This window comes from Chelmon rostratus, chromosome 7, assembly GCF_017976325.1.
Source record: "Chelmon rostratus isolate fCheRos1 chromosome 7, fCheRos1.pri, whole genome shotgun sequence".
Classification (NCBI taxonomy): Eukaryota; Metazoa; Chordata; class Actinopteri; order Chaetodontiformes; family Chaetodontidae; genus Chelmon; species Chelmon rostratus.
The window spans coordinates 28647681-28716719 of record NC_055664.1 but is presented as its reverse complement, the minus strand read 5'-3'; the positions used below and the strand labels follow the sequence as shown (position 1 = coordinate 28716719).

Below are 69039 nucleotides of genomic sequence, written 5' to 3'. Positions count from 1 at the left end.
TCTGTTTGTCAACTGTTTGCTGAACTCCTGTAGAGAGATCGTCCAATCACAGCTCCATCTTGTCGTGACTGCAGGTGAAGGTGGGCGGGGCGTCACTGTGATACCTGCTTCTTTTATACTTGTTTACATTTGCATGGAATGAAGTACATTTACTCAAGTACTGCACATAGGTCAGGATGGAGGTACTATTTTACTGGAGTATTTTCTTTTCACACCACTTTGTTCTCATCTCAGGAGGAAATGTTGTACTTTTTTAGTTACTAGTTACTTTACAGGACTTTTACTTTAAGAGAGTATTTTCCGTGTGGTAGTAATACTTCTACTGAAGGGTTAGCTACCTGTTAGTGTTAAACATACAAGTGCAGTAGTTTGTATTAGCTGAACAATGAGTCCATGTTGCTATAGGAGTGTGTGTGTGTGTGTGTGTGTGTGTGTGTGTGTGTTTGCTCCACCATCAGGTCTACATGTGCATTTTATCACACACACACTTCAGATTCAGCACGCGTGGTCGCTGTAAATCCTGATCCAGTCATAAATCCAGGTCTGCAGGTGGACTCTGGAGTCATAAAACAGTGACACAGCATCAATCAGCTGTTCATAACGTCTGCTCACATCTGCAGCGACTCAGCAGATTTACACTCCAACAGTGGAAGTATTTTTACTCTGCACGGTACTGCGCTCAAGTGTAGCTTTGAGGTACTTGTACTGTACGTTTTACTTCACTACATTTGATAACTTCAATAACGTACTTTTCAGTCATGTTATTAATTAATAGATAAAATTTGAAATAATAAAACAGTACAACATATACATATGTATCTATATCTACACACACACACACACACACACACACACAATGTGAAATGGAAATACTCAAGTGCAAGTACTTCAAAACTGCCCTGAAGTACAGTACTTGAATAAATGTACTTAGTTACTTTCTCTCACTCGAGTGGACCAATCACAGGCTTTGATGACCTTCATGTCTCGGGTGCAGGGAGTCGCTGGTTTGACAGAAACAGGATTCAGACTCACGTTTGGTGCATCGTCTGGTTTTAGGAGACAAAGTCCATCCGACACAGCAGCGGCCTCCACAGACCCGAGAGCTGCGGGGAGAGAAGAACATTTTACGACTGATCACTGATCAATAACCAATAATAACACAGTTTATTAATGAATCACCGGTCAGAGGAGACCCCTCCTTCAAAACCAGGACTGAAAATTAAATCACCACCAAATACAGAAGAAAACAAATACTACACAGTACTTTCATAGTACTTCTACTTCAGGAACATCCTGACTTTCTTCAGCTGCCCTGGACCTGCTCAGTCCTGGACCTGCTCAGTCCTGGACCTTCTTAGTCCTGGACCTGCTCAGCTCTGGACCTGCTCAGTCCTGGACCTGCTCAGTCCTGGACCTGCTCAGCTCTGGACCTGCTCAGCTCTGGACCTGCTCAGTCCTGGACCTGCTCAGCCCTGGACCTGCTCAGCTCTGGACCTGCTCAGTCCTGGACCTGCTCAGCTCTGGACCTGGTTTGAGCAGGTGGTCTTCCGTCCTCCTGAAAGTTGCTGTTTGTGTTCAAACGTGTGTTTGACGACCGCTCGCCCATCGGCCTTCTGGGAAAAAGAGTCAATTAGCAGATCAACACTGAGTCCAAGCAAAGACTTCACAGCTGAGTGTAACAGGAAGTGAGCGAGTGTGTGAGAGAGAGTGAGTGTGTGTGTGTGTGTGTGCATGAGTGTGTGTGTGTGCATGAGTGTGTGTGTGTGTGTGAGTGAGTGTGTGTGTGTGTGTGCGTGTGTGTGTGCATGTGTGTGTGTGTGTGTGTGTGCATGTGTGTGTGTGTGCGTGCGTTTGTCTGTGTGTGTGAGAGAGTGCGTGTGTGTGTGTGTCAGTGCATGTGTGTGTGAGTGCGTCTGTGCGTGTGTGTGATGTGCTAATCGTCTCGTTTGAACAGTGGAAGCTGATCAATAAGCTTTAGAAGCGGTCAGTATTGATCTGTTTGGATCTTTGATTGATTTTAAAACAAACTTCTTGTTTTACTGCAGATGGAAAAATGATGAAAGTTTAAATCCATAAACACTCAGAGTGATCAGCTGATACACGATGACGTATCATTCTTTGATCCTCCGGTGGACATTTACAAGCTGCCCAGCGGTCTATAGACGGATCCAGCAGATCCTCTTCACGAACACATGACAACATGATACTAATACTCTGAGGATATGTGATGGCAGTACGGTCGTACTTTTACTGCAGTAAAGTTTAGAAAGCAGGCCTTGAACCAACGACAGACTGTTTGTACTCTGTGGAATTACTACTGAAGTAGAAGAGCTGAAAGATGAAGATCTGCTAATCTGATCAGAGACCAGAGAGGATTCAGTTCTGGATCCAGATGTGATGGACTGAAAGCCGGCCGCAGGACGAGAGCCGAGGCTGTGTGGACTCAACCTCTCTGCAGAGGATTTAATCATTACTCACAGTGTGCTGCTTGTATTGTAGCAGCAGAGGAGGCCCCTCACACACACACACACACACACACACACACACACACACACACACAGAACCTGTATACACACAGACAGTCTGGTCAGGACTCAGAGTCCCAGCCTGAGTCAGAAATCACTCCACATCTAATGAGAAACACTTTCAGCATCCGCCATTTTTACGCCTCCGCGCCGGCGACGGTCCAGACCGGACGCGTCCCGTCCGTCTGTCCGTCATCTGGCGAAGGAGCCGCGTCAGGATGTCTCGAAGGATTTTCTTCAAATTCAGCCCAAATGTTCACTTTGACTCGAGGACGAACTGAGGAGGATCTGAGCAGGTGTGAAACACGGTCTCAGATTTTGGTCAAATATTTCACACCTGCTCAGATCCTGAATCGGTGACTCTGAAGCTGAGCTGATGTGTGAGGCATCGTAGTCCCCACGAGCTGATGTTGATCTTCAGGTGATTGTTGTTGCATCATGTGGTGAAGCTCTCTGTCCGTCCTCTGGACTCCTCTGGACAAACAGTCTCTGAGTGAGGACAGCATGTTGGAGAGCTTCCATAATGTCCACAGACCTTCAATGAGTCTGGACAGTTCTAGTGTTTGAATGTCTGAGTGTGGAAATGTTTTAATTCTTGTATTTATTGTCCTGAGTTCACTTAGACCGTCGTTTCTGATCCATATAGATCTTGTACATTAATGTTTAATCCAGTTTTATTTGTTTCATGTTTGTCACATTTAGTCAAACACTCGTTGGAGACGTCAAAGTTCCGTTTGATGTAATTTCTAAAGAGCATTTTTCATTTGACCATCCCTCAACCTTTCTGAGGCTGCAGCCATCTTTGTTCTGTGCAGTTACCAAGGTTACGTACACTGTTGTTGAAAAGGTGCCGTTCACCTGGTGGCTCACACACACACACACACACACACACACACACAGTCCATGTGTTTCCACGGCTCATGCGTTCTACACTGGCGGCCATGTTTGTAGTTCTTTTGCTGAGAAGATGAAGTTTATTCCAACGAAAAAAAAACAACACTCTGTCGGACCGCAGGTAAAAAAATAACATCTGTGTTTCCCTTCAGGGGTTTTAGCTGAGAACTCAACATGACAACACATGTGTGGAGCAGCATTAGCTTAGCATGAGAGAAGAAGCTAAAACGTCATTTCTTTCAGCCGTCGAGGAAATTTCAGATGTTCGTACTCGTTCGTTTCAACAGCAACGTGAACGTTAACATGACGCTCGATACTTTACTTCAATAAAAGTACTAATATCACATGTACAAACACTCTGTGAAAATGTTACTTCAGTACAAGTATGTGAGTACAATGAGGAACATGTACTCCAAGTATTAAAGTAACGTACTGCATGCAGTAAAACGTCCCTGTGACTGTTCTCCTGTTCTCCTGTTCTTCTGTTCTCTTGCTCTCCTGTTCTGCTGTTCTCCTGTTCTATCTGTTCTATCTGTTCTCCTGTCCTCCTGTTCTGCTGTTCTATCTGTTCTCCTGTCCTCCTGACCTCCTGTTCTCCTGTCCTCTCTGATCTCATCAGATTACTGTGGCTCAGTCGTTCATGTCAAAGCAGGATTTTCCTGTTGGAGCTGGTTGAGCTTCATTTGAACTAATGATTCTTTTCATTCTGGATCAATCAGCTGATTATTTCCTCCATTAATCGATCGATTGGTTTTTGTATAAATTTATTGTAAAATCATGTTTTAAAACTTTTCTTTTGTAAAGTAACTAAAGCTGTATTTAGTTTTATTTATTTCCTCTGAGATGTGGTGGAGGAGAAAGCAGCAGAAATACTCAAGTAAAGTACATGTACCTGAACATGTACTCCAGTGCAGTAGAAACTGACTCCTGCTTTGAGTTTTTGTCCTGTTTGGATCTTTAAGTTCACAGAAAGTCTTTTGTTCGGCGTGAGGAAACATAAAAGCCTCAGCGGACGGTCGGCCTTCACTCTGAACAGCTTCAGCTTCAAAGAAGAGCGCCACCTTCCTTGTTCCCGCGGGAACACTGAGCCGACTGTTCGCTCCGACGCTTCATGTCCACAGACAGAAAACAGAAGCTCAGAGGAGGTTTCGCTGAGCCACAGGTCAGACTCCAGGTCAGATTCATGCTGAAACGAGTCTTTTCTTCTGCCCGCAGGCGAGCGAGGTCGGCGCCGCAGGACGACACCAACCAGCTCGCAGCTCACTGATAGAAATCAGTTATTAAACCAGAGACTGAAAACATGTCGCAGCTGTTCTCGGTTTAATATCAGCAAACTGAATTCTGCATTTCCAACTGCTGATCAGACAAAACAATGAAATCTGAGAAACAACGAAGAGAAAAAGTCGCGTGTTGATCAATGAAAAAGCAAAATGTGCTTCAAGTGTGAAGAGTGAAGGTACTGAATCTGGAGAAACGTGAGTTAAAGACGAGCTCAAACTCTTCTTCCTCCTCATCCTCTTTAAGATTTCAAGGTGACGTCTTCAAAAACTTTGTTTTGTCCCACCAACAGTTCAAAACTGTCTGATCTCGTATCAGATCACTTCACCAACCAACCCTGGTCTTATTTAGTCTTTACGTCCAATCAGTGACTGAGACAGAAGCTTAAAGCTGTTTTAAACTGTAGAGAGAGATCAACCTGCCTCAATCTGATCCGAGGTCAGTAAACTCCAGAGAGCAGCAACAGGATGAAAAACAGGTGGAAAACTGAACAGCAGACCTGAGAGGGACTCAAACTCATGGTCCTCACACTGATACCAGAGCCTGCGTGTGTGTGTGTGTGTGTGTCTAACAGGACTTTGAAGTCAAGAAAGACTCTTTCACCTCTTCACACACTCATACAAACCTACATCTTAACTCTTTAAACCTGCTGTTTACACACACACACACACACACACACACACACACACACACTTTATAAGCCCAGTCAGTCAGTTCACAGGGTTCAGGATTAGTGTGTTTTAGTGTGTGTGTTGACTTTGCATCCATCACTTGACTGTCAGTGAGACTTGCACTTGAGACTGCTCACACACACACACACACACACACACACACACACACACACACACACACACACACACACACACACACACACAGAGAGAGAGAGAGAGAGAGAGAGAGAGAGAGAATTTCACACATTCCTGAGGTGTCTGCAGTCCGACACACCTGACAGATGCTGATTGGTCGGATGCTTTATGGTCACTCAGCCCACATCAGCTACAGACTGCAGGTAGAGAGCAGCCGAGGCACAGGTGAGCTCGGTCAGTCTGTCCGTCACAACTTATCATATCTCAGCAGCTATTGGACGGACGGTGATGACACGTCACACCGTCACCGTGGTGCCGCTGAACTGTTTCCTATGTGAACGAAGCCTGAAGTCGGCTTCAGACGGCAGGATCTGACACGTTCTGTGTCACGTTATAGATCACAGAATCACAATCATTCCAGCCAGACATGTGACAAACTGCACAACCAATCACAGCTTTCCATCTTTCACCACCTGTGACGCCGTCAGGAGGGAGGAGCTACAGACCAACTTCAAACCTGAAACTGAGCATCCTGCAGGATGACGAGCTGCAGCGAAACCTGAACAAACCGGCTCCGTTCACGTTACGATCATATTCAACACAGTTCATCCAAGAACGAGCGAAGGCAGGTGGAGCGATCACGACTGACAACGACGAAGAAACGAGGCAAAATATTAACTTCTCTGATTCCAAACCCAGCTTCATTCAGAGCCCATCAAAGCTGAGCTCTGACCTTCAATCAGTCCAGCATGGAGGATCAAACAGAGCTGAACAGGAAGCTGAGCCAGGATTCACAGGTGTGATGTGACTGAGGCTGAAACAAAGCCTCACAGCTGCAGCCCTGAAGGCAGACTGGGGGGTTAAACTGGGACCAGTCTGCGCCACTGAGCACCTGTAACACCTTCACTGAAGAGCTGCAGAGACACAGCAGTAACATCAGAGCGACACCTGCTGCTCAGGTGTTGACATGTCTGAGGCATGAGACTGCAGCCCTGCTGTCTGTCTGAGTGTGTGTGTGTGTGTGTGTGTGTAGTATATGAATGAATCATGCTTTATGCTATATTGACCTTCACCTGATTGCAGTGGGACTGATTCAGATGTTGTTTTGAAATAATTGATCAGTTTCAGGAAACATATTGAACTGCTGACAGTCAGAGGACCTGCAGACAAACTGTCTCAGCACCTGACAGACCAGACTGAGGGGGAGTGAGGTGATTCTAGTTGAAGTGGTTCCAGACCACCATCACGTTTTTCTCTCTTTGACTTCACAAACTGAAGGAACACAGGATGTACTCACCCGTTCACAGCTGACCTCCTGCCGCCGACCTTCACCCCGGCTCCCCTCACCGCCGCCGGCTTAGCTCCGTCCCGCCGCGGCGGTGCCGCTCCGCCGGTGCTCTGCCTCCTCCACCCGGGCTGCACGCCTCCCTCCTCCCGGGCAGGAGGATGCTGAGCTGCGGTGTGAACAGCTAGGATCCAGCTCGTCCAGACGCAGCAGAGCCAGAACCGCATGTTTGAATTAAAGCGCTGAGAGAAACTTCAAGAAAACTTTAACACACTGACAAATTCATAGCGCCTGATTCAAGTCCACAGAGAGTGTCGGACATCTGAGCGCTCAAGGTCCCAACTTCACTGATTCATCATGAGGGCCGGCCGCTGGCTTTATTCTGCTGTCAGCCAATAGGAGCCGAGAATAACGGCTTCTCTGCTTTCATTGGCTGAAAGCAGAGGCGCATCTGAGTAGCCAATAAGAGGCCAGGAGGAAGAAAGGACACAAGGAGGGAGGGGAATATATAAATATATCTAAAAATTTCTCTTTGGAGATTAATAAAGTATCTATCTATCTATCTACTCCATCACAAGTTAAATGTTTCACCACCAGAATGTACTCAGAGTGTTTGAAGGTTGTATTTCATCAATGTAGAGCCAAAGTATTTAAGTAAATGTACTTGTGCAGCATTACTGTTTTAGGTTCAATGTTTTGTGGTTATTCGTTGAATTTTTTCCGATAAAAACCCGACACAAATAGTCACTGATCAGTTGGGGATTATTAAAGTCTTATCTTATCTTCAATTCTAAGACACTCAACATTTGTCAACAGTGTCATCCTCGTATTAAATATTTTGAGATATAGTCACACAAATTTAAAGCATCCTGCTTTTTGTAGTTGGTTACTCTACTGTTTTTCTAATTATTTCAACGGCTTTTTAAATTCTAGTTGGGGCTTTTGTTTTGAAGGCTGCGACCGGAAATGTCCTCGGTGGAAATTCAGGCTCATTTTAGTGAGCCAGATGATCTGGCTCACTTCTCTAGCCGAGTCTTTCGGCTCCCAAACAGTTGTTTATTTAATATAACTTATTTACTCTTTTAGAATCCAGCCAAATTTAACTTAGTTTGGACCAATGGTTGGCATGTGTTCATATATCAGTAAAAATATTCAATGTACTCATTCAGTGTTATTACATATTATTCAACATTCAACACTTATCATTAAGCACTCAACCTATGCATATATATGTTTATTCTAGTTCTTTTGTATAAAATATATACATTTTTTATTTTGTATTTTATATTGTGTTGTTACTACTATTGCCTGCTGCCTGTATCACCAGAATTTCCCCAGCAGATTGAAAAAGTTTTATCTTATGATGTCCAGAATACCATAATTTTACATTATGCTTGACATAAATACATTATATAATGTTTTAAAAAAAATACACACACATATTGAATGCTTAATTTATAGTGAACTGTGTTTTGTCTGTTGGTGCAATAATACAAGTCTCAGCAGTTTGTGTGTCAATGTTAATTACCAAAGTGAGATGTTTCTGGATCGTATTTAACAATTATGTGAGAGGATCATTCTCTTATTGAATCTTGCATTCATTTATAAAAAGAAGAAACGCTCTCGGCTCTCAAACGGGAACCGGTTCATAGAGCCGATTCGTTCACTAACGACTCATCGCTGGTGGCTAGCATGATGCTAGTATCCTGAGCTGGGCTGGTCCTCGCGCTTCGTGTTGGACTTAACGATCAACGTTTGTGCGTTTAAAGTAAATGAACGTGTCGAATAGCGGACTGTCTGAACAGTTTGACCCGTTTTAGGAAACTGTTCAGACACGTTAACCCGGCTCTCGACTCCGTTAGCTTTCACACACACATAACTGAAGCGTGCAGGTGCAGCCAGAGAGCTAACTAGCATTAGCTCGCTGCGGCAGCTAGGTTAGTTAGCTAGCACCTGAGCTAACACAGCAGAATGGATCTCTTTGACGACCTGCCGGAGCCCACACAGACCCCCGGTGAGTTGTGACAGCGGCGGTCGGTGCTCCGGTACCGACGTCCAGCCACAGACGTGTCCGCTGTTTGGTTTTGAAAGGCACCACGTCAGTGCTGATGATCCAGACAGGATGAAATGTTACCAGCAACACCAGCATCACCAGTTTATATCTGTGTACTGGTGTGCTTAGTGTAGCGCTGACTTTAGCTTGTACTTGTACTTCAAGTATTTCAAAGTAAGATCATTCCTCATTGATTCAGCAACACGAGAACAGAAATGAATTCAAATAGTCAGAAGTTCATAAACGTTGTTTCGTGTTTATGAAACTAAAACGAGACGATGATGTGATTAATATCAGCAGAGTCACCACTGAAATACTGCACGATTAAATGATACTGAGTTTAATCACAGTAGGACTCTACCGTAGCGCAGTAAAGCAGCGTATTAAAGGTAAGGAGCAGGTGAGCGCGGCGGCGGCTCAGGTGAGCGCGGCGGCGGCTCAGGTGAGCGCGGCGGCTGGGGGGTTTGTATGATGCTGCTGCAGCGTTACAACAGAAATGAACCGTTTTACGCTCTTAAACTCGGTTTCCTGTGTTTGTCGCTCATCGCTCGGTTCGGTTTGATTCTCCCTCAGCTCCAGTTTCTGCAGCTCAGCCACCGTCCACCACAGAGGAAGAGGAGGAGGAAGAGGAGGAGAGAACATTCAAACGAAAACGAGACGATGCGGAGTGTCGCTCGGAGGAAAAGGAGGAGGAGATCAAGAAAGTTTGTAGAGAAGGTTTTCAGCTCTTCCACCACAATGTTTGTTTGCTTTCCTCCCTCTAATTAAAGAGCAGATTGAAATATGACGTGTGGCGACTGAGTGTGAAGACTGACGTGTTTGTCCAGGTCTCCCCGTGCTGAGGGGCTACGTGGCGGCGAGGCGTGGCGAGCGCGAGGAGATGCAGGACGCTCACGTGCTGCTGACGGACATGAGCAGCTGTCTGTCCGCGCTGCCGGCACAAGTGTAAGACCTGCAAGCGGCCGCCGTCCAACAGGAAGTCCTCCAGAGGGGGTGTGCGTCTCTCTGATGTGTCCCGTGTGTCCCGCAGGTCTCAGGTTTCGTACTTCGCGGTGTTCGACGGTCACGGAGGAGCTCGAGCTTCTCGATTCGCTGCAGAGAATCTTCACCACAATCTGGCCAAGAAGTTCCCCGGCGGTGAGTTTTAAAGGGCCAGTCCGCCCAATCCTGAGCAGGTCCAGCTGTCCTTTCAGTAACGAGACGTGGGACACAGATTGGATTTAACATTTTGAAAAGTGTGCGGCCGTTCTGCAGAAACACAAACTCGTTGCTGAAGCCTTCAAAAGTTCCTGTTGTGTTTCTATGCAGGAACAGCTGAAGAAGAACCGGTAACGCTTCCTCCTTCATGGTTCAAATGTGTCCTCTCTTTCAGGAGAAACAGAGAACGTGGACAAGCTGATCAAAAAATGTCTCCTGGACACTTTCCGGCAGACAGACGAAGACTTTCTGAAGAAAGCTTCCAGCCAGTAAGACTCCAGAGTCCAGAGAGAAACGGTGTCCCGTGAGCAGGAACAGACCTGAACAGTTTACAGACCCCGCTCACACTGACGTCATGACGACATGTTGGTGTGTTCAGGTGAACCCGGTTTCTGCAGAACCTGCCTGACAAGCTTCAGTCCTGCAAACAGGAGCGAAGCTTTGATGGACCCAGTCTGACAAAGTGTAAAAATAAAGGCCAAACAAGTTGTGGTCCACAGAATCCATGGCAACACTACACTTCCTGTTTACATGTGAGGGGGGTCACCTCTGATGTGGACTGACGGGACACTGCTCCGGGGTGTTGGTTGTGAATTTTCTGTGGTTTGGGTGAACGAACTGTTCCGTGCAGCCTCAGTCTCTCCTCTGTGTCGTGTAACAGGAAGCCGGCATGGAAGGACGGATCCACGGCCACCTGCCTGCTGGTGGTGGACGACATGGTGTACGTGGCCAATCTGGGAGACAGCAGGGTACGCTGGGACCACGGTCACACGTTGGGTCTGCTGGATGTGGCTGGTGTCACACGGCGACTGTTCTTCAGCAGTTCATCTGTCTGTCTGCCTGTCTGTCTGCCTCCAGGCGGTGCTGTGTCGGATGGAGGTGTCAGGAGGAGCAGGGGGTCAGAGGAGGTCGGTGACTCTGGCTCTCAGCAGAGAACACAACCCGACCATCTACGAGGAGAGGATGAGGATCCAGAGAGCAGGAGGCACCGTCAGGTACACCAGCACTCACCTGTGCTGTCGAGTTCAGGCCTGAAGGGGGCGCTTATCATCTGTTTAACTTTGCTGTGTGTGTGTGTGTGTGTGTGTGTGTGTGTGTGTGTGTGTGTGTGTGTGTGATAGGGACGGCAGGGTGCTGGGTGTCCTCGAGGTGTCTCGTTCTATTGGAGACGGTCAGTACAAACGCTGTGGAGTCATTTCAACCCCCGACCTGAGGAAGTGTCAGCTCACAGCCAATGACAGGCAAGAACAGAAGACGGTCGCTGCTGATTGGTTAGATGAAAAAAACACCTTCGTGGTTGAACCTCACAGTGCAGCTGTCAGTGTCAGAGACTTCTTCTTCTTCTTCTTTCTGAGACGCAGACGTTCAGATTGATTCCTCTCAGGTCTGTACAGTAGATATGAAGCTACAGCCAGCAGCAGCTTTGCATAGCTTAGCTGAGCTAATCTTAGCTTAGCATAAAGGCCGACTGTCCAGAGGTAACAGAATGCACCCAGCAGCATGTCTGAAGCTCACAGATCAATGTGTTCTGCGGTTTGTTCCTGCTGACGTCCTCTCGCTGTCGTGTCTCTGCAGGTTTATCATCCTGGCCTGCGACGGGCTGTTCAAAGTGTTTTCTGCTGATGAAGCTGTGAAGTTCGTCCTCGGCGTCCTGCAGGTTTCTGTCTTTTCTTTTAGAGGGCTATCGCGACAGCGTCCTGAGCAATGACGGTTTCTAATGCTCGTCTCAGCTTTGACGTGGATTTTTAATTTGTATGTATTCAAAGCGTTTTCAGGCCACAGCTGTCGGTGAATGTTTCTGCGAGTCGTAACTCGATTAAACCGAACACGCAGACATGAAACACAGATTTTTAGCTTCAGTGTGACTTACGCTTCCTGAGGATGACATCATCTCTGATGTCCATCACAAACAGACATCCAGAAGTCTGTGTAGAAATCAAAGAAAAGAGACGCTCATCAGAACTGCAGAACTTCACTGAGAAGTTTTCTCCAGTATCACAGGGATCCAGTCAGAACAGAACAGCTGCTAACAGCTAATTCAGCTGTGAGCAAATACAGGCTAAAAAACTGTTGTAGCTAGCAGTTAACTCACTGACTCGACTTCCTGTTTACATCCACAAAGCATCATGGGAACAGTAGTTCCAAATCGTATAGCATGATTACTTTGCAAACAGAAGTCAGACAAAGAATATCGATTAGAGTGACACTGTCCAATCACAGAGCTGACTGACGGTAACCTGACTGAGACTGTCCTCCCTCTCCCTCCCTCAGGAGGGCAGCGTGGAGCCGAGGCCGGGGCTGACGGAGGAGGAGCTCAGGTTCGAAGCTGCTTGCCAACAGTTGGCCAGTGAGGCGGTGAGGCGGGGCTGTGCCGACAATGTCACTGTGATCCTGGTTTCTATTGGCTTCTGAAAACACGCACACACACACACACACACACACACACTCTGGACCTGGCTGAGCTGAGCGTCTCCTCGTTGTCTCGTCTGTTTTCCAATAAAACCTTTTTCTTTACCTTTGCTGCTGAAGTGATTTAATGACCCGAGTGTTTCTGTCTTCATCACTGTTCTTCCTCACTTTACATCACAGAGCCTGGTCACACTGGCCAACAAGAGATTCCCTCAAAGCACACTCCACTACAGCGTCACGCCATTCAGATGATAACTGAAGTCACTTTGCAGGTTCTTAATACAAAACAATCAACTAACAAATTATATCAATAAGACTTTATTGATCACTGGAGGAAATTCACAACCTACCCAGCAGTAAATAAAGCTAATAAAATTTGCTTTAACAGTGAATTTCTCCATTGTGACATTAATTAAGTCTAATCAATTCTATCAAAGTGATGAACACATTAATGCATTGATAGTTATAATCATATATATTTGGAAAGGGCCATTCTGCATAATGATGTACTTCAGTATATTTGCATTCTATCACACTTTAACATTAGTAAGATTTTTTAAACGCAGGACTTGTATGTATGTGGGGTATTATTACTTCCCCAAAGAGAGTACTTGGTCCACCGCCGCACATTTGTGCGGGACGTTATTCCACCCCGGCCCGCAGGGTGTCGCTGTTCCTCCTCTGTTTGGACCTGAGACACCAACCCGGATGTTTGGCGGAAGCTGTCGGGTAGCAACAGCCGCGAGCAGCAGGATGCACCGACAGCTGCTACACTGAAAAACACCAAACACGGTTTTATTGGCACTTTCAGCCAAACTGCAGCAACATGCGTTACGGCCAGGCGCGCGTGCACGGAACCCGGTTATTCCGCCGTGCGTGAAAGTATCGATTCTGCGCGTGGAAGACGGTTATCGACGGTTATCCTGTTGTGGACGGAGTTTTAATACGAGGAATGAATCATCAGCGTGAGAGTGGAGCAGCTGGAGGGATGAGACAACACAGAGCAGAGACATCGCTGCTGCTGCTAAGCTAACAGGCTAACCGACAGCATGAAGAGCAACCAGTAAACTTTATCAGCAGCTCGACTCAGTGACAATAACACAAGAACGACTGTCAGACAACATGGACTCACTGCTGGACTTTGAGGAGTGTGTCCAAGACTCACCTGACTTCAGGTAAGTAGTACACATACACACCTGACATCTGCAAACTGCGCATGTGCAGACGTCCTTAACCATGTTTTATTGACTGTTTAGATTGAAGCTGGAGCTGCACGAGGCGGATGTTTCTGTGCTGGAGACGCAACTAGACAAGGTACAAATACCACTACTGTACTTCCAGCTACTACTACTACTGCTGCTGCTGTTAATACTGCTACTACTACCGTACTTTCTGCTGCTATTACTACTACTATTAATACTACTGCTACTGCTGCTGCTGTTAATACTGCTACTACTACCGTACTTTCTGCTGCTATTACTACTACTGTTAATACTACTACTGCTGCTGCTGCTGTTCATACTGTTACTACTACTACTGTACTTCCTGCCACTACTGCTGCTACTATTAGCACTGCTACTACTATTAGTGTATCTACAAATACTGTTACTATAACTGCTACTACTACTATTATTACAACTTACTACAGTTGCTGCTTCTACAACTAATAGTGTTACTGTTCCTGCTGCTACTACTATACTGCTGTAAGTACTGTCACCTCAGTACAGCACAGTACTGCTATGCTGTACTCCTGCTGTGCTGAAGTACTGCAGAGTTGCTGTACTGAGGTACTGGTGTGTTAAAGTACCACTGTACTGTGGTACTATTATGCCATTGTTCTGCTGAGGTACTGCTTAAGTACTGCAGTACTGCTGCCCCCTGTGGCTGAAACAGTTCCTACATCGACTGAAGTCTCTCCTCATGTTTGCTCGTTATCTTGTAAACATTGTTCCTGTTCCTGAAGGAAAACTGTCACTGACCTGTGAAGGGAGCTCATTGGTCTGTCATCTGTGTCTCTGACCAATCAGGTGATGAAACTGTGCAGCAAGATGGTGGAGGCGGGACAAGCGTATAACACAGCCAATCAGCTGTTCCTGACCAGCCTTGCTGAACTCTCCACCTACCACAAGAAGGACAGCGTCATCACTGTATGGAGCTACTAATGCTAATGCTACTCATATAAAAGTTATTGTGGTGTTCAGCTCCTCTGCTGTGTTTCCACTGCGGAGCAGACTGTTAGTGATATACGTCATTAAAAAAAGGACATGCTAACCATGCTAACAGTGACCAACTTACTGGTTCAGACTCAAATATCTCATCATGTAATGAACTTTTCATCCATCATGCAAGGCTCGGTATTGTTAGCATTTAGCTCAAAGCACCACTGTGCATAAGTGTGACCTCACAGAGCATGACTGTAGACTCCAAATGTGACTTTACTGAAGATAAAAAAAAATCGAGAAACGTGACATGATTCTGAAAATACCAACGCTACCTGAAGGCTACTGCTAAACGTAGCTGCTAACGTGCTGCTGCCCACTGAACAGTCTGGAAAAAGGTTCACAGTAACTCTTCCTGTGAGTGTTTCTCACTGACTTCCTGTTTCCTTCCCCTCAGAACTGTCTGAACCAGTTCAACCAGGGCCTGCAGGAGATGGTCAGCTTCCACACTGTGAGGAGGCGCGCACGCACGCACGCACGCGCACACACACACACACACACACACACACACACACTCTTCCTGTTTCCTGTGTATTGTATGGTCTATCCCTGCAGTAGTTCCAGTTTTGTGAGTTCAGGCTGCAGCTAATGATTAAAATTAATTAGTCAATAAAATGGAAGAAAAGCTCTGTCTTTTTTTAAGGAAGGCATTGTTCCAGGGGCCCCCTGATGTTTTGGGGCCCCCTGGACCAGAGCCTGGTTGGCCAGTTCAGTGATCCAGCCATGAGGTCTAAACTTAAGACCCAGCTCTGTGTTCACCTGTCTGTCTATAATCCTCAGATGTTGTTGGATCAGACTCAGAGAGCCATCAGCCATCAGCTGACCAACCTCTGTACACAGTAGGTCCAACACACACACACACACGCACACACACACACACACACACACACGTGTGTCATGCAGGAGGAAGACGACACTATTATAATGAAGAAAACAACAATAAGCGAGGAGGAAAGCAGCTGAGTGATGACACGAGTACTTACTATCCTGAAGTGATGATGATGGTGATGATGATGTGTCCCTGAGGTTCCTGCCGCAGCTGGTGGAGACCAGGAAGGAGTTTGTTCGGATCGGGGAGGATCTGGAGACGGCGGCAGCGAAGAACGCTCAGGTATCTCGCCACAAAGCCGGAGACGCCGAGCGGGCGAGTCACCTGCTGCTCGCCACACGCAAATGTTACCAGCACTTCGCCCTGGACTACTGTCTGCAGGTACACGAACAGAGCCGCCGCCACGCCTGACGTCGCCCCGCCGCCACGTGCGGGCACATTTCCTTTACCCGTGTTTCACACACTGAGATGTTTTGCTCGCTTTGACTCTTTCAGCTCAACACGTTCAAGACGCAGCAGAGACTCGACGTCCTGAACTCAGTGAGTCGAATTTCACAAAGTCAGTCTGGTTAGCCTAGCTTAGCATGAAAGCTGGAGGCAGGGGGAACGGCTAGCGTAGCTCTGCCTAAGCTTTAAGAACAGTTAGCTAATGGTAACACGAAGTTAACACTGAGAATTAAACTAAATGAAAAAACATGAGTGGAAGGTGTCGATGAGGGTACCTGAGCTCACCTGTCAGGTATGTGTGTGTGGGGGGGGGCACAGGACTGATGTGTGTGTCACTCTGTTATCAGGTGTTCTCCTTCGTCCACGCTCAGTTCACCTTCTTCCACCAAGGCTTCGACCTGCTCAGGGACCTGGAGCCCACCATGAAGACCATGGCAGCACAGGTCCTGACCTCTGACCCCCGTCTGCCGTCGGTCCACCGTATCGCTGTGATCACCTCTGTGACGTAACCTCTCTGTTGTTTCTGTCCTCTCTGTCCTCAGCTGTCTCAGTTATCAACCGACTGTGCCGCTAAAAGAAAAGACCTGGAGAACACACACCTGCTGGTCCAGCAGAGGGTGAGGACTCTTCATCATCGTCTTCTTCACCCCTCCCTGACAGGAAACTGATCGTCTTTGGGTTCTCGACAGAATGAGACATTTGAGGACGTCATGTTGAAGCACTGATCAGTGTTTGTCACCATTTTCTGACATTTTATAGAACAAATAACGAAGTGATTGATCCAGAAAACAATCAATGGATCAATCAGCTGTGACAGTAATCTGTAGTTAAAGGAATAATTTGACATTTTGGGAACTCGTCTTCTTTTTCTCACATTTAGAGGATCAGGAATAAGATGCCACAGCCAGCAGCCAGTTAGCTTAGCTTAGCATAAAGACCGGTAAATGGGGGAAAGCTAGCTTGTCTCTGTCAGCATCTCGAGTGTTAATAAAGTTTGCCATCTTACAGATTTATCTGATTATGACACAGAGTGGCCCATAAACCCACTGAAATGTTGACTGTGTGTGTGTGTGTGTGTGTGTGTGTGTGTGTGTGTGTGTGTGTTTTAAGGATGCTTCAGGCGAGCCGACGGTCAGTCCAGGTCCCGGCAGTGCTGACATCATCCAGGGTTACCTGTTCAAACGCAGCAGGAGGAAATCCAAAACCTGGAAGAGGTGCAGATCCGTCCTGCTGGTCTCTGCTGGTCTCCGTTAAGAGACCAGCAGAGACCAGCAGGATGCATTTAAAACTGTGTGTGTGTGTGTGTGCGGTGCTGCTGTCAGTCCTCGTGATGAAATGTTTCTCACATGAACAGTAACTGTAATGTTTCATCTGGTTTCAGGTGCTGGTTTTCCATCCGGGACAACCAGCTCATTTACAGGAAGTCACATAAGGTCGGACTGAACGTTCCTTTAAACTGATGACTCGTTTCTAAAGATCAATAAAGACTGAATGTCTCACGGAGGTGCTGATGCTGTGTTGATGCTGCAGGAGGAGAACACGGTTCTGTTTGAGGATCTCAGACTGTGCGCTGTGAAATCTCTGGAACACCTGGACCGCCGCTTCTGCTTCGAGCTGCTGTCTGTGCAGAAGTAAGACCGAGTCTGAGACTTAAATCAGCACCCAGACCAGCTGTGTGCTCGTCCGCCCCTCAATACTGTCTGACCTCCTGTCTGTGGCCCCACGCTCACACAAACATTTCAGATCTTTGATAAGTGTGTGTGTGTGTGTGTGTGTGTGTGTGTGTCAGGGTCTGTGCTCTGCAGGCAGACTCTCAGCAGTTGAAGCAGTCCTGGCTCAGCGCTCTGCAGGGCAGCATCGATCTGGCCTACCGAGAGAGAGCCGACCCCCAGCTCCCACAGGCAGGTCCACTTCATTTATTCATCCATCCACCCACCCATCCACCCATCCACCCACCCACCCATCCACCCATCCATCCATCCATCCATCCACCCATCCACCCACCCATCCATCCATCCATCCATCCACCCACCCATCCACCCACCCATCCACCCACCCATCCATCCATCCATCCATCCATCCACCCACTCATCCACCCACCCATCCACCCATCTCTGGACTTGTCTTTAAAAACCTCCAGTCAGTTCATTGCAGTCCAGCTGCTGCTGCAGCTTCATGTTCACTGTGCAGAAATCTGAGGATGAACTAATTTACTGCTTTAAAGATAAAAACACATGTGATCACTGCTGCCTGTGTCCAGCCTAAAGAGCTCCCTCCCCCTCTGTGTGTCGGGGACTCGTCCCCGGGCCCCCCTGCTCAGAGGGCCCCTGCGCTGGGCGTGGCCCTCAGGGGCCCCGGGAACCACCGCTGCTGCGACTGTGGGGAGGCGGAGCCTCGCTGGGCCTCCATCAACCTGGGAGTCACCATGTGCATCGAGTGCTCCGGCATACACCGGTAACCGAGCACACCTCAGAGCTCACACACATATTATCTACAGATACTGCATGTTGTACACAGTGTACTGTGCTGTACTGTGCTGTGCTGTACTGCACTGTACTGATGAACGTCACTGAACACGCTCATATAATATGACATCATCATGTCTCCAGGAGCCTGGGAGTTCACCTGTCCAAGGTGAGATCTCTCACTCTGGACTCATGGGAGGCCGAACAGCTGAAGGTAACACACACACACACACACAGAGCTCCTGCTTTTTAAATGACAACAAAAGTCACTTAATAACAGAAACTGGCTGAAAACAAGTTCCAGGCTTGAATGTGGATTCATCCGCCGCTAAAAATAGTCCCAACAAATGCCCCATTTCCTCCTGTTTTGACTGAACCATTTAAACATGAAACTCAATATTTGTGAGGTGTTTTTGAAGGACAGGAAGTCAGACAGTATTAATAATTCAATAGCCAGTTATCTTATTTTAGTAAATAATCTTTCAATCCTCGACCCTCCTTGTTCTTCTTCTTCAGCTGCTGTGCGTTCTGGGAAATAACGTCATGAACCAGATCTACGAGGCTCGCTGTTCAGAGGAAGGACGAGTCAAACCCAGAGCCGACAGCCTGCGGTGAATCACCGTCATTTCATCCTCCTCGTCCAGTTTTCTATCTCGCCAGTTAATCAGTAATCAGTACGCCGGCTGTCACGTGTAGTCCGTGTTTTTAGCCGTTAGCCGTGTGAGCTGCGTACAGGCTGCTGACCAGTGAGAAACCCGCAGATAACCGTCAAAGAGCAGCAGACTGACCTCCGGTGTGAAGTCTGTTTCACCGCCGGCTGTGTTTCCTCCTTTCAGATCAGAGAAAGAGACGTGGATCAAAGAGAAGTATGTGGAGAAGAGGTTCGTGCAGAACAGCAGCTCAGACGGAGCTCGTAAGTCACCCGAAGCTTCCTGCGTGAAGAAAATCAGGATTTCACAAAGAGATTCAGTCTCACATCCGTAATCCTTGAACTCAAGGTGTTGTCTGTTAGAGCAGATCTGAAGTTCACCTGCTCCGGTCAGCGGTTGTATTTTACAGTTAAAATGTGACTTTAAAAACACTAATGCTAATCTGATTGATGCTAACATGCTAACACCGACATGTAGCTCCACTGTGCTGCAACAGAAACAGTTCTGGCCGTCAGGTAAAGCTGATGCTGATCTTCTCTGCCCACCTGCTCCTGTGATGTTCATCCCTCTCAGGGCGTGAGAAGGACGACGCCGGGCTGCGTCTGTATCAAGCGGCGTTGGCGGGAGACCTTGTTGCCATGGTGGCAGCGTTGGCCCAGGGGGCGGAGGTCAACGGGAGTATTGGCGAGGAGGAGGGACGCACCGCACTGATAGGAGCTGCTGTTGGGGTGAGGAGGTGCTATCAACATAAAATTCAATGAGGCAGTAATAATGAGACAGAGAGACAAGTTATTGGTGCTCATCAACACCTTTACCAACCCTTCACACACACACACGGACCAAATGATTAATTTGATTGGTACTGGTTCTAAATGTGTGAAGTCATTTAAGGTCCACTTGTCTCTCCGAGCAATAGCGCCCCCTACACCACTGCTGTCTATTGCACTAAAAACAGTCTGCAACAGCCTGGTCACCACAACTGAACCCATGAGAGAGAGACGGCTAACGTTAGCTAGCTCTCTCCTCACCAGACGTAGCGTTAAATGGGAGTCAGCGCTAACTTTAGCAAGTTAGCATAACTAGCTCTGCTAACATATGATCCAGATTATAGAAAGATAAAAGATCACAGTGCTGCTCAGCTTCTGTCAGCCCCAGCAGAGACCTGGATCCAGAATGAAACATCCGCATCATCTGGTCTGTCCAGCTAACTGCTAACTTGAACATCAACGTGACGCAGTGGATCAATGTACACGTTGTCAGGTACGACGTCAGGTCCAGGTGTGACATCCCAGGTTAGAGGTAGTTCCTGCACTGAAGGAGGACTTTCACTTGTCCCTGTTGTTGCGTCTCAGTGGTTGTAGTTCTCTGTGCTGTCTGTAGGGGTCACTGTTGGCCTGTGAGTTCCTGCTGCTGAACGGCGCAAACATCAACCACCGAGACCGGAGAGGTCAAGGAGCTCTGCACGCTGCTGCCACCGCTGGACACACCGGGTAACTACACACACACACACACACACACACACACACACACACACACACACACACACACACACACCTGTTTAAATCACCACTAATTTTCATTGGCTGTTGTAGACAGGTGTGTTTGCTGTTGAAGAGAGGAGCCAATCAGTACGCTGCAGACGAGAGAGGGCAGGACCCGTTGGCCATCGCCGTGGAAACAGCACACGCTGATATCGTCACACTGTGAGTCATCACGATGAGATCAGTCTGTGTGTTCAGACAGAACTGGAGCCAGGGAGTGGTTAGCCTAGCTTAGCACAGAAGCAGAGGGAAAGAGTTAGCCATGCTACATACAAATGTTTAGCCCCTCCTCTCCTGTGTAGCCGGGTGGAGGGTCATCGTACTGAAGATAGACCCTGCTGGGCATATTCTGAACGACGTCACATGACTGATGGAGGTAACTGAGGTACCAGTGCTGCCCACAAGCTAATCTGCTAGCATGTTTACTGCCAGCTGACTTGTTAGCTGTTAGCGTGTTGTCTTTTTGATCACAGTGCTGTTAGTCACCTTTCACTCCGTCCTGTAGGGAAAATCCACCGACTCTCTGCAGATTTGATGAAGGACGCTTTCAGTTAACTGTCTCATTGGCTGCTGATGGTCATGTTTCAGGTTGCGGATGGCGAGGATGAACGAGGAGATGAGAGACTCGGAAGGCGTCTTTGGAGCTGTGGGTCAGTAAACATTTTCCTCTAAACAATCACTCGTATATGAAGGCAGCAGCTGACTGCCGGTGTACCTTCTCAGGAGACGACGAGACGTTTCAGGACATCTTCCGGGACTTCAGCGACATGGCGTCACATGACCCGGAGAGGCTCAGCAGACGGCAGTTCAGCCGCGGAGGAGATGAAGAGGAGGAGGAGGTGCAAGGAGGAGGAAGGGGAGGAGAAATGGCAAACAACCAGCAGTGTTGAAAAGACTGAGACTGGAACCCCGTCGGATTGCAAACCACTAGGTTACCACGGTAACAGTGCGGATGGTCACTTTAACATTTCAGTTGACTGACACAGTGTAGTCTATTCTTTCTAACAGTGTAAGTACACATTTATTTTATGTACAGTTACCTGAGTTACATGTTACCTTGAGAAGGAGCTGCAGCTAATGTTTGTTTCATCGTCTTTTTATCTGCATTCGTTCGTCTGTTTGGTCTTTAAAATGTCAGAAACGCTTCTTTTTCTTTGACTGTCCAGAATTAAGTAATTAATTAGAAAACTCACTGATCAGTGAGCTGTTGGTCAGTTTTGGACAGAGCCAGGCTAGTTTCCCTCTGATTCTTATCTTCATGCTAAGCTAGGCTAACCACAAATTGAAGCGAATAAGTATATTACCTTAAAAGGTGAACTAGTCTTTTATTCAAATAGTAATTAAAGCAAGAAATAACAGTAAACACCTTATTCGCACCTATTAGCGTGCTAACTCTTGTTAGCATGCTAAGTCATTTAGCTGGTTATACAACAGGAAATGAATACGGTTACTGTCAAAGCAATGTTACCTGTCAACAGGTGTGATGATGTCATGAAGCAAAGAGGTCACCTGTCACACCAAAACAGCTGTTCACTGAAACTACGCTCTAACGTACTGAAATGATGCAGGTCTGAGGTCACTTCCTGTCACCTGTATTTACTGACAGGTGTGTTTGTCCAGGACGTCTGTGACCACTGAACCTGGTCCTGGTCCTGGTCCTGGACTGATCTATGCTGCCACAGTCATGTTTTGCCGTTTTCTCGTGTTCACAAAGGGATTTTATTTGCAGCTGCCGTCTGACCTCAGTCTGAACGTCTCAAGGATTTTACACTTTATCAAGTTTTACAGCCACAGACGTATTAAGCTCCTGAACGAGGACTGAAGTGGACCAGCAGAATCCGACCCTGAAACAGCTGCTGGTTTATTTATTGATAATATTGATCTGTAGAGCCTCAGACCTGCTGAAAAGTTTTTTCTGTCCTGAGTTCAGTTACTTCCTGTTTTCATTCCAGACTGTTACTGATGTGAAGCTCCTGCTCAATAAAACCTCCTCATACCGTCCCTCGGTCTGCTGTCGTCTCCTGGCCTAACGTGCTGTGGTGGAATGTAACTAAGTAACTGTAACTATACTTGGGTATAAATTAGAGGTACATGTATTTTGGTTGTACTCGTTATGAGTGATGGAGGTTTAATTCCTCTAACGAAGGCGAGAGCGTCACTGATTGGACGTCACTGTGATGTCGTGAGGTCAGCGGTTTCTGTAAGACATAAAATGACGTAACGAGGCTCAGGTGTGACGAACACCTGTGAGTGGAGACAGGTAACCAGACAGACTGGCAGACACGATCTAACGGCTCAACTCAGTTTATAAAATATGATTGATTTACTTCAGATGATTTTATGTTGTTAGATCACGAAACGTTCACGTCATTAAAAACCAAACCAAAGAAAAACGAAGGTGGAAACCAGATTTTGCCTTCATCAACCAGTCGAGTTAATCCGTCCATGTCGGTCCAGACTCGAAATACGTGTTGAAATTTAGTCAGAATTAATTTTTTCTTCAGTTGTGGTCAAAATGTGATGTCACGATGACCTTTGACCGCCAAGTTTCAATCAGTTCATCTTTGAGTCAAGTATGAAATTTGACACATTAAACATTTATTAAGAAAACGAGTTTCTGTACAAACAGTGACTGAAAACACAAAAGAACAACCTGCAGCTAAAAACAAACATAAGGTGCGTTAAATTTAATACTGACGTCTGTGGAAGCAGCTCAGCGGCACTCCGGCTGCCGTGAAGGTGAATTTTGTCCTCTTTCAGCCTCCGTACAAACAGCCGTTTGCTGGCTGGTCCCGGTTCAGATGCGGTTCAGTTTGTTCCGGGTCATCTGAACCAGCTGCTCGGAGTATTTCTCCAGCAGAGACAACGTCCCAGCGGCCTCGCCGCCGCCCCGCCCGTCTCCGCCCCGCAGCACCGCCTGCAGCTCAGAGTGAACGACATCGAACGCCTCCTGAAGGACGGACGACATCTGAAGACGCGTCTCTGAGCTGTCGACCAAGACGCCGAGCTACAGGAAGGACACAAATCTGTCACTGAAGCTAAAAGTCTGAATATTACAAGAAATGTTGTGAGAGAAAACGTTTTTCATGCTTCACGTGACTAAAGTTGAAGTTTTGCTTTTAAAGCTTTGAAAGACAAATTAACATTCGTTTCTTCTCAATGATTTTTTTCTTGAAACTTTTGGGGAAAAATATTTCACCTTTTTCTTTCTTGACATAATTTATGTCTCAAACGCTGAAGCAGCAGACAGTCGGACAGGAAGTGAGACAGGAAGTTTACCTGTCGGTAAAGGTGCGCGGCTCGTCTCGCTGTCTGTCTCAGCTCGTCTGCGACCTGCTGACACTGCAGCAGACTGACCGACTCTTCATCACCCGAACCTGCAACGACAAACATCCTGTTGATTCGTCTCTTCTTACAGTTTTGACCTGAGGAGGGCGCTACAGCACACAGGAGTGTCTCTGACAGACAGGAGGAGGAGGAGGAGGAGGAGGAGGAAGACTCAGCTCCCACAGACGAGTCTGATGGGAACAAAAACAGGACTGATCGATCAATCGATCAGAAACTCCAACATGTTTGGACAAAAAAAGTCAAAAAATCGTCATATTTGAAAAAGACGTGACATCCTGAGAAACTTTAATCTTTTAAAGAGAAAAAGTCCAAATTTAGAGAAAAAGGTTGGAATATTTAAAGAAAAAAAAAAACTAAATTAAAACAAAAAGTTTTAATTTAAGAAATTAAGAACAACTAAAGTCTAAATTTTACGCGAAAAGTTCCGTAAAGGTTCACGTTTGAAGACAAAAGTTCAGATTTCATAACAGAAAAATAAAAAGCAACATTTTGAGACCTTCTCTGTGGCTCTTACCTGGATCATTCTGGATTCTGGTCTCGGATCCTCCTGGACTGTCCTCCATCCTGGAGGCGGTGCCGCTGCTAATGTCACAGGATGTGGGCGTGTCCGTGGAGGTGGCGGGAGTTTGGATGAGGGTTTGGCTTTGATTGGTCGGCGTCTCCTCCACGCTGCTGACGCTCCACCTCCCGACTTCGCCCGGCGGCATCACCTCGGTGGGCGTGGCCGACGCCTGCGGGCTGGCTGCAGGTACGTCACACTGAGACTTCTGGACGACGCCGCTGGAAGACGACGAGAGGCGGCAGGAAACGTTGGAACAGAACCAGGAAAAGACGTTTTTCTCTGAATACTGAAACCTTCTGTCACAACTCAAACTGTTCAAACCCCCGCCACTAAGAACACACACATAAAACACAACCAGGTGCTACCTGCTGGTCCGGTCCTGGTCGGGGGCGGGAGGCTGGAGGTCCGAGGAGGAGGACAGGCGCTCCTCCTCCTCCTGGAGGGAGGTGGAGAAGGTGGGTGGGTCCTGGCTCAGTTTTGCTCTGGAGCTGGCGGTGGTTCCCAGGTATCCGAGCCGAGGCGCCCCCTGCTGGACTGCAGACGTCATGCTGCTGGTGTGGGCCGCAGTGGTGATGTCTGGTTGGTTAAAAAAAGCAGGTGATCAGACAGTGAGCAGTGAGGACAGACGGATCTCAGGTGATGGTGAACAGGTGAGTGATCTTCAACCGGTTTACACCTGAGCTCTGCTGGTGTCATCAGACAGCAGACCTGCATCATCCAGGTGAGGCATCAAACACCTGCAGCAGCTGCTGGTCTTCGTTCTGATCACAGCAGCAGTAACATTCAGAGGGACCCGAGAAGACGACTGGAGGATGTCTCTACGCTAGCCCGTTAGCTTAGCATAAAGACTGGAACAGCTAGCCTGGCTCTGTCGCAGCATCTCTGACGCTCACTGATGAACATGTTACGTCTGATATGCAGAAACAACCAGTCGTGGTTTCATGAGGTTTATCTACAGACCGTTTCTAGACCAGTAACATCCAGGACTCTCTACCTCAAACTGCTCAGAAGAGAGTCCTGACCCCAGATTGGGACCCTGTTCTTGGGTATTGTCAGACACTGACGATGAAAACAGATTTCAACACGCATGTCCGCGTCTTCTTAAAGGTACAGACACACTGGAGCTCATCGGCTGCGTGCTGCGTGACGGACACGGCGTGGTGAGTTCACAGACCAGTCGCTGTGTCTGAATGTGGAGAATCACGACTTGTGACAGGTGAGAGAGTCAGTGAAGACTGAAGCTGGACTGACGCTTGTTTCAGAAACAGTTCAAACCTCCGACGTCGCAGACTGACGTGGATCTGCAGTGACGAGCTGACAGACCTTCAGCTGCAGGTGAACGTCTTCATCACTTCACCTGCTGCAGAGCTTCCCTGAGTCTGATGATCAGCACGTGAACTCGCCGTGTTCGAGCAGAGTCAGATCTTTACTTCAGCTCTCACCTGCTTCACGTTCAGGACACACAGCTTTGAAGAAATAAAACCCCTTCTGGACAGGCTGCGATCTGAATCCCTGGTCCTGGTTCAAGTCTAGTCTGGAGTCAGAAACCTGGAACAGGAGCCGTCCAATTAAACTGCCAGAGATTCTTCTTCACTTGCAAACTGGTGCCAAAAATATACAGATTTTATTTCCTGACTTTTAATGACATCCCAGGACTTCCAGGACCAGTGAGGACCTGGAGCTGACCCGAACCCACCAACACCGTGACAGAAGACCGTCTGACCCCCGACCTCATGAGTTTACAGCAGAGAGAAAACCCCCCAAAACACCAAAACACCCGAGTGCACACACACACACACACACCTGGCAGCGTTTCTCTGCACTGGACGACCACCACAGTGTGTCGTCGGCGTGTTGTGCGGCGGAGGGGCTGATGGGAAATCATACAGGAAGCTCTACGACGGAGGATTGAGTGGCTGCATCTCACTGTGATCACACACACACACACACACACACACACACACACACACACACACACACACACACACACACACACACACTCACACGGAGTCCGTCAGGGCAGGATATTCCAGGACTTTTTTGGAATGGGGGTTGTAGCAGTTTATGCTTTTATTTTGAAAATCCAGCTCTAGGCTACAAGGTGAGAAGCACGACTCAGAGTTTATTAAAAGAGTGAAAACTGTTGATCGAGAGGAAGAGGAGGAGAAACGTTTCTCAGATTAACTCGCTGACTCATTTGAAAGAGATATAAAGACTTTAAGCAGCTTGGAGAATGTTGATGAACAGAGTCGATATCTGCCATCTGATACTGATAATCAATCAATAAGGAAAACTATTTCACGAACATTCTAACCTTTAAACAAAAATATGGACTGAGTCAGTGCTTTGACTGATCCTCGTGTTTTCCAGTTATTGATTTTGTGTCAGTGTTTAAACGTTCGAGGATTCGTGCTGGTTATTCAGCTGCAGGTGTAGTTTGTCTCCACCTTCAGCACACAGAGCTGCTAAAGCGCTGACTCACCTCCACCGTTAGTGTTTTGTTTCTGAGTCGAGTCCGATGAGGCGACCTCGCTGCTCGACTCCGAGTTCACCTGAAAACAAACATTGATTAAGTCGGTTCTGAATGAACCTTTACTCACCAACAGGTGCATGTGTCAGGTACATAAATCATGTTCAGAAGTAGCTGTCATGATGCTCTGCTGTGTCTCAGGTGTGTTTCAGGTGTGTTTCAGGTGTGTTTATTGCTGCTCTGGTGTGTTTCAGGTGCGTTTCAGGTGTGTTTATTGCTGCTTTGGTGTGTTTCAGGTGTGTTTTCTGTGTTTCAGATGTATTTTCTGTTGCTCTGGTGTGTTTCGTGCTGCTTTGGTGTGTTTCAGGTGTGTTTTCTGTTGCTCTGGTGTGTTTCAGGTGCGTTTCAGGTGTGTTTAGTGCTGCTCTGGTGTGTTTCAGGTGCGTTTCAGGTGTCTTCAGTGCTGCTTTGGTGTGTTTCAGGTGTGTTTTCTGTGTTTCAGATGTATTTTCTGTTGCTCTGGTGTGTTTCAGGTGCGTTTCAGGTGTGTTTATTGCTGCTTTGGTGTGTTTCAGGTGTGTTTTCTGTGTTTCAGATGTATTTTCTGTTGCTCTGGTGTGTTTCGTGCTGCTTTGGTGTGTTTCAGGTGTGTTTTCTGTTGCTCTGGTGTGTTTCAGGTGTGTTTATTGCTGCTTTGGTGTGTTTCAGGTGTGTTTTCTGTGTTTCAGGTGTGTTTAGTGCTGCTCTGGTGTGTTTCAGGTGCGTTTCAGGTGTGTTTAGTGCTGCTCTGGTGTGTTTCAGGTGCGTTTCAGGTGTGTTCAGTGCTGCTCTGGTGTGTTTCAGGTGCGTTTAGTGCTGCTTTGGTGTGTTTCAGGTGTGTTTTTTGTGTTTCAGGTGCGTTTCAGGTGCATTCGTACCGATGTGTTGCTGACGTTGCTCTCCTCTGAGATCCTGGTTGGGATTGAGACAGGAGGCGGAGCTCGGCTCGGCCACGTCCTAAAGACACACGCAGGAGCAGACTGTTATCACCACAGAGACTGACTGACATCAGTACTGACCGCCACAGACTGATCTTCTATTTTTGAACAATCTAAATGGGGAAAATGTTTTTTCACTGTGGCGCTCTGCGTCCTGTGGCCCTGACAGTCCCTGAGGATTGTGGGTACACTGACTTGATTCTGTCCTGGAATCTGGACAGGAAGCGGGTGGAGATGCTGAGTCGAGGGTTCAGGAAGTGCTTTTCCTCCGGAGGCTGTAGAGTCTTCGGGTCCGTGTCGAACTTCTCTGAAAGGTCAAAGGTCACAAACACGTGAAGAGGCACAGTTTAAACACGACGAAGGAATGAGGCTGAAGGGCGTGCGGAGGCTACCGTCGGGCAGACTGGAGGCCAGAGTATCAAAGTGGTTCTTCAGAGAGTTTCTGTCGTCGTCGTCCTCCAGACACAAACTGCCCACAGAGCTGCCCTGACTGAGGGAGTCCGTGTCTGAGGAAGAGGAGAGCAGGTTACCAGGACGCCACGATAACTTTATTATCGTTAATAATAATAATAATAATAATCTGCTCTGACCGGCATCGTGCTGCTGCTCCAGACTTCCTGCTGAGCCTTCAGAGCAGGCCGAGTCTGGACTCAGCTCAGTGCTCCACATTGACTCCGCCCCCTGACCTTTGACCTCCAGCCTGGTCAGAGACTGCCGAGGGTCAGTGACGCCCTCAACGTCAAACTCCCTAAAACAGAAATACTGACCATCAGACACCAATGAGACAGGACTGACTGACTCTCACCTGAACCTCACCTCACCTGTCAGTGGTGGTGTCAGTGGTGTCGGGGTAGAGGATGTAGCTGCTCCTGTCCTCACCTGGATTCTGCAGAACATCACACGTTAACGTCACGATGCATTATGGGAGAACACTTGAAACATCTGTTCGTCTGAATACTGGGATCTCTGGACTGGAAGTCTGCCCCCTACTGGCCCACCAACACCACATCCAGCTGAAGCTTTCACAGAGGCCGTCTGAGCCCCCACCTCACTGAGTCTCACTGAGCTCACCTCCTTCTCCTCCTCTCCATCTTCCTCCTCCTCCACCTCCTCGCCCAGCAGACTGTCCAGACTCTGAGGGTGGAAGTCTTCCTCCTCCTCTTCCTCCTCCTCCATCTGACTCGGGCTGAAGCTGGAGCAGATGATCAGAGGGTCCAGCTGCTCCGCCCACCGACTCCGAACCTGACGAGGCTTGGCGTCTGATTGGACGGCAGCGGAGGCTTCGCCCTGACCCTGCTGAACACACACACAGAAAATCGATGGACGAACGGATTGATCACCTGTGAGCCGATCAGTGACAGTGATGGCGAAGAGGGAACTGACCAGTTTTCTGAACCACATGGGCAGTTTTCCGTTGGTTTGAAGCAGCGGAGGATCTGAAACACAGAAACATGATTCACGCGAGTCGAGGATTCGCTCCACGCGTCCGTCTTTAAAACTGGAGTCAGATTCATCGTACGTGTTCACACACGTGACCAAACAAAGAGCTTCCACCACAAACAGGCGCTACGCTCAGGCGCTTCATCAGGAGACAAACTTCTTCTCTTCCTGTTTCTCTGCTTCGGTTTTACCTGAACACACTCATCTGTGAAAGAATGACAACCTCCTCACTGAGGGAACCTGACCTCAGTCCTCCTCCTCCTCCTCCTCCTCCTCCTCACCTTGAGCTGAGTCCAGTCTGTCTGGAGTTCTGATGCGAGCCTCTTCCTCCTCCTCTTCCTCCATCAGAGGCAGCTGACAGGAGGGTACGGTGATGAAGGTCTCTCTCCTGAAATAACAGCACGATGCTTTATGATGAAGTGACGGACCTCCTCACCATCAGAGCACCTCCCTCCTGCCGAGCTGCTTCATCTCTCACCTGATGTTCTGCTGTTTGCGGCTGCAGGTTTCAGCTGCGGCGGCCGGCCTGAGGCCACGCCTCTTCCTCATGATGCTGGTCATGTGAGAGTCCAACCGCCACACGAACACACAGCTACACACACACACACACATTGAACTGATTTTCAGATTACTCTTTAACAATAAACCTGAGAAACGTGCACCTGTCTGCTGACATCAGCACAGTTTACCTGTCTCCTGACACAGTGATGAGGTGTCTGCAGTCCTGGCTGAACCTCATGCAGGTGACGATCTCTGAGGAAACGAACACAGCGGGTTCAGAAGACACACACACACACACACACACACACACACACACACACACACACACACACACACACACACACACACACACACACACACACACACACACACACACACACACACACACACACACACAGAACAGAACCCAGAAAACAAACCAGCATCACTGGATTGACTGACCGGAGTGTCCGAACAGGGTGGCGACACACTCCCCCGACTCGTAGTCAAAGATGGTGATGTTTTTATCGGAGCAGCTGGTGGCGAAGAACGACCCCGACGGATCCATCTGAACCTGCGGACGACACAAAACATCAGCCAATCACATCACAGAATGAGTCAACAGAGAGATAACAAGAGAATGAGGCTGAGCGACACCCGTTCAGAGGCTGTCAGACCAGGTCTTATCTGGACTCACTGTTAGCTTTGTTTCAGAGTGAAAGTCTTCTCTTTAAGTCGTCGTTACTGATGATCTAAACTCTGAAGTAAAGCTCAGGTGCGTCAGTGCAGCAGGTTCTTATTTAAACAATGAATCCGGTTCTGAAATGCCTCGTTCTAAACGTTCTGTGCTGGAAAACTTTCACACGGCATCATCCTGCTTGGGAACACCTCGGGGTCCTTCAGGATCAGAGGCACCAACTGGATCCATCTCAGTTGTTTCAGAAGGAAGAAGTTTCACTTTGTTTGTTTCGCTCAGTTTCAGTTTCGACAGAAATAAAACGTATGAAGTGTTTGAACCAGGAGACGTTTCATGTCATGAATGAGGACGTGTCCCCGTCCTCACCTTCAGCAGAGCTCCTTCATCGCTGGACGAGCCTTTCAAACACTTCTTCAGCTTCCCGGTTTCCACGTTGTACACCCTAAAAAACAACAAGGGAACAAACTCTGGCGTCAGCTTCAGGCCGCCGCGCTCAGCTGATCATTATCACGCCGTCTTTTTTTTTTTTGTCATTTCTAACCTGATGTTTCGGTCCTGACAGGCGATGGCGACGTGCGTCCTCGACGAGTCCAGGTCCATGTCGTACAGCGTCGTCTTCTCCACCACGTGGTGACTCCTGGAGAACGACAAGCCCTCCGCCGTCTGGACACAACCGACGGGACGCGGCCACGAATCACACGGAGGACAACAGCGAACGTTATCAGCAGCTCGCCGAGTGAAGCTCAAACTGTCCCACAGGACATTTCTGTCTTTCAGAGTGCGTCCACACTGACCTGCTCAGCCGTCTGGAAGTAGATGCTTTTGTCTGCTCCACAGCTCACCATTCGAACCTCTGGACTCTCACCTGAAACACAGGTAGCACAGGTATACATCTTATTATTTGAAATAAAAGACAGTCGAATATAAATATATTTATCTGTATCAGACAACCAATGAGGCAGCAAGACAAACACTAGAGTCCCACTTTGAGACCAGAGTTCATCTTCAGCATCACAGCGCTCTCTGCAGGATGATGACCATGAACGCTGACTGAAAGCTCAGCTCAGGAGTTTGAATTAACTGACCTCATATTTAAAATCAATAATAAGCACGATCACCGCTGCTGGTGTGCAGTGCATGCTGGGAAACGGCTGAGCCCGATGAAACAAGCAGAGACGACGTCAGGTCGGGTGACCTCTGAACGCTCACTTTCAAAAGTAACCGAGTACATCTACTCAAGTACTGTGCTTAAAAGAACAAGTATCTCAAACCTTTACTTCAGTATTTCCATTTTATTTATACTTCATGCTTCTAAAGTAATAAAAGAAATGTTGTACTTTTTAATTAATTGATAATTAATACAAAATAGAATAAACTAATTATGATTCATGATTGCTGCTAAAGATCTGACTTCAACTGAAAAAATGAAAGTCACCCAGCAGTGTGTGTGTGTGTGTATATATAAAATATAAATAAATAATATGAATGACGAACACATTAATGCATCAATAATTATAATCCAGTCGTTCTGCATAATAAAAACTTTTACTTGTACTACTTAATGAATATTTTAATGCCAATACTTTTGTACTTTTATGAAAGTAATGACTTTGATGAATGAAAGAAGATAAACAGTCACTTCAGGGAGTAATTACAGCACGAGTCCACTGAAGATTTCCGATGCACCTGCTTACTGTTTGTCTCTTCTCTGCACTCACTGAAACCCTGCAGGCCTCTACAGGTGGCGTCCTGTTAACCTGCTGCACCTCACCTGTGAACTTGACGGCAGTGATGGAGGCGGAGTGGTCGTTCAGAGTCTGTTCCAGACTGTAGTTCTTCTCCAGGCTGAAGACGTGGATCAGTCGATCCCTGCTGGCCGACGCCAACAGCTTCACACCTGAAACCACAGAGTCGTTCCTCAGGTGAGGCTCTGGCAGTCAGAGACAAACACGTCGTGTCTGACTCACAGTCACACAGGAAGCAGTCAGCTGCTGATCCACCTTCACGTCTGACTGCCAGGAGGACAAACAACACGGCTTTGGATGGTCCAATCAGCCGTCAGGAGACGTTACCATGTGATCACAGCAGCTAACAGTCAGACCTGTCCCGGTGATGACCTTTGACCTAAGCTCTTACCTGTGGATGTGGGAGAGAACGCCAGACACAACACCTCCGAGTCATGAGCCTCAATCTTCACCAGCTCGTCCAGAAACTCCAGACCAAAGATACTGAAGACACACAGACAGACACATCAGTCCACCTCTGTGAGGACCAGGTTTTCCTCCACAGGGTCCGGCCGTGGCGGTCCGGCTCGGTCCCGGCGTGACAACATGTTTCTCTCTTACCGCAGGTTTCCACAGCGGTCTCCAGCTGCCAGGTGTTGTCCATCAGGACTGATCGCCAACACTCTGATCCCAGCCTTCCCATCAGCCCCCGCTGACTCCCCCCTCTCCCCCTCTGCCTGCAGGTGCTGCGTGTTCTCCCCCACATACAAGATCCTCAGCAGGTCCTGAAAGACAGACAGGAAGTGATTTATGACAGCAAAGAAGAAGAGAGGACGTCTACAGGCTGTCTGTTGGTGAGTCCTGGTACACTGGTGTGTATTTGTACTACGAATGTCAGTTTTACTTCGTGTCCTGGAAGAGTGTGTGTCTGTGTGTGTGTGTCTGTGTGTGTGTGTGTGTGTCTGTGTGTGTGTCTGTGTGTGTGTGCGTGTGTGTCTGTGTGTGTGTGTCTGTGTGTGTGTGTGTGTGTGTGTGCGTGCGTGTGCGTGCGTGTCTGTGTGTGTGTGTCTGTGTGTGTGTGCGTGTGTGTCTGTGTGTGTGTGTGTCTGTGTGTGTGTCCGTGTGTGTGTGTCTGTGTGTGTGCGTGTGTGTGTGTCTGTGTCTGTGTGTGTCTGTGTGTGTGTCTGTGTGTGTGTGTGTCTGTGTGTGTCTGTGTGTGTGTGCGTCTGTGTGTGTGTGCGTGTGTGTGTGTCTGTGTCTGTGTGTGTCTGTGTCTGTGTGTGTGTGTGTCTGTGTGTGTGTGTGTGTGTGTGTGTGTGAGTTAACCTACAGACTGACATGCATAACCGGTGAAAAATATTCTTGGTGGTGAACTGGTTGACCGTTTGTACACTAGTTTACTTGTATAACAGTACACTTGTGTACTTGTACACGTGCATGCTGTTGGTCTTACGTTGCTGTAGAGGTTCGTGTGTCTGGCGGGGGGGTCGGCGTGCCACAGTCTGACGGTGTTATCGGACGAGCAGGTGAGGAAGGAGGATGGGGGCAGACAGGCCTGAGATGCGTCTGACAGCTCTGGATACACCTGCAGAGACACACAGCTTCCATTCAGACACTGATCTGGAGTCAGTTCTTCACAGTTCCTGACCTTTAATCCTGCTCAGAATGATCGTACAGAGAAAGATTTATTTCAGCCCCCAGTGGCTCAGACGTTTCCAAACACTTGGTCACATGTTTCTGGCGGCTCCTCACAGTCAGTCTCTGTCGGTCTGTCGGCTCGTTTCCTCCTGACGGAGCCTCAGATGTTCTGTTGGACTGAGGTCAGGACTCCAGCACCTTCACTTTGGGGTCACTGTCCAAGCTTTAACTTCCTGTCTTGAGATGTTGCTTCTTCACGTCCACCAGATTCCTCTTCCTCATGACTCCATCTATTTTTACGAAGTGCAGCAAAGCAGTAAACAACATGATGGCGTCGCTCCGTGCTGCAGGGCCGGATGGTGATCTTCATCATCTTTTTCCTCCAAACACACAGACTGTGTTACTGTGGATGGAGATCAGGTCAAGGTCCTTTGCTGTTCTGGGGTGGATCTGAACTTGTACCTTCATCTCCTTCCACCAGACTTGTGGAGGATCACAGTTTTTCTTCTGAGCTCTCGGCTTCTTTCTTTTGGTTTTTCCATGGTGTCGAGCTGAGCAGCACTGAGTTTGAAGGCCTTAAAATACATCCACAGGTGAACCTCTGATTGACTTTATCAGCCAATCAGAAGCTTCTAAAGCCATGACATCATGTTCTGAAATTTTCAAATCTGTTAAAAAGCACAGTGAACTTTGTCTGACCCACCGGAGCTGGATATGGTGAAGTGCAAGTGAAATAAGACAGTGCTGTAGAATATGATATAATAGAATATACAGAGATAAATGAAGATTTTTTCCTTCTAGTATCTGAAGCTCTTCAGCTGTGGACTTACTTCGACGCTCCACACAGAGCTGCTGTGGTACAGAGCAGAGTACAGCTTCCCCACGTTCCTCATATCTTTAACGTCCCACACATACACACTGTGGTCGTTGTACACGCAGGTCAGGTGTTTGGCGGCGGGGTCGAAGGTCAGAGCCAGCGTGTCGGGGTACTGGGCACCAGGACTGGCGGGTAACAGGCTGCAGTGGAAGCAGACACTGTCAGTAATCACAGTTTTCCCACATGGGTTCTCAGTATTGCAGTTTGTTTGCAGTATTTGTACCCGTGCTGTACGCTCTGGGTGAGGTCGACGCCCAGCCGGTGCGGTCGGTGCAGAGTGCTGATGTACTGCAGGTTGGACGGGCTGAAGACTCTGATCACACCGTCAGCACAACCACAGAAGACGAAGTCTGCACTGACCACCAGACAGCTCGCCGATGACGTCTGTCAACAACATTTGATTTTACAGTTTAACGAGAACAAAGAGATCCTGCTCTGAGGTAACGGCGGCCTGACATCAGGATCAACGACTGTTACACCTGGTGCTTTCACAGAACAGCACGTATTTACCATACGTGGTATTTTTAACATACCTGGTGCTTGATGGCAGTGAAGTTTCAAACGTATGTGATAGTTTATAGCATGTTTTTTTTTTATTTGCAGAGATTCTGTCTCCCCCTTCAGGCAGTGAGAGTAACTACACAAACACCTGACATCGCTCCCAGCTGCTGTAGCTTAACCCTTCAGCTGCAGGTTGATGTCAAACATGTCTTTTAGCCAACAATAGAACGTGTATTTTAGTCATACAGGTGTGTCTTCTATCGTACAGCTGCATCGTTATCATACAGGTGAATAATTCATCTTTTGCCGCACAGGTGGATTCTGTTTCTCACCTTGAGGTTGACCCAGGCCTCCAGCTGTCGGCTGCGGTTAAACAGACACAGCAAGCCGGAGCTGGTGATGCAGTAAGTGTTGCACGCCATGAGGCCACGCCCACACGCCGCCCCACTGAACGTACTGTTCTTATGGTCGCCTAGCAGCCCTGACCGACCAATCAGAGGCACCGTGCTGTTCACCTGCACACAGGGAGACAAATATGTAAAGGAAAAGACCATTCAGACTACTGTGAGATGAGCCGTGATTGGCTGATTCCAGGTCAGGACAGTACCCGTCGTTCTTTAGAGGCATCCAGGTACCAGAACTTGACGTGTCTGTTTCCTGCGGTGACAAAGTAGCTGTTGTCCTGAGAGAAAGAGACGGCGAACACTCTGCTGGACACTTTGTTGGAGGCGATGATCGAACCTTTCTGCTCACAGGAAGGACAAAACATCACACTGCAGTGATTCTGTACAAATATGTTCTCCATTAAATATAGAAGTGGTGCTGGTGTGTTCATGAATGCAGCAGCCATGTGACATTTAACTGTAACTGTAGAGGAGTGAAGAAGGTAACCGGTAACCAAAGCTGTCGTCAAGTAACGTCAAAGGAAAAAGGACAATATTTCACTGAGATACAGCACAAAGCAACGTGGGAAAAAAACAAGTACAAATACCTGAGTAAATGTACTTAGTTACATTCACCACTGTAGTGTGTGTTTGTGTGTCCTCACCCTCCAGTCCCACACACTAACGGTCATGTCGTGTTGGTATCCCACGGAGACGATGTAGCAGCTGTTGGTGGAGAACGCCACACAGGAAACTCCATATTTATGAGACTGAACCTCGGCTACCTGAGCTCCACCCACCTCCCACACCCGCACACAGGGCATGTGACCGCTCTGAAACACACACACACACACACACACACACAGGTTCAGATATAGTACATACACACTTCACCTGCCCCCCCCCAGCATCCACAGAGACAACAACAGACTCAGGTGTGCTCTTACCTCACCAGTGACCAGGTGTTTGCCGTCATGAGAGAAGGCCAGAGCACTGAAGGGTTTCCTGAAACCCAAACACACGACACAGTTAGACACCAGCACCACCAGTCTGTGCATCCCAGTAAGACCCAGTGAGACCAGTGGACCACAACATGTAGTCCCAGTGGTCTGCAGTCTGTGGTGCTGTTCAGGCAGAACCAGCTTCTCATCCATCAAAGGTGAAAAGTATTAATCAAATTTAAATGGAAAGACAATGTAACTCAATACCTAAAGACCAATCTGCCATCTATGAATATAATTAGAACTCTTTATCACTGGACATTAAAAAGATTTAAACTGCTGGTCCAACCGAATCAATGTTAGAAAGATGGATGTACTGCCTAGAGTGCTCTTTCTTTTCCAATCATTACCTGTTGAAATACCTCTCAAACTATTTAATGAGTGGAACAGAATGATCTCCACCTTTATCTGGGGAAGCAGAAACCAAGAGTAAGATTTCAGACGCAGCAGCTTCCTAGAGATAAAGGAGGCTCTCCCACACCTGGAAGATCACTATAAGGCTGCACAATTAAACTTCCTGATCTGCTGGTGTGACTCTGAGTATGATGCCAAATGAAAAAACTTAGAGCTAAGCTGCACAAATATACCTCTGCAATCTGGTGGGGGGGGAATATTCTTAAAAATTACTTGGATATACTGCCAAGATGGATTACAGCCCCCCCTGAAGATCTGGCAACTCAAAGATTTTAAATTTGAAAAAACGCCTGAATTTTACGATGGGGGGGGGCACATGATGCAGACTTTAAACCACCTGTTAGATGGTAGATTTAAACACTGGACAAGCATGGGTACTACTTCATACTGTAAAATATCCTCAAGCAAACATCTCAATACATTCCAACAAGTGACTGACACATACAACCGAGAGCGGGGGGGGGGGGGGGGGGGGGGGGGGGCAAACTTTTTCACTTGTGGGCCACAAAGGGTTCTAAAATTTGACTGGGGGGCCGGACCAGGAGCAGATGGATGGAGTGTTTTGGTAATCCACCTCATAAGAGAAAATAAAATATCATGGGATATGTAGAAAACATGTAATTTAATTTCAATTATAACTAAATATCTTTGAAGTCCCACAGAACTGAGCGGTTTATTGAAATGACTCTGAAAACACTGAAAATTAAATGAATAAAATAGTTTTTATTATTTTAAAGAACTGAAAGTTGTGTTATCCTTCAGGACATCATCATCATCAGTCTCCTCCTGACTGTCTTTATTTAACAAACGGTAGGAGATGCAGGTCTACTTGTCCTCTCCTTCTATTCAATCATCCCTAAAGCCAAAACTCAACAACGAGCAGCGCGAGGACGGACAGTGACAACGAGCCAGAATGTGGAGCGCGTTATATTTGATCGAGTTATATTTGATCGCGTTATATTTGATCGCGTTATATTTGATCGTGTTATATTTGATCGCGCTGCATTTGCGCACTTGGTTTTGAGAACGTGCACCTGAGCATCACATGTGTGCATCCCTGAACAGACAGGACATGTAACATGTCAGGCTGATTGAAGAAATTATTTTCAGATGCATTTTTTACAGAACACAACGGAGAAACGTCCTTTTAATTTCAGGGGAACAGTGTTGTTGTGTCCCTTTTTATCCAGCGCATCAAAGTCTGGAGTCAGTTTTCTTGCTGTATCATCGTCTTTAAACACCGCCACAGTCTCTTGGCATATCAGGACATCCTCTGTCCACTTTTCTTTTCTTAGCTCCGCTCATCTTTACAGAAGGGCTGAGTGTCGAAGAGTAAAGAGCACACGTGGAGTAATACGCCGCACCTCAACACAGCTCAATGTATCTAGAGTGCGCCATCTATTGGGAAAAAGGCAGAATTGCAGGGAAATAAAACATTAACAGGATTTATTTATATAATTTCTTCAAGTTTGGCGGGCCGGATTAAAATTTGTAACGGGCCGCATATGGCCCTCGGGCCATGGTTTGCCCATGCCTGACCTAGAGCAGCAAGACCTTTTCAGGTACCTACAGATGAGACACTACTCTGATAAAACAATTAAATGAATCTTATTAATATATTTATAGATGCATGTAAAGGTAATGTTAAGAGGAAATTAATATCACAGATTTGCTCAGCCTTCCAACAGGAAAGGGGCCCTCCACCATGTCTATAAAATCAAGGTGGGAAAAAGAAGCTAATATAGCATGAAGTGAGGACGCCTGGTTAAACAAGACACAGTGCACCGCTTCCAGCTCGGGGCTATGGAGGGAATTCACCTGGAAGAACAATGTAAGGTTTTTCATAACCCCCAAAATCAAACAATCCTGAAGTGATAAGCCTGAACACGGTCAATGCTGGAGGTTTTGTGGTCACTTCCATATATTTTGGGATTGCCCGAGCATTTCACAGTACTGACAGAGATCAGCTCAATGATGCACCTGAACCAGACTTTAACTTTGATGTAATTCACCCGGGAAACTTCTTCACTGACAAAGTGTGATAGATATTTACTGCAAATACTACTAGCGGGGGGCAAAAAAGCAATAACAAAAAATGAGTAAAGATATTCAAAGAGTCACAGAGTGGATGGAAAGAATTCAGAATATATCTTTTGTTCTGAGACATGCGACTCAAAAAGGTGAAAGGTGTTGGAGAAAATGGAAATCTCCTGAATACCACATGATTACAGTTATTATTGTCACTGAGTGGTTTATTGATCATTTCTGAACTGTGTGAGAGTGGACGGGTGTGTCCTGGAACAAGGAATCACCAAATGAACTTTGACCTATGAATACATGGAAGACTGAAGAAAGACCTGGAGGATCGATGTTTTGCAATGATCTGGGACACTGGGAACCTCGGCCTGGCCAGTATGGTGTTACAATGTGAAGGCTAATATTCCGTCTATATGTTGTTCTGTTTGACATGAAGAATAAAAATAATAAAAAATTTAAAAAAGTCAAAGGTGAAAAGTACGGAATCGGTTTCGGGTGTAAAATATCTGTCGAGTTCCCATCAAAACCTTCAGCAACATAAAAAAGCGAGACTGGTTCCAACAATTAACTCACAGGTTTAAATTAGATTAGATCAGATTTATTGATCTCACAACGGAGAAACTCACTTTTGTTAATTTAACTTCTGATTAAGGTTAACTGATGAAGCCGAGTGTAGAAAACAATCAGGAAGCAGCTGCTCACGTTTAGCCCCCGCTGACGTCCCCGTCATAAATCTGCAGCACAAACCCTAAAACTACTGTCAATCAAACTGTGGAGCCTCCTGTTCACTCCTTCAGTCTCTCTACTTTGTGGGGTTGTACCTAAAATGACAGTCTTAAGTTGGATATTAAAAACCAAAAATCAGTGACCCCATTAATTCACCAGGACTGTTCAGCTCTGACAGCTGTGGGGGGGGGGGGGGTGGGGTTAATAAGGTTTGGAGGATGTGTCTTTTTTTAAGGACATAAACAAGGCCAGAAAGGTGAGAACTCCCATGAAAGTGCAGGATTTTAGTCACATGTTCGGCGGGCAGGTGGGGGTGATCTACCTGGACGTGTTGATGATGTGACTCTGCTTGTTCTTCTTCGGGTGAAGCAGCACGATGACGCACCTGAAGCACAAACACAGCCAGGTTTCGCTCACATGAAATCACAGCAGATTCAACTCGAACATGAAAAGTTTGCTATTCTGTCATGTTTATACTGAGCCTGACGAAGAGGAGCATGCTGGGAAAATATATGAGTGTCAGCTTTGAAGAGAGCGTCTCCGATCACTGATGATTTAAAGACAAGCCCTCGAATTCTCTCTGTCATCACACCGAGCAACGCATCCAAACACCAGACTGGGGTGTTCTTTTGGGGGCGTTGCCCTTTCATACAGGTGAGTCGGGGGGGCGAGGCTTACCCTGCAGGATAGGCAATGAGCCCAGAGTTGGGGTCAGAGGTCAAACCGCTGCCACTGGCTGTGCTGATACCCAAAACTTTCTCCAGACTCACCTGAAACAAAACACACACACACACACACACACACACACACACACACACACACACACACACACACACACACACACACACACACACACACACACACACACACACACACACACACACACACACACACACACACATTCAAAAATCTCCCAGTTTCACAAAGTGTTTCTTCCTGAGCAGAAGTGAAAACAGGTTCTCAGCTGCGTTCAGCTGGGTTTCCAGTTTCTATCAACATTTACAGTGACTCTATTGTTAGAAGACAGAACGTCTCCAGATTTGTTCATGTAGGGACATTTGAGATATTTTTGTACTTATTCCTCCTCAGCTTTTTAATATTACATCATGGGACAGTTTTGAATGAATTTCTGCTATTTTACAACTGAATGTCTCCACTGTCGTCATCTGCTGCATTTGGAGGCCACTGAGCTCCTTCATCCTTCAAAAGGCAATAACACAGCCAAGCTGGCCGAACCCATGGCCAAGACCAGCAGGCTGAGAAACTCAACACTGCATGCAGCAGTCAGGCACTTAGACTGAAAAAAGAAAAAACAGAACAATATTATAGCATGGCCACCATGACTGCTAACTGCCCTGATATATTCCAGAAATATTTCACTTATCTATTTATGTTTCTTAATTTTGAAATTGTTGTGAAATTTCTTTTTCCAATGTTTTTCTTGTAAAGTTCTGCGTTTTTTCAGTGGAGCCAGCATGAATGAATAAAACCAAACCAAACCAAACCAAACCAACACATATCTCAGGTCTTTAGAAACCCACAGTCATGTTATAACGTTTGCACTACACAAACTCCCGTCTCCAGCCTTTTACTTTAGGGCGTTCCATTCCCTAACCCAGAGTCGAACCACGCTGCGTTAATTTGCATTTCCATCACCAGCAGAAACTCTCCAAGTTCTGCGATTCACGCCTGAGGTGAGCGGCTCCGGAGTCGCGTCAGAGCGCATTCGACCGGCTTCAAGCAGGCCGCAGTGACGTCAGACGGGCTTCGTCGTCATTCGGCACCATTTTTAAACAGCTTCCTCTGCCATTGGCAGACACAGCAGACACGTCATCAGTTTCAATCACGTCGCCTCCATTGTTACAGCACAATCATAACAGTGTGAAAATCCACGATGATACGAAGCTGGAACCAACTGCTGCACAGCGCACGCAGACGAGAGCGTCCACAGTGACAGCACACCTTCAAGCAGGCAGGTAGACCGGCTGTGATGATCCAATCCCTGCCGAGTCAAACCGAGTCAAGCCAGGCCTGCGTGCAGTATGTGTGTGTGTGAAAAGGGGGGGAGAAAAGAACAGCCCACAGTGCATCGCCCACACACGGCTTCCTACAACACGCTGTCTGGTGTCCTGTAGTCACTAGTCTGTGATCGTCTGTTGTGCCTGAAGGTTTGGATTCAGGAAGCTTCTCCAACACAAACAAAGTACATTTAAAACCTGGCTTTCATCCAACAGCAGCACTTTAAGAGCTGCAGCGACTCTGAAACAACAGACGGCTGAAGCAGAGGCTTTCACGTCATGTGATGTGATTCACTGTTACACAGCCAATATGAACGTGTTTCACACAACGATGATACTAACTGTGATGCCACGGGCTGAATGACAAACATGCAGAAAAAATATTGAGAATATGGCATAAAGGAACAGATCAGCTGCCGCTCACAACAATTAAATGAAAACTGTGATTGATTTGTGCCTGAACACCAACCAGCAATATTTCCATGATCATTTATATTGATTAATGACCTTTAAAATCTAAACTAAAATAAAGGGCTTGGCCGGGGAGGCCTGATGCATGTTTGCTCTGGCTATGGGGCTGTGAGGAGTCCTCCAACACAAAAATAAAGACAATAACACGTTTTTAAACACGTCAATTAGAATAAAACCACTCCTAAATAAAACGGACATTAAAAATGGACTCCTTTGATGATGACAGGGCTACAGGTGGACAGACAGTGAACAGGTGTGTTTTATATCTCACTTTAACATCGTGCCTGTATTTGATGTCTGTTGGTGTTTTATTTTAAACCTGTGACATCTGATCCAGAATGTGCTGTTTAAATTTGCTGTCAGTGGCCACAGACAGACGGTTAACAGATGTAACACCGCTGCCCTGTTGCTTCTTGTTGTGTCTTAGCATTAGCTTGTTGCTATGAGAAGTTAGCAACACGACTTTAACGTCGCAGTGATTCAGCTACATGTCGTTTATTCAGAGCTTCAAACATTCACACATGTGGAGTTTGAGTAGATTCTGTATGTTTTCTTCTGTTACGTTTCGGTCACAGTTCGTCTTTAAACTTGTTGAAAACTTTGAGCTCTTCGTTAAAACTCCCTGAAACTCCAGCCGAGCTAACAGTTAGCTCCTTTAGCATCGGAGCAGACCGTAACGTTACCCGGCTGCTGAAGGTCTTCTTCTGCTGGCTCGATCGGCTCTTCCTCCCCGCCGGTTGCCTCCTCTTTGCGGTGTTAACTGAACCGCAGTCCGCTCCCTCTGCCATGATAACCGACTCGCTTTAACGTCAGTACAGATAGAAACTACACCGTGTGAACACCGCAGTGTTCGGCCATAAAAGCCCGCTGATGTGAACCGGGAGCAGCTCGGTTTATCAAAACTCTTCACCGATGATAATGACAGAGGATTAGCTTAGCTTCATGCTAACTGCCACTAAAGGAAACTTGACACTTCTCTCTGCAGCGGGAGTCTGATTCAAACTAAGCCCCGCCCATCCGTTCAGCAACCATCCAATGGACAGAGATAGTCCCGCCCTCTGTCCCCCAAGCAACCAATAGACAACCCATATCCCGGCCGTTGCCCGCTAACTAACCAATCAATTTCGATATTACTTCGGCGACCCCCAGGTGCTCAGAATCACAATCAGCTTTATTAAAAGTGTGTGAACAGAAGGACTGAGCGCTTGGCTGTATGAGAAGCCTGCGGTGAAACTGAAGTGAACTGTCCCCCCTCATATCTCTGTATCACGGTCAAAGCAGGCGCCTGTCAGGTGGGAGGCGGCTGGATGATGCATTATGAAGGTCTTACCTGAGGAGAGGCCATGAAATCCTACATCTACCTGAGCACACCGCAGACAGAAGGCTGCAATTTATCCAGCTGCGGGGACCTGATGAACAGTGTTGCCAGATTGGTTTGATGTTTTCAAACTCAGAATTACTCAGAATCCGCCCAAACTGATGAAAAAGATGTTGTCTGTAATAAACAATATGAATTAATTTCTAAACAACAGCAACAGCATTGTGGTTCATCACAATATTCAAAATGAAGAATAAAACAGTTCTTGTGTTCACAGGTGCGCTGGAGTGCAGGTAGGAGGTCAGACCTGCGTCATCCAATGCAGCTAAAAAACTATTTCTGCCTCTGCCTCGGTAAGAAAGAACAGGAGGCAGCTCGGATAACAAAAATAAAAACTGACAGCGTGCCACTCATGTGGAGAGGCCGTTTTACCAGGCACAGTGCAAGCCTTTGATTCTGCTGCAGAAATCATTTACACTAATGCAGATCTCATCCTGGTTTTGAAACATTTAGAAGACCAGTGTGAAGGATTCAGTGAAAGTAGTGAGATTAAAGATTGTAACCAACTGAACACCCCTCACCACATCCCCCATTTCCAAACGTGTAGGAGAAGCTTAATTGCTAATGTCCCTTCCAGAGCCAGTGTTTGGTTTGTCTGTTCTGGGCTACTGTAGAAATTCCCTCCTCAGGTTACTGAGCCTCCTCCACACAGATCTGTACAGAGCATCGGATCTTACTGTGTTCTCTTTGGATCTGCTCTCAGGGACTGTCTGAGACCCGATTCCTCTTCCTACATCCTGCAGATCACCTGCTCAGGTAAGTCCATCAGTGCTGCCATTTCTGACAGTAATGTGTCTTCCCTCCTCTGTCACACTCGAGTCAGCATCGTTTCATTTAATCTTGTTCTCGCTTGTGTCTGACCTGTTTCAGGTACAGTATTACAGGTACAGTATTATACAGCATCCGTGTGTTCCAGGATGAGACTTTGTAAAATGGATTTGCAGTGTTGCTAATAATGATATGAGAAATAATCCAAGTGATTACAATCAATGCAAAAACAAAGAACACGGCACAGGTAAATGCTGTGCAGTGATCACGGTTTGAAGTCACTCCACAGATGTTAATGTGAATATGTGGATGGTTTGAAAATGTAAAAAGAAGAAAAACAATGAGTAACAAACGAGTGCTGAAGTCTCAGGTGATGCCGGAAAGTAGTGACATGTCAAAGTGATGTAAGCAAAGACCAAACAGACAACTGGAAGAAAATCAGTTTTATTACAAAATTATTCATCAAAGTTCACTCAGAAAACTAAAGTATCTTTATCTGTTTCATCCTTAAATATTTCATGTTTAACAGATTCCAGCAAAGTTCAAAGAACATCTCACGGCATCTGACCTGTTGTTAAAATGAGGAGTTGAAACCGAACAAAACATTCAGTGTTAGCGTTTCTCACTGAAACAAAAGCAGCGGTTGCCAACCTGGGGGTCGGGACCCCCCAGTGGGTCACAAGTTAAATCTGATAGGTCAAAAGGAAAAAAGAATCCTGCTGCACAAATGTGATTTTTTTTTGTGGACTTTCATCTTTTTTGTGTAATATTGGATTGTTTCACGGTTTTGATCCTTTACTGAAATGACACAATCATTCTTTGATGGCAGTGCTCACACATCCTGTGATGAGGTGCAGCAAGCAGACAGCCTGATAGGTTGGGAACCACTTGACTAGAGAAGAAAAACACAGCTGCATGTTAGCTTAGGATGCTAACAGATAGCTGAAGAAGAGAACATGTTTCTGTCTAAAGGAAGTTGATCATATAACGCTCTCACAGTGATGTGATTATGACATTATTAACTTATATCATAGCAGAGGAATCAAAGTGCAGTACAACTAGATGTACCACAGCTGATCATGATGCTGCTGCAAATTACAGATGACGTGTGAACACCTGTAAGTAATAACCATCATGTCACAAAAAAATCAACAAAAACCAACCTCGATGATCTCACAAGAACAAAAACTCAAGAAAAACATACAGGACAAAATTTCTCTCCAGAACAAATTCTTCCTCCTCTTTTTCAACTAACAAATCAACTAAAGAAGAAGTTCGAAATGTTTCAGCATCCACAGATTAGTGCAATCAGTGTTATAACAAGACACACTTCAAACCAAAGAGTTTAACTGCTCGACAACAAATAGAAAGTCTGCTGGTGAGCGTTCATACATCATGTTGTTCTCTGTCGTTAGTAACGTGGAGTTCCTCAGGGAAGCGTCCTGGGGCCTCTGCTGCTGTTTGTACATCTCATGTAGAATTAAAGGAACATTTCAATACTCAGGAAATCCTCTTGTTCTCTGTCCAGGACAGTGACAGGTCCACACCAGGAATCGAGTTCAGGAATTTAGCCGTTCCATCACGTTTTCTGCAGCCTTACAAGTGCTCATAATCTCAATGTAACTACAAAACCTGAAAAACTCTGAACCTTTTCTCCGTTTTTCCTTCTGATTAGTGCTAGATTTTATTATAGTATTCCCTCCCCCTCCATTAGCCGGCTGATGTGCCCTTGAGCCCCCCAATATGCTCCCCACTGCTCCTGTGTGTTTCACTGCATGGTGCATGCTGCATGTGTGTGTGTTTCCCCAGTGATGGGTTAAAAGCACAGAATCATTTCCCAGTCTCGGGATCAATAAAGTAAATAAACTTAAACTTGAAACTTAAGTGCTCCTCAAAGCTTCTTCATGCTGGCAGGAATCCTTCATTTCTTTATTGCCCTAAAATTTCTAACAAATTTGATTAAGTTGACTCTAAAAACACCAGAATCTGGAAAAAGATTTTTAACTGGACAACATAAAACCCCAGAAAGTCCCTAAAGCACTCATTCCCACAGGAAATAATGAGGAAATTACATCATAGGAAGTTACAGCCCTGGAGCCATGATTGACTTAGCTTAGCACAAAGACTGGGCAGAGTGGGGAACTGCTAGCCAAGCGTAGCACAAGGTGAAAACAGGTGTGGTGGGGCTGTTTGGTCAGTATGTGACGGTGGGTGTTTCCTGTGTCTGCTGCCCTGGTGGCCCCCCGTTGTCTGCTGTATGGGGGTGATTAGCGTCAGAACAGCTGACCCTAAGGTATCGCGTGTGCCATTTTTGATATGTAAACTGGATTCAAATCTGTAAATTCTGTACATGTGCTGTTTTTTTCCTCCTAAAACTCCAGGAAAGAATTCTGTAATTTAATACAATAAGAGTTCATTAATGGATCAACAGAAATTCTACTCTATTACCTGCTACAGCTTCAGTTTTGGTCCCAGTTGTGGTTCTTCTACAGTAATAAAATATTTCTGGTTTTGGTTTGTTGGTTGAATATAAAAAACTCGCAGCCTGAGAACTAATGACAGGACAAACAGGGATTTCCTTGAAACCAAAAAAACTTATATTTAAATTCAAACATTAATTATTCACTTGTTATAAGAGATTTCATTCTTTACAAGTGCTAAACTGTATGTTTGTCCATTTCCATGTTCGTCTGACCTGCTTTGATGGACCAAAAGACTCGAGGTTACATTTGAAGTGTGAACGCTGTCATTCGTACTAAATCTCAGAGTTCTTAGCAGGAAGCCCCCTGGAGGATTATTGGGAAATTACATGTGTGTAAATGACAGTACTTTACATCATCAGCAGATATTTTCTGCAGTATTTCAAGTGTGCTGCTGTTACACATCTTCATTCATTCAAACCAGCTGATCACTTCAAGCCTCAAGTCCAGATTTAGTTCCTCTGACTTTCGAGGCAGCCTCTGGTTTCCACTCACTATTATATCACATGAAAATGTATTGGAAGGCAGTTTGAGTTTGTATCTGATCCCAGTCCTTGAGTGGCCACCTGAGGCTGCCTCCAAAGGCGAGTCAGTCCCCATAGACCCCCATATTAAAATGCCCACATTTTAACTAATGTTGACAGCCTGGTACAGAAAAGGCTTTGGGTCTCTGAAGCTAATTTCCCCGTTCATGACAACTGTACGGGGGTGAATTTCTAAATAACTCATTCATTTGAATTATAATGATGCTTCAAGTTATGCAGAATTAAGGCAGGTCTGAGTGACAGCTTGTCTCTAGGTTTCAGCACCCAGGCCTCAGCTGCCCCACCTGTGGGTGACATCACAGAGGCTACATCCGTGTTTCATACAGTCTATGATAATAACCCGGTTGGGTGGAGGTCAGAGGTTATTATCCTGCTGATGTTGATGTAAACTGGTAACGTCAACGCTGATTGGCTGCTGGTCTGAAGCAGTTCAGGTTTTAATCACTGACACCTGTGTGTAAACAGGAAGAAAAGGCTGATATGTGAGAGCAGGAAGCGCACACTCACAGGTCGGCTGGTTTTATGGATTTATCTTCGACTAGAAGCTCCAGTGTAAACTCACTGCAGACTGTAAACCAAGTTCAGGCTGTGATCAGAACACAGGAAGTAAAAGGCCGTACGGTGACTTTCTGGCGGTCTGAGCGGACCCTCCTCACCTGTCGAGGTAAAGTCACGTTTCTCTTTGGTAGATTTACGCCCCCTTCAGCGTCCAGAAAGCTTTTAAAAGTTTCAGGATTCCCTGCTAGACCCGGTTTTCTACGACCCGCTTCGCGCCGAGCAGAACCGAGTTTTCAGGAGCTGGTGACGAGCTGGTGACGAGCTGGTGACGAGCTGGTGACGAGCTGGTGAAGGCACAGAGGATCCTCTGCTGATGAGTTTAAAGCTTAAAGTCACAGTCTGTACATTCAGCGTTTGTATCAAACAGCAGCTCTGCGGTCGGATAAGGTCACTTCCTCCGTTCCTCGTACGGACGTACCGCGCGTCTTATTTACACTAGAAAAATAGAATCAACAAAATAAAAACGTGTGTGTGTAGGGGGTCCCTGCCTGCGGGTTATTGCTCTGGAGATGGTTCGTCCTGTGGAGAAGAAAACAGTTTTAATTATTTGTCTTGAGACAAGAGTTTAAGCAGTGAATGAGGAATTAGGACGAACTGGGACTGGAAGCAGGTTGGGTTTGGTTAAACTGGGATCAGACTGGTTTGGTTGTACTGGGGGGGTTTACCTGGGTGCAGGTCAGGGCTGGCGCGCTCAGGACCGGAAGACGTGGACGGCTCGGACGACGTACTGGCGGCAGATGGGACACTCGCTCATCCTCTTACCACACTTGGTGCAGGTGATCATGTGACCACACTCCAGCAGGACGCAGTCGATGGGAGAGTCCATGCAGATCTTACACAGGTTCTCCTCCAGACCTGCAGGACCCCCACCTCCGCGGTACTCTGGAGGGAGACACAGGCAACTTTATGGCAGCTGCAACAGAATATTTGTTACCAGATTACCAGTTAATCTGATGAGCATTTTCTAAATTAATTCATTAATTTTCATATAATGAAACAACATCCTAAAAAACATCCATCTGAGTTTGTCAGAGTCCAAACCGACATCTTCAAATATCCTGATTTATCGACCAAATATTTCATTCAGTATCATAGAACCAGCAAACATTCACATTAGAGGCTGAGTTTCTGACATTTTTCAGTACAGATTTAGTTGATTAATGTTCTTCACTAACACGATGATGTGAGCTTCTCTGTCAGTGAGGTGTTCGAACTCACCTGAGGCGTTCGAGTTGTTAGCAGCTGAAAGACAAACACAATTTATTTTTTTAACTGACGAACCGTCGAAACAGAGTCTGAACAGCATCGTTATGATCTGATCAATGATCCCCCCCCAGAGACCTGGCCTGAGCCTCTCCCCCCTCTCCCTCCCTCTGCTCCCACCTGCGGCTCGATGTGCTCATGATTCACCTGCTGTCCTTCAGCTGACGGTGTGGTGGTGCAGACTCACCCTGTAGGTTCTGCTGGTCCTGGTACAGCCGGCTCACCCTCTCCATCAGCTCCCACTTCTCGCAGCAGCCTTTGTAGTTGACGAAGTTTCTAGCAAGAATTTCCTTCAGCTGTCGGACGCTGAGCGCCTCGATGTCATCCAGACTGTTCAGGTCAGACAGAGAGGCCCGGCGTCCCGAGGCCGGGACCTCCTCCGGGTCCCAGGTCTGGACCAGAAAGACAAAAGAGCAGCCGAGACATTAAAAACTTTTCCAGGACGGTTCTCCTGTTTCCAGGGCGTTTCCATGACTGCAGAGAGACAGGAGCAATAAAACTTCCAGGTTTTCCAGGCCCCCTGTTCTGGCTTTACCTGATCTTCATCCTGAACATCGGTCTCGATGGGGGTCGTCTCTGTGGGCGGGGCTTCAGACTGTGCAGCGGGGAGGTCAGGGGTCAGGGTCGTGGTGGGGGGGTCAGAAGTCAAGGTGGAGAGGTGAGCGGTCAGGTCGGGGGGGTCGGCGGTCTCAGAGGGGGGGTCAGTGATCACGGTCTCTGGAGCGGAGTCACTGGATGGTGAAGACTGCTGACCGAGGACCAGCTCCACCAGCTCCTCCTGAAGAACAGGAAACACTGGTTCACATCGTCAACTTTTATTTTCTACTGTGGTTTGAATTTCTCTCTGTTGCTACTAGACGCTGCTGTCATACCCAAATTTCCCAGCTGGGGATTAATTAAGTTTAAATTTTAATAAATTTAAACTTAATTAAGTTTAAATCTTAACTGGGAGGCTTCAGGGTCAAAGGTCACGGACTTAAAGACTCTCAGCTCTGTTAATGACCTTCTCTCTGCACAGGTGCGTGGAAATCTCGTGCAGGTGCAGGTAGTCCCTGAGCTCCTTCACTTTCAGCTTCATAAGCTCCGCCCGCACCAGCAGGTTGCCGTAGAAACGCTGGCAGGTGTGACAGAGGCGGGGGCGGGGCTCGCGCTGGGCAGAGCAGCGGCTGCAGTAGTTCTTCTTACAGTCCACACACACATGCTGACAGACGGACAGGTAGAGACAGACAGGTAGAGACAGACAGGTAGAGACAGACAGGTAGAGAGAGACAGGTAGAGACAGACAGGTAGAGACAGACAGGTAGAGCTGCTGTAAGTTCACCTGCTTCTCAGAAACAATCTGACAGAAAAAATACGAACTCTTTTACATGTATAATTTAAACACAGTCTGGAACGGCAGTGGCATGAACACCTTGAACACACGACATCGTGTTGTGAAGAAGACCATGAACACATAATTAGAAGGCTCATTTTCCCATAAGCTTACAAACAGACGTCTTGCGGCAGCTAGTGGCGTTGCCCCCTGCTGGCCATTAGGAAGAACACACCTGGAAGCTCCGTCCACCACTACAGTGTATGATCCGGCCACAGGAGGAAGACTGCCCATCAGGTGACCAGAGCAGTCAGAACAACGTGGAGCTCAGCGCTCTGAAGACGGTGGAGATGGTTGTGGACCTCAGGAAGCTTCACCCTCATCAAAGTTTTGTACATTGAGCACAAAACTGAGCAGCTCTTTCGTTTAAACAGTTCTCATATTATAGTTTTTTAATATTATTTATTCAAGCTGTTTATAATTTAATTAATTTTCTACTTTTGCTTCTCGTCTAGCAGTACTCACTCTGATCTTTATTTATAGTTTCTTGTAGTATGTTTACTGTTCTGCACAAATATACCAAGGCAAATTCCTTGTATGTGAAAACCTACTGGACAACTAACCTGGTTCTGGACCAACAGAGGAGGAAGTCTGAGTGAAATCTCTAAACAGGAAGGTCCACATCACTGCGTAACACAACGCAGCAAACTGACTCCAGCTCCACAACAAACATTCACAACTAGTTATTAAACCTGCACAAAAAGGCCACTGCTGGTCACAAAGCCACAGAGATGAGGAGCTGCTACCAGAGCTTCCCCTCCAACACGCCGATGATTCAAATCATCAGTGTGGTCACATCGGTCAGAGGAAGTATAAGCATGTGACAAGTTAAAACACAGAACTCTGTGGGATAACCCGCATTATTTTAAACCCTGTTCAGCTGTTCTGCACATGAAGTCTATAAAAATCTGTTTTTGGTTTTATATCTTGGTTCTGGTTGCACAGAACACAGTGTGAACGTTCTGCATGAGGCTGTTCACAACAGCACGGTGGACAGAATTAAAGTACCTGCACTCTTTACAGATGGATCCAGGTAGATGGAGCTACACAAGCATCCATGACTGCTTGACAGCCACCTGTGTGGTGATACTAAAACCACTTCCTCACAACACCTCAGCTGAGCCTGAACCCTGACCCTCAGCTGAGCCTGAACCCTGACCCTCAGCTGAGTCTGAACATTGACCCTCAGCAGAGCCTGAACCCTGACCCTCAGCTGAGTCTGAACCCTGACCCTCAGCTGAGTCTGAACCCTGACCCTCAGCTGAGTCTGAACATTGACCCTCAGCTGAGTCTGAACCCTGACCCTCAGCAGAGCCTGAACACTGACCCTCAGCTGAGCCTGAACCCTGACCCTCAGCAGAGCCTGAACCCTGACCCTCAGCAGAGCCTGAACCCTGACCCTCAGCAGAGCCTGAACCCTCAGCAGAGCCTGAACCCTGACCCTCAGCTGAACCTGAACCCTCAGCAGAACCTGAACCCTGACCCTCAGCTGAGTCTGAACCCTGACCCTCAGCAGAGCTCATGTTGTGTTTTATACAGGTAGAAGTGAGGCTGCAGCAGGTCGGCAGGGTTACCTTCTTGGCAGGTGTGTCGAAGCAGCCCCCACAGGCCTTACAGGTGTGTTCAGGTGGAGGAGGAGACGGCTGACTGCTGAAGGCCGAGTTGGTGTAGGACTGATGACGTTCCTCAGCTGCACCGGACTGTTCAGCTTCAGCCGAGTCCACACACAACCAGTTACAGCAGGACGCAAACATACCTGAAAAATACACACGAATACACAGAATACTGAACATGAGAAGTACTAAATACCTCATACTCAATCAGTTCTGAAACTATTACAACTGTTGAAAGGTGGGGTCAGTGATTCCCCCCAAACTCATGGATGCACTTTTCCATGGCAACGACACAAACAGCTGGACTAGCTGACGAGACGGCGATGCTTACCACTGCGCTGCTACGGTAGCTAACGTCACAACGACAGCACACCTCGGCAGAGCAGGAGTGAGATAAACCTCCACGGGAAAAGTAATTTGATGTTTTAGAATTGATGGCCTCTTGATGAATTCCAGCGTGTTTACAGCGTAGCTTAGTTACCTACCCCGTCATAAATAATCTTAATACTTTTCCACAATTTTTTCCACATGCTCACAACTGCACGCCAAACCACATCGGAAAATCTGCCAGTTTTGTGTTGCTTTCTGGTGATCAAGACACTCACAACATAAATTACCTGTAAAATAGAAGTGAACATATTACTGAGGGCTTCTGCTAAATTTGGAGTTATTTTACAAAGCAGAACTTTGACTTTAATCATTTTTTAAAAAGCCGTTAAAATTCTTGAAACTGGGTCTTGAGGGCAGACGAACATTATTTGGGAATATCATCGCAAACAAGAATCACTAAATTCAAGTTAACGTGTAATTAAAATGAGTATCTGTGGTAAATGTTAGCTGAATGGACGTTTGTGTCTTTATGAATCATAAAAATGTGCAGTTAGGCATCAGGAGGAACAGCTGTTTACAGACGAGCCAGGCTTCGTTAAACTCACCAATATATTGGTGAGCAAACAAACAGCCTCACGATAATTCATCATAAGAAAACAATATGAGATTAGTAGGAATTATCAGAATCTGCAGTAAACCTGCAGGCACAAATTTAAACCACCTGTCCAGGTGTACAATGGTCAGAGCCACTAACAACTGGCTGTAGTCACTGTTTGTCTGTCAGGTCACCTCCATCTGCTCATGTGTGTGATCACTGTATTACTATATAATGATCACCTTGACCTTGATCGATAAGAGTGGAACAGGACACACACACACACACACACACACACACACACACACACACACACACACACACACACACACACACACACTGCTCTGTGAGATACTTTATTCATCTCCAAAGAGAAATTTGTTTCATGCAAACCATATGAGTCCACAGTGGCGTCTGGTATAAAACAGGATGTAAGGTATGAATCTAGCTCAGACTGAAACAGCTGATGTGCTGATCCATGAGCTGCCACTCCTGAACTCTGGTCAACTGTCTGTAATTAGAGGAAACGACTGTTCGTGTTATCACAGTAACTGGTTGATTACAACAGACATTAATGATGTTATTGACCTGCTTAAACACACACTCACATTTGACTAACTTAGGCTAAATATATTTGAAGAAGCAGAACTCTCTTTTAAAACGTGGTATAAAAGAGCATCCACGGCCAGACTAACTGTTTATCACTCTTGAAACACATTTATATATACAGTATATACACACACACACTATAGCTGACATGGAGGCAGAGAAAGTATTTTTGTGTTGAATATCAGCCGAATAGACGATTGTCACTTGATTACTCTTAATAAATCTTTAGTCGTGTTTTAGGTTGAGCAGCTGTTCAGCAGTGAGCCTGCTTGCGTTAAATTTGACAATATGGTTACGGAGGTTCCCCCCCCCGATAGTAAGGAACTGTTCTGAAACTATCAGGGCTTTATCTGAAAGCACCTTAATACATTTTACAGAACACAACTTTTATTAGTTTTATTAGTATCAGTATTTTTAAACCGTGACATTGTTACCACCACTAAACAAATAATCTACACACTTCTTCACCTCTATAGATGACGTCGTAGAAGACTTTTGGCCAAACTACGTAGTAAAAACTGGCATGTTTGTTTTCTTTTCTAGTCGTCAGAACTTCATAGAGGTACATTATCTGGTAAAAGTGACTCGTGCACGGCACTAGGATCTTCTGATTAATTCGGCGTTATGTTTCATGATGCCAGACTCGTGTTTATTAAATAAACAGGCATAAAAAAGTGTAGGCAGTGTTGACTGTTACCATGCGAGGCGCTAAAGGCTAACGGCTATGCTAACATTTAGGCTGGTTAGTGAAGTGAGTCAAGTCTGAAGTTTAAAGAAACTGAACAGTCACACGACACATAAGCTAAAAGGAAAGACAACAGCGCCAACAGTTAAACCGGGTTAACTTAACCTGGTTTTAAGTTTAACTAACAACAAACCATCGGGATTATCAGCATAATGAACCGTCTTACCTGTTAATGACAGGGCTGCTACAGCTAGCAGTTAGCCGACAAACCAACGACTCGCTGCTGGTTAACAACACAAACCGGCGGGTTCAAACTTCCAGCTGTTACTGTGGCAACATGACGATCCGCGGCTCGTGCAGAAGTTCAACCGAAGAAATAAAACACTGAAAACTGAGTCAAACTGAAAACTGAGAAACACCAACGAGTCCACTGAACCAGGAAGAGTTCCACTACACACACACACACGCACACGTACACACACAGACAGGCGCGTGCGCACACACACACAGGCGCACGCACACGCACACACATAGACAGGCGCACGCACGCACACGCACGCACACACACAGAGACAGGTAACAAACACACACACACCCACCCACAAACACACACACACACAGACAGTTAACAAACACACACCCCCACAGACACACAGCGACACACACACTATAATAAAACAGAGTTCAGACTTTGTATAAACACAAAGAGCGCCACCTGTAGCAGCTGTAACATTAAAATGATGAACACATGAATGCATCAGTCACTACAATCCAATACTTTAACGGACCATTTCCCACAATGACTGCTTTTATTTTTGATGTATTATGATGCTAATACTTCTATACTTTCCGTGATGTGAATGTAGGACTTGTACCAGAATATTTCTACACTGTGGTATTACTACTTTTACTTAAGTAACAGAGTAACTGATTACTTCTCAACATATAAACAATGGCAACAAGAAGGAAACAGGTGAGCGCCCTCTGATGGTGCAACAATCACCTGAAGGCCAACAGGAAGAAGAGCAAAGAGCCGGTGGTGGAGAACCGTCCCTGTTAGGATCCAGGGACAGGAAGTGGAGAGGGTGGAGTCATACAGATACCAATATCAACAAACAGCTGGACTGGTCTCACAGCAGCGACACCCTCCTCAGGCAGGGACAGGGCAGACCTTCTTCCTGGGGAGACTGAGTTCCTTCAGTTTGTGAAACCGGGTCCGGATGATCTGGCCTCACAGCAGGGGCGGCTTCAGGGTTTATAAAGCGGGCCAGCGGTGTGGAACTGGACCGCCTGGAGTCAGCGGCAGAGTGGAGGATGAAGGACCAGGTCAAAGCCCTCCTGGAAAACCACCACCCTCCCGGCCACGAGCCACCGGATCATCCAGCCAGGTGCAAACAGAGCGTCATGACACTGGAATGATCATTTATTGTAGTGTAACAGGTGGGCTGACGTGTGTGTGTGTGTGTGATGCAGCTGTGATGTGTTAACTGAGGTTAAAACCTGTTTGTTGCAGTTAGTTTTCCTGATGTCAGTGAAGGTGTGATACGTCTGTGCAGCCCGGCAGTCACCTCACGCCGGTGTGAGATAGCGCACCTGTGACTGGCGGACAGGTGCAGAGGACGGTCGTTGTTGCTGGGAAACAGCTGAATCAATGGTGGACGTGCAGCAGGTTTGTTAATTTGTTGTTCTACAACATGTTTGGTCAGCCAATAAAAAGCCAATTATTATACCGTACTACATCACTACCATACTATATAAACTACAGTTGCCATGGCAACAAGTGTAGCAGCAGCCTTCTCTTCATTTTTGTTTTGTTCTTTTTATCCTGACAGCAGAAACATCTGAGAGAAGCTCAAACAACCCTCCTCCTCCTCCTCTTCCTCTTCCCCTGCTTGGAATCTAGTCAGTCTTCTTGCTTCACACACCTGTAACATCCCAAAATACCAGCAGCTCACCACCTGCCGCTCCCTCCTGTGTTGCTCCTGAAGTCACACAGCACTCATTTCTCCATTCGCTGATCCTTCACCCATCACACACCTTTAAAAGCACTCCAGACCTCTTCAGCTGGACTCTGCAGGGCCACGTTAAGACGTGATGACCCTCACAGAGACTCACAAGGTGTCGCAGCAGGTAAGAGCAGTGAACTCAGCAGAGTGCAGATCTCCATCAGACGCTGATGCACAGATCTCAGTCCCGGTCATGTTATAACAATGAATTGTTTATTATTGATTGTCAATTATTGTTCATCGCTAATGAAGAAAATATGAATCACCTTAATGAACGGACACCTGATCCAGGTGATCTCTCACCTGACGCACAAACGTTCATGCAGTGAAACTGTTTGGAGTGAAGGAAACGCTGCTGTATGATTACACTCTGGCATGTGTTAGCATGCCATCTTATCCAGCTCTGATTGGATGGCCCTGCTGATGTCATCTCAGGCTGTTTTGGAAACCGCCTGCTATGCTAGCACCATGTACTGACTTGGCCCAGATGTAGCATGTAGCACATAAACAAAACCAAATCTAAATTTCTGGATCCCTGATTAAGCAAAAATAAATGAAGTTGATGAAGTTTTCAGAGTGCATCCATCGGTGCCGGTGGTGGCAGCTAGCTAACCCGTCGGTTAGTCCTGCTCGTAGACCTGCAGGCAAACAGCAGACTGCAGGAGGATCTGGTTCCACACTGACGTTGTGGGCTGCGAGGACCAACACAAGCCTTCAACTAGTCCACCAGCAGCTAGCTTGAGAAGCGGGAACATTAGCAGGCCGCCAGGCGGCGAGGTCGAGGCTAATGGAGAGCAGCTTCATGCTCGATGATGTGTGATGGGGAAGTTTTTAATTTAGAATCAGTTACTTTATTCTGGTGGTTTTCACGGTAGAAGTGCAGCTAGCTGGAAGCTAAAAAACCCAGCCGAGCTAACAGGCGACACTGAGCGGCGCCTGCTCAGGCCTGTGTGACCTGACCAATCACAGCAGATATTTATTATATTTATATTTATAGAGCTATTCAGGAGGCGGTCCTTTAGAGAGAAAAGTTAGGGCCAAGATAAGGTTTAACGTTTTTTTTGAACATTAAACTTATTCTAACCATGAAAATGAGAACGAGCCTCTTCCAACCCGCCCTCGCACTTCAAAGATAACGTCTTTAAGTATCTGTGATTCGGTTTTTGTATGTTCGTGTGTTAACGCCACCTCAGATTGAATGTGATGTTTTCTTCAAAGCTTCACGTGGTCGACCGGACGCTGATCAAACACTGAAACTGATGATGATGTCATCACTGAGGCCTTCTGCTCGATCACAACTGACTTAATAAATTAGCAATAATTAGAGTAAGCAGCCAAACGTTGTTTACGGATATTAATAAACTTCAGTGACGCTGAACTTTTAATGATCGCACGGCCGCCACTGTGACGCCGCCACAAACACGAGACTTACACGTTCGTTAGTAGCATTACACTGTAAAAATACTGGAGCCAATTTTCAAATACTTCACATCAGACTGCAACTATCGACCCTTTTCGTTCGGGATCAATCTGCTGATTATTTTCTGCATTAATCGATTGATCGTTCGGTTTGGAAACATTGTGAGAAACGTGGTGACGACGAGGCCGAAGTGGAGAAACTGTTCCTGAAGAGAGGAAGAAAGAAGCAGAAGAGGAGGAGCTTTATTCTTTATTCTTCTTTCATTTGGAAGAAAAAAGAAAGACGAGGAATCGACCCCCCCACCCTGAAATTAAACACATTCTGTCGACGTGTGATGATGATGATGATGAAAATTTTATTGCCATAAACAGTGTAGGAAAAAAAATAAACAAGAAAAAAAAAAGTTAAAACAGCCGTTTTTATTCTATTGTACAGTAAAGCAAAAAAAAAAAACTGTTTCTGACACAAACGTTCTCAAAGCGACGGAGTCCGAACCGGAGCTTTAATTCCTGTTCACCTGATCCTCTACGGACCCGATCCTGATCCTGATCCACACTGACACACACAGACCTGAAAGCATTCACCTGGACCAGGTGTACTGTCCTCATTCTGTTCAGATTTCATGCAGAGATTACAGTTTTTACTACAAACACAAATGATCACTTCACTGTACGGAAAGTTTTTAGCATTATGACAAAAGGTGGCAGTCGGCTTCTACATGAACTGAAATAAGAAAACGGCAGAAAAACCTTTAAATTTCTTCTTTTGTGTTGGGACACGATGTGTTAGCGCCACCGTCTGGTCAGGAGTATGCGGTTGCTGATTTAAATGAATCAGGACTGCAATCAAAGACAGATGGAAGAAGGGAAGAGGTTGAGAACAGAAAGAGATGAAGAAAAAAGGGCAAAAGGAAGGAAAAATAAAATTAAGCACAACAGGGAAGAAAAACATTGTTTCACCCTGTCTCTTCTCCTTCCTCCCTTTTCTCTCATTCCCCCTTCGTCCATTACTTTCATTCCTTCCCTCCACAAACGCTGTTTTTCCATTAATCTGTCGTTCATCAGACGAGAGCTGATGGACAGAGTTCATCAAAGGATGAGAGAGGACGGAAGAATGAAACGAGAAGATGGACAGAAACGAGTTAAGACAGGAACAAAGAAGAGGATATGAAGGGAAGATTAAAGGAAGGATGAGACGCTTCTGTCTTTCCTTTCATGAGTCCTGGTTTTCTTTAAAATGTCTCTTCTGTAAATCCTTCAGTAAAAAACTGGTGCTGGCGCCACCTGCTGTTCAGACGGATATTAGACGTTTATCAAATCGTGATTTAAGAGGAAAGTGATTCACAAACAAAACGAAAGATGAAAGAAGGAAAAACAAATGAGCGTCCTCGTTTTTTTGTTTCGAGCCAAAGTTGAGTCTCAGAACAGAGAACCGCAAACTAGAGCGAAAGAAAATACAAAGAAAAGTTTCTTTCTCTGGTTTCAGGTGAAGTTTTCAGTGTGGATCAACGGACCAATCAGAACACTGAGCTGCTGTTTAATGACCCGTGTTCAGCGTGGACCCCTCCGTCTTAAATCTGATTGGATGGGACAGGTTTGTCTCTCTGGTCCAGCTGCACCATGTTTCAGATTTCAACCAATCAGAGAGGCCTTGACTGTAGGCCACGCCTCCTGCTGACCCCTCTGATTACACTGTGCTGCGTTCAGGAGCGAAAAGGACTGTCAGACACTGCAGATCCTTCATCATCATCATCATCATCATTTTGTGTTTGGTAAATATCAGAAACTAATCATGATTCATTCATTTCCAGCAGCCAGTTTTCTGTCAGGAAACTGATTTTCCCTTTTTTCTTTACTGGACCTGAACGCAGCATTACAGTCTGGGGGAAGCCAAAAAGATGAAAATCCTGCAGCCGGTGAACGCAACACTGGTTTTCCCTGTGTCTCAGCCCTCCACTCTGATTGGTTAACTACAGAGGCGTCCCTCGAACAAGTCGTCCCAACAGCAGTGCATCGTGGGAACAGAAATCAAAACACCATCACTCTAGAGCTTCAAGTGTCAGCTTTCTTTTTATCTTAAAAATCTTTTTCACCAGGTGGGTCCGCTGCGGGTACCTGTGGGGGCGGGGCTGGTCAGGGACGCAGATTAAACCCCGCCCACCCGTGATGACGAGCAGATTAAAACAAACACAGAGGATCTCAGGACAAGTATTTGTAAGGACCACTCTGATCAGACCTGATCAATGAGTCACCACGGCAACGAGCGACAGCAAACAAAGAAAAAAAGTTTGTCTTTGACTTGACCAATCAGGATGAGGGGGTGTGGCTGCAGCTGAACGACTACAAAATACAAAAAGATGACTTTACAGGTTTGACCTCTGCGCTTCTTTCTGTTGGAGGAAATGGTGGGTGACTGACCCGGCGTCAGAGGAGAGGGGGCGGGGCTGTGGGATGATGCAGGTATGACATCACAGTAAGCGGCGGTGGAGGCGAGGGGGCGGGGCAGGGCAGAGAAACCCGACGTTTGGACATGCATTCACAAGCTGCTCGTTGTGTTTGTGTTTACAGGTTTATTTTTCAGAGTGTCAGAGTGTGTTTCATCTTTATTCCGACTAAGAATAAATATTCTGCTCAAACTGAACCGAAACAGGAAGAAGAAGAAGACGAAGCAGAAGAAGAAGCAGAAGAAGAAGAAGAAGAAGAAGAAGAAGAAGAAGAAGAGGAGGGCGGCGTCCGCTCGCTCGCTGTCTGTCAGGAAGGAATGCTAACTGTGGCGTTTAAACTCATCCCATTGGCGTTTATTTTTTTTTGTTTTTCCTTGTTAAAGTTCTCTATCTGTTCAATCTCGTCCCCCCTCCCTCCCTTCCCCCCTCCCTTCCCCCCTCCCCCCGGCCCTCACGGCCTTCAGTCTCTTAAGGTTTTTCCTTGGGGATCACCTCCTCTCGCGGCTTGGCTCCGCCGAAGATGGCAGAGTTTGGGTTGGCGACCTGGTTGAGCGGCTCGGAGACAGTCCGAGGCTTCAGCTGCAGCCGAGGCCGCTGTGCACGCTCCTCTGCACGACGACGACAACAAACAAACAAACAAACAAACAAACAAACAAAGACGTCAGCACACACAGAACAGGTTTCATCCAGTTCAGATCGTCGTCGTCGTTTCACATGAGAGGGATTTAAAAACAGCCCAAAAGAAGGACTTCACAAGTCTGAACAGGAAGTGCAGTAAAAGTTGCGTCACCTTCAGATGGTTCCCTGAAGTCTGTCGTTCCTCCGCGGGGGGGTCCGTCTCTGAAGCGACCCGCTCCCGAACCTCCCCCCCTTCTGTCACCGGGACGACTGCCGCCGCCGCCGCCGCCGCCTCGACTCCGACCTCCCATGTAGTCATCATCTCTAAAACCTGAAGGGACAGACAGATGGACAGGTAGACAGACAGACAGGTGAGTCAGCAGATGTCCTCAGGTGTCCTGCAGCGTCTGGACCCTGTGAGGTGAACAATGAGCATGAAATGGTTTCAGTGAAAGGCATGATGGGGAAACTCGCGGCATGGTCCAACAACGCCAGGAAGCGGGGCTTTAGGGGTCAAAGGTCAACAGGCCTTTCACCTGTCACTCAGATTAGTTTGGTGTTGCTGTGCAGTTTAGCTTAGCATAAAGTTTCTGTGTTGTTTATAGTTTATTTCTGCTAACCTGCAGCTTCTTTTAGCTTTGTGTCGTTAGTTGTTGTATTCTTCCGCTCTTTTAGCTTGTAACTAGCGCCGCGGTTCAGAAGTGCTGAATCGGCAGCTGCTGCTGAGATTGTTGCTAACCTTTAGGAGCAACATTCAGTGTTCACAATAATCCCAAACGGTCTTTTCTCGTCCAATATCCTGAATCCTACAAAGGAAGAAACCAGACTTTGTACGCAGCCCTCGGTCTGTTACAGCGACCAGCAGCATCACGAGCAGCCAGTTAAAAAGCAGTTTATCTGCTGACTCAGCGTATTTCTGCCAATCGATACCAAACTAATCATTTATTTGTTCGTTCATGTTGATTGGCTACCTAACCAATGGGAGGCGTGGTCTATTAATACAGCCTGCCGTAACTCTAAAATGCAGCATCCAGCTGCAGACACGGACCTCGAACACCTCTTTAAATTTTCATGTGGTCATTCACAACCCTTGAAGCTACGTTCAGCTTCAGCTTCAGTTTCAGTTTCCTTTTCTGTTTGTGTTGTTAGCAGCAGCTGGACAGTAAAGGTTAGCTCTGGAATTAAGCTTTGAATGATGCAGTTCTTCACACAGTTTAGTTAGTTAGTTCAGGGACACCATCCTGCCATCTGACTGGCTGCAGCCCAGCCGCGCTCTGATTGGTCGGCTGGGACCTGCCGCTGTCCGACCTGTGCCGCTGAACTCTCTGACCGCACCTCCTCCGGGCTGGTTGTAGTCCTCGCGGGATTCACGTCCTCCTCTTCCTTCTCTGGGAGCTCGAGAGCCTCCTTGTCCTGCAGAGGACAGGGGGAGTTTAACACGGAGAGGAGGAGACGGGGGGGATAGGAGAGAGGAAACAGAGGGAGGTGTGGCGGCGCCTCCTTCAGGAAGGAGCAGGAAGAACAGCGCTGAAGAGGCAGAACTTGTTAGTCTTCCATCAGCCAATCAGAGAGGAGATGTTAGAGAGAAAAAGTAGCGATGCTGACTGAAGGAGACGAACAGTCAGTTCATCTGGTTTAGTATTTCTAGAAGACTCCTGGTTCATCTCCAGACCAGCTGACCTGACCTGCTGTCTGTCTGGACCAGTTAGAGGAAAAGAAGAAGGGGGCTGTGGAGGTGAGGATGACACGATGACAGGATGAAGCGTGAAAGATGAAGAGTCGTCCTCCTCCAAGTCAAAGGTCAAACAGCGTCTGTTATCAGCTCAGTTGAAGAATTTAAGCTTTTGAACTTTAGAAGTTCTCAGTAAAAACAGACTGAACTGACATCAGGTGAGTCTGATCCACCACAGCTGCTCTCCAGCACAGTCAAGCTTCTTCTACATATTTCTAAATAAAACATTAAAACTTAATTTACACCTAATTCAGTTTGAGCAGCTCGACTGTGAGACGCTTCAGGTGGAGGAGCCGTAACGTTCAGACATGGAGGAGAATCGACAGAAGACAAACGTCGAACACCTGTTACCTTCAACCAGGACAGCGATCTGCTGCCTGTTGGTGTTTCCGTGTTCGTACCTCTAGAGTCGTCTTTCCTGAAGCCGAAGCCGCCGCCTCCTCGTTCTTGCCGCCGCCCCTCTGCGATGTCCACCCTCAGTGATCTTTGATCTAGCAACTGCAGAGGTCAGAGGTCACGTTAGACTTAAAGCAGGGAGCGGATACGGAGTGAGCACTTTCGCTCTTCAGGAGGAGGTCAGAACTCCAGCAGCTCTCTGCGTGTTTCAGCTTCATCAGGGTCGAGTTGTTCTTCGTCCTGAAAGTGCCGCTGGAGTTCTGACCTCTTCGGACTTTCTCCTCCCCCTGAACGAGGTGAAATCTCTGCTTCTACAGACCGAAGATTGAGAACATGTGACTTGGATACTCACAGCACCGTCGTACGTCAGAGCTTCTTTTAGAGATTCCAAATCCTCGAACTCGACATAACAAAAACCTTTAAGAGACACAAAAACAGCAGAAAGGAATCGAGTTAACTTCACGGAGCAGACGATGACTGGTCCAGATTCTAACGAGCTTAAAATTAACCTGAACTCAGTTTACTGACGGCGAACTGCGTCGTGACTCATCGCCATGACGCTTCAGGGTCAATCCTGTTCTTCATGTTTTTATGATTTCAGATGAGGAGATGAAGGTTAATATTATTAAATCTGTTCATTACATTTTCATAGTGACGAGCTGCCAACAACAAAAAAAGTTTGTTAGTAAAAGTAACCAAAGCGAAGGCAGTTTGAGGAGCAGTGGAGCCACATTCTCATGAAGCTGATTGGATGCTGAACGACCTTCAGCAGCTTCATGATCACTGCAGTCTGGACAAAACAACACGATAACATGAAACGAGACTCGTGTCCATGAATCTGTTGCCTCTCAGCACGCCTACCTGCGATCACATGACCGGCACTCAGCCAGTCATATGAATGCCAATAACAGTTTGAGCTCGTTTGGCCTTTAGAGCTCAGGGATGATTCAACACATCAATCCTCAACCTGCCCTCAAAGACCCAACTGATCTGGATGAGGATTATTTCAGCCTGATAGCAACATGTGTTTGCATTGAACAACACGACCCGGTGGACACTTCCAGAGAGGTGTTAATCAAACGTTAACACCTGAGACATGAGGACGGGGATCAGCTGTTTCTTTGCTGAGTCAGCAGCTCATATCTGAGTGAAACTGTATTTAATGTAGATGAATTATTTACTGTGGATCCGTCTCCCCTGACAGATACCTGATCCAACGCTAACAGGATCGAGTGGAACAGAAGCACGGGACTCCTGAAGCTACACGCACAGACGATAAAATCCTCTGACCTTTGAACTTGTCTGTCTCTTTGTCTCTGACCAATCGGACGCTGCGGATGTTGAGCTCTTTGAAGATGATGTCGATGTCTCCCTGCACCGTGTTGAACGGCAGGTTTCCCACATACGCCGTGAACGGAGGCTCTGACGGCAGCTCCTTCTGCTTCCTTGGGCCTCCGGAGCCGCCACCGCCTGCACGGGGCCTGACAGGGGGACACACAGAGAGCATCATGGGATTTGGAACCAGACAGCATGATGGGATACTTTTGTTAACTGACGTTCTGATCAGATGTTTCCTGATTTAAATTCTTACTGACGTAACACAAAGTTAAAGGTGTGTTCACTTATTTTACAGCCAAAAGAAAAAACTTCAGCAAAATCCATTCGAGCATCATGAAACTGTCCAAGACTAAAACGGACTAAATCCTGAGTTAAACTAAACAAAAAGACTAAAATGCTACTTAAAACCAGCTACAACCTTCAGAGCCGGAGACTAAAACCCCTGGTCAAAGCGAACACTGCATCCCATCCTGCACAAACTGGGACGGATAATTTCACTGCGTTACGATTTGTTTGGTCCAGAAAACACCTGGCTGATGAATCCACGATGACAGTTACTGTTATCTGCATGAGATTTAGAAGCATCATGATTCTGCTCTTCCTCGTTAGCTAAACATGTGAGTCTTCAGGCGTTGCATTTGCAGAAAGAAGGAGGTTACTTGTGTGGTTCTTGGTGTATTGACGTCCTGCTGCAGGTCACTGTGTTATTCTGCAGCAGCTTTGTACTGAAGTAGAACTGATGAGCACAAACCCAGTTTAAAACACACTTCTGTCAGCCCGCTTTGGCTGAAAGACCCTGTAAATCCAGATAATCTGCAACTCTCATACTGTATATTTGGTGAAACAAACAACCTCAGCAGGATCACTGTCTGAAATGCATCCCTCTGTGAGGCTGCACACGGGAGAGCTGAAGAACAATTCAACATTTCATGAACTTTCTTTCTTTCTTTCTGAGAGTTAGATCACATCAATACCACTCTGTCAGGACATCAGTGTGGAGTTAGCGCCAGTGGCGGGTTAGCTTAGCCTGGCCTAAAGACCGCTGACAGAAGCATGAAGAAAAGACCAAAACCAAAGCGACACATTGCGGTTTCACAGCGAGTTATTTTTAAATTATTCTTTGGCAGTAAGTCTTCTCCCAGCCAATAACCAGTCAACACACAAACTGGAAAACTGACGGAGCCAGACCAGCTCGTTCCCCGTTTCCCGCCTTCATAATTAATGTCAAACTATTTTGATAATCGATTAATGATTCAGGTCCTTTTCCCTTTCAAAAGTTCTCTTGTTCCAGCTTCTCATTTGATGTTGTGAAATATTAAACTTATGAATATTTCCATTTAGGCTACTTCATAATAATAATACTAGTAATAATAATACTGTTAAACCACTGTCACATTTAAAAACACAAAGTTATTTCTGTTGTGTATGTATCATCATAGCTGAAGGCACCTGGTAGAATATAAAGTAAATGAGCTCAACCTGAACCACCTGCAACACTGAAGAGCACCAATAACTACAACCTAACGATATAACACACGTTCTGAAATGGGGCAGAGTACTTTTACTTACTTAAAAGGTGTACTATGTTTTCTGTTTCTATTTAAATTTCAATCTGTGATTGTACATGCATATTTTGAAGAAAATCAATAAAACAGATTGTTAAAAAAAAAAAGAAAAAAAAGGTGCACTATGTAAGAACTGGTCTCTCCAAACCAACAGGGGGCAGCACAGTCCACTGTCAGCAGCAATTTCCCTTAACAGTTCAATAAATGCATGTTTTCAAAGTCGACGAGTAATCGCGATAAATAATCGCGATCTGATCGTGATTGATCAGAATAATCATGATCATGATTTCTGCCATAACTGAGCACCTCGAACCTCAGATTATCTACAAATATAGATGATTCATTTTTCAAAAAAAAGGATGATAAAATTAGTTCTGTCTCTTTTGCTCTACACGGACTGTTTGCCTGGATGCAACCAAAGCTAACTCGAATGTGATTGGTTAATATCACTCGGACTACAAACGGAAACCAGAACGCCTGCAACACCAAAATCTTAACCCCTGACTGCGAGATTACACATTCAACTGCAGGTGAGTGGTGATCTGTGGGAGACCAAGCTAACACAAAGAGTCTCTAAGATCTAAGAGAAGGAAGAGTTTCATCTCTCTCTCACACACACACACACACACACACACACACACACACACACACACACACACACACACACACACACACACACACACACACACACACACACACACACACACACACACACACACACACACACTCTGCAGGGGTCAGGGATCAAACCACCGACCTTCTGAGCTGTACAAATGTCATCATATCATAGAAGAGTGAATCAGGTTTTCATACTTCAGGTGATGTGATTTCATAGGTTGTAAGGATTCCTGATGATTCATGTAATATTCATGAGTTAAATCGTTTAAATCCACCTGGGTTTCATTCGTAAGGTCGATCCATTCATTCCTTCTGATACACTGATAACCTGATGTCATTTCTGTTCACTGTAGACTGAAACGATTCGTTGAGGATTTGCTGCTGTTTGTCATGTTATCACTGTACATGAAATACCTTTAGGTTTGAGATAAAACATCTGAACACCTCACCCTGGACTCCGAGAGTTTTGATGGGCACTTTTTTTATTACTAGCTTTGACAATCCTTAAAAAAATAATAAAGAGAAGAATGAGTGTTGGTGAGCTGAAACCACTTCATTATAACTACATATAACTTTTCTTCCCTATTTCAAATATAACTCTGTATAAATCATAGAAATATAAAAAGTCCCCCCACACATGAACAGATATGTTTTTTTCAGTTGTATTTGGCCACAGGACACACTGCGGCTCTGAGGGACGAGGTGGTTCATTTCTTCAGCAGCAGCTTCAGAAGCTTCGGTAGCCAATCGACAGCCATACTGACCGTGACAGCTGCGTCGATCAGCCAATCATCAGCAACAATTCATCTGAAGACATCACCCGGGGACGCTTTGCTAGCCGTGGCAGGCTACATCTCCTGAGCATTCGTCATGCAAACATGCAATCACTGGATAATTAAATGGACAACCTTTTCTGCAGGATCGTGGTTCTGTGTTTTTATAGAAGCACGGCTCAACCAAACGCGAGGCCGCTCCACCGACAGGCAACGCGCTCTACAGATGCTGCCACAGCGTGGAAGAGTGCAGCAAAACTTGCGGCGGAGGCACTGCAGCTCTCATCGAGTAGTCATGGTGAACAGCCGGTTTTAGCACCATAATCTTCACCAGATTCAAGATTCAAGAGTCTTTATTGTCATTGAACATGTCAATGAAATTTTCATTGCAACCCCCATGTTAGGAACAGATAGTAAGAGAGATAAGAAGACTAGAAAGAATAAAATTAAGATAACTACAATAAATTAATAAATAATTAATAAAATTAAATAAACATGCAGTAAAAATATTCGTAAAAGCAATTACAAATATACCAGAATGAAAATATACTAAGGCAATAAAATATACTAAACAATAAACAATAAAATATGGAAGTGAAATGTACCAACAGAATAAAATATACCAATAAAATGGAATGTGCCAATATACTAAAATGTATATAATTTAGTTAAGTGTATGTGTGTACCTAAAAGTTGAGTACACAGAAGGTGCAGGTGGAGGTGGAGGTGCAGGTGTGCAGTGGCTCACAGTCCTCACAGTCTCTCACTGCAGTGAGGGGCTGCTGGGGGTGATAGCTCTGACAGCTCTGGGAGATATTCAACCATTTGATCGTCTACAAACCAAGAGAACAGCAGTGCACTACAGTGAACATTGTTTACACCCCCCCTCAATGAAAGAAGCACTGACACACTGTACAGTGTGCTTAGTAAGCATACTTCACATACCAGGAAGCCTAAAGGTGAACAGGTTGAGGTGAGGACTGTGCAAAAGTGGTCAGACAACACTTTGGCTGAACTGCAGTACTACTTTGAGACAACCTGCATGGAGGTCAACACCCAGGAGGCAGCAGGTCAACACCCAGGAGGCAGCAGGTCAACACCCAGGAGGCAGCAGGTCAACACCCAGGAGGCAGCAGGGCCGGATGGAGAGCCCCTGCTGCTTAGATGACATCTTCAAAACTGGTCCAGGGTGTCGTCTCACGCCACTTTAAACCCTCAAGTTATTGTACCTGTTCCCCTTAAAAGCCATAAACAACCTGCAAGAATGCCGTCTGTCCAGCGGCGCTCACGCCGGCCACCATGAAGTGCTGCCAGAAAATGACTTCATGGACTCCATCATGCCTGTGACCACCGATCCTCTTCAGTTTACCTACTGAGCAACAGATTGGTGGACAAAGCTGTCAGCGCAGTCCTGAACACCTGGACAACCCCAGCACTGCACGCTCTTTCTGGACTAAAGTCACATCACAGAGAGAAACCCACATCAGGCCGGCCACTGGGGAAGAAGCTCCAGCACCAGCTGAGACTCCACCAACCAGAGAACATCAAAGAAACAGGAAGTGCTCCCACAGC

General features: G+C 46.4%; 5 protein-coding genes across 14 annotated transcripts in view; 2 read left to right on the top strand and 3 right to left on the bottom strand.

The window, feature by feature from the left end:
* The first annotated feature begins 8498 nt into the window (after positions 1-8498).
* Positions 8499-12529, top strand: LOC121609480 (integrin-linked kinase-associated serine/threonine phosphatase). Of its 2 annotated transcripts, XM_041941128.1 has the most exons (10): positions 8499-8802; positions 9415-9558; positions 9669-9786; positions 9872-9978; positions 10214-10307; positions 10700-10787; positions 10897-11033; positions 11160-11279; positions 11614-11695; positions 12310-12529. In XM_041941128.1, exons 1-10 carry the CDS (start codon positions 8760-8762, stop codon positions 12448-12450), a joined length of 1074 nt encoding a protein of 357 aa, XP_041797062.1. In that variant the 5' UTR covers positions 8499-8759; the 3' UTR covers positions 12451-12529. The 2 variants fall into 2 exon arrangements, with proteins under 2 accessions (XP_041797062.1, XP_041797063.1); XM_041941129.1 differs by lacking the exon at positions 8499-8802 and having other exon boundaries at positions 9420-9545.
* Positions 12530-13187: 658 nt separating this feature from the next.
* zgc:162872 (BAR_ACAPs and ArfGap_ACAP domain-containing protein) lies at positions 13188-22593 on the top strand. 4 transcript variants are annotated; one of them, XM_041941501.1, is made up of 22 exons: positions 13188-13622; positions 13704-13761; positions 14475-14594; positions 15064-15117; positions 15447-15505; positions 15693-15876; positions 15991-16035; positions 16290-16385; positions 16485-16559; positions 17053-17156; positions 17324-17375; positions 17473-17573; positions 17732-17843; positions 18203-18396; positions 18552-18621; positions 18924-19018; positions 19244-19320; positions 19631-19785; positions 20438-20547; positions 20650-20760; positions 21187-21248; positions 21322-22593. In XM_041941501.1, the coding sequence occupies exons 1-22, from the start codon at positions 13570-13572 to the stop codon at positions 21486-21488; spliced, it is 2154 nt and encodes a 717-aa protein (XP_041797435.1). In that variant the 5' UTR covers positions 13188-13569; the 3' UTR covers positions 21489-22593. The 4 variants fall into 4 exon arrangements, 2 of the variants coding, with proteins under 2 accessions (XP_041797435.1, XP_041797436.1); XR_006007010.1 differs by lacking the exon at positions 21322-22593 and having other exon boundaries at positions 20654-20760; XM_041941502.1 differs by lacking the exons at positions 21187-21248; positions 21322-22593 and having other exon boundaries at positions 20438-20553; positions 20588-20717.
* A 581-nt stretch (positions 22594-23174) lies between these two features.
* wdr62 (WD repeat domain 62) lies at positions 23175-43306 on the bottom strand. Of its 5 annotated transcripts, XM_041941498.1 has the most exons (33): positions 43046-43306; positions 40552-40643; positions 40196-40258; positions 36643-36700; positions 36361-36528; positions 35920-36057; positions 35645-35827; positions 35035-35195; positions 34765-34951; positions 33750-33881; positions 32918-33081; positions 32709-32800; positions 32344-32469; positions 31367-31437; positions 31114-31235; positions 30939-31014; positions 30338-30449; positions 30085-30148; positions 29874-29987; positions 29677-29783; positions 29339-29391; positions 29027-29251; positions 28777-28841; positions 28546-28703; positions 28348-28461; positions 28151-28262; positions 27896-27974; positions 26991-27060; positions 26312-26434; positions 24874-25084; positions 24461-24726; positions 23878-23975; positions 23175-23605 (listed from the first exon to the last, which is right to left on the bottom strand). In XM_041941498.1, the coding sequence occupies exons 1-33, from the start codon at positions 43148-43150 to the stop codon at positions 23396-23398; spliced, it is 4119 nt and encodes a 1372-aa protein (XP_041797432.1). In that variant the 5' UTR covers positions 43151-43306; the 3' UTR covers positions 23175-23395. The 5 variants fall into 5 exon arrangements, with proteins under 5 accessions (XP_041797432.1, XP_041797430.1, XP_041797431.1 ...); XM_041941496.1 differs by having other exon boundaries at positions 40552-43306; XM_041941497.1 differs by having other exon boundaries at positions 29027-29248; positions 40552-43306.
* Positions 43307-44944: 1638 nt separating this feature from the next.
* On the bottom strand, positions 44945-55030 carry rffl (ring finger and FYVE-like domain containing E3 ubiquitin protein ligase). Its single transcript, XM_041941418.1, has 8 exons — positions 54785-55030; positions 52301-52482; positions 50358-50555; positions 49890-50132; positions 49542-49746; positions 49310-49333; positions 48757-48973; positions 44945-48610 (listed from the first exon to the last, which is right to left on the bottom strand). Exons 2-7 carry the CDS (start codon positions 52478-52480, stop codon positions 48783-48785), a joined length of 1041 nt encoding a protein of 346 aa, XP_041797352.1. The 5' UTR covers positions 52481-52482; positions 54785-55030; the 3' UTR covers positions 44945-48610; positions 48757-48782.
* Positions 55031-58319: 3289 nt separating this feature from the next.
* The window catches only part of eif4h (eukaryotic translation initiation factor 4h), an 11710-nt gene continuing 990 nt past the window's right edge, over positions 58320-69039 (bottom strand). The window contains exons 2-8 of one of the 2 annotated variants that reach the window (XM_041941417.1): positions 64464-64654; positions 63526-63590; positions 63179-63275; positions 62381-62458; positions 61218-61376; positions 60920-61035; positions 58320-58823 (exon numbers count right to left, since the gene is read on the bottom strand). In XM_041941417.1, coding sequence (XP_041797351.1) covers positions 58818-58823; positions 60920-61035; positions 61218-61376; positions 62381-62458; positions 63179-63275; positions 63526-63590; positions 64464-64654 — 712 coding nt within the window. In that variant the 3' untranslated portion in view covers positions 58320-58817. Of the gene's footprint in view, positions 58824-60895; positions 61036-61217; positions 61377-62380; positions 62459-63178; positions 63276-63525; positions 63591-64463; positions 64655-69039 lie in introns of those variants that run through there. The other variant, XM_041941416.1, reaches the window with a different exon arrangement.

What these genes read in the sequence shown, in the direction of transcription:
- rffl (XM_041941418.1), bottom strand. Translation starts at nt 52,480, where the DNA reads ATGTTTGCGTCCTGCTGTAACTGGTTGTGTGTGGACTCGGCTGAAGCT. An exon ending in GGACCAGCAGAACCTACAGG is followed by an intron (nt 49,334 to 49,541) that starts GTGAGTCTGCAC and finishes TTTGTCTTTCAG; the next exon opens with CTGCTAACAACTCGAACGCC. An exon ending in TAACAACTCGAACGCCTCAG is followed by an intron (nt 48,974 to 49,309) that starts GTGAGTTCGAAC and finishes GTCTCCCTCCAG; the next exon opens with AGTACCGCGGAGGTGGGGGT.
- zgc:162872 (XM_041941501.1), top strand. Translation starts at nt 13,570, where the DNA reads ATGGACTCACTGCTGGACTTTGAGGAGTGTGTCCAAGACTCACCTGAC. An exon ending in ACCTGCTGGTCCAGCAGAGG is followed by an intron (nt 16,560 to 17,052) that starts GTGAGGACTCTT and finishes GTGTGTTTTAAG; the next exon opens with GATGCTTCAGGCGAGCCGAC. An exon ending in CCCAGAGCCGACAGCCTGCG is followed by an intron (nt 19,019 to 19,243) that starts GTGAATCACCGT and finishes TCCTCCTTTCAG; the next exon opens with ATCAGAGAAAGAGACGTGGA.
- LOC121609480 (XM_041941128.1), top strand. Translation starts at nt 8,760, where the DNA reads ATGGATCTCTTTGACGACCTGCCGGAGCCCACACAGACCCCCG. An exon ending in GGCCAAGAAGTTCCCCGGCG is followed by an intron (nt 9,979 to 10,213) that starts GTGAGTTTTAAA and finishes CCTCTCTTTCAG; the next exon opens with GAGAAACAGAGAACGTGGAC. An exon ending in CCAATCTGGGAGACAGCAGG is followed by an intron (nt 10,788 to 10,896) that starts GTACGCTGGGAC and finishes GTCTGCCTCCAG; the next exon opens with GCGGTGCTGTGTCGGATGGA.
- wdr62 (XM_041941496.1), bottom strand. Translation starts at nt 40,775, where the DNA reads ATGTGTGTGTGTGTGTGTGTGTGTGTGTGTGTGTGTGTGTGTGTGTGT. An exon ending in CACATCATCAACACGTCCAG is followed by an intron (nt 36,701 to 40,195) that starts GTAGATCACCCC and finishes TTTGGGTTTCAG; the next exon opens with GAAACCCTTCAGTGCTCTGG. An exon ending in CCGCGCACCTTTACCGACAG is followed by an intron (nt 23,606 to 23,877) that starts GTAAACTTCCTG and finishes TCCTTCCTGTAG; the next exon opens with CTCGGCGTCTTGGTCGACAG.